The sequence below is a fragment of the Tauraco erythrolophus genome, chromosome 22, assembly GCF_009769465.1.
Source record: "Tauraco erythrolophus isolate bTauEry1 chromosome 22, bTauEry1.pri, whole genome shotgun sequence".
Lineage (NCBI taxonomy): Eukaryota > Metazoa > Chordata > Aves > Musophagiformes > Musophagidae > Tauraco > Tauraco erythrolophus.
In genome coordinates, this window is record NC_141486.1 from 83440 (window position 1) to 152827 (window position 69388).

The 69388-nt window shown below is 48.4% G+C and overlaps 4 protein-coding genes across 4 annotated transcripts in view; 1 reads left to right on the forward strand and 3 right to left on the reverse strand.

The window, feature by feature from the left end:
- Positions 1 to 435: 435 nt before the first annotated feature.
- Positions 436 to 28110, forward strand: DPP7 (dipeptidyl peptidase 7). The gene is made up of 13 exons (XM_086625184.1): positions 436 to 502; positions 873 to 986; positions 4686 to 4825; positions 7859 to 8022; positions 9937 to 10072; positions 13115 to 13196; positions 14885 to 15051; positions 16268 to 16328; positions 24836 to 24954; positions 25035 to 25191; positions 25517 to 25581; positions 26708 to 26778; positions 27322 to 28110. Exons 1-13 carry the CDS (start codon positions 436 to 438, stop codon positions 27461 to 27463), a joined length of 1485 nt encoding a protein of 494 aa, XP_086481310.1. The 3' UTR covers positions 27464 to 28110.
- LOC104384262 (kelch-like protein 13) lies at positions 17059 to 23889 on the reverse strand. Its single transcript, XM_086625313.1, has 4 exons — positions 22795 to 23889; positions 21289 to 21541; positions 18555 to 18715; positions 17059 to 17540 (listed from the first exon to the last, which is right to left on the reverse strand). Exons 1-4 carry the CDS (start codon positions 23851 to 23853, stop codon positions 17142 to 17144), a joined length of 1872 nt encoding a protein of 623 aa, XP_086481439.1. The 5' UTR covers positions 23854 to 23889; the 3' UTR covers positions 17059 to 17141.
- Positions 28111 to 31996: 3886 nt separating the features above from the next.
- Positions 31997 to 51112, reverse strand: MAN1B1 (mannosidase alpha class 1B member 1). The gene is made up of 13 exons (XM_086625185.1): positions 50981 to 51112; positions 48854 to 48962; positions 48050 to 48186; positions 46637 to 46797; positions 44778 to 44887; positions 43314 to 43499; positions 41076 to 41224; positions 40262 to 40450; positions 38484 to 38674; positions 37232 to 37352; positions 34566 to 34763; positions 34250 to 34381; positions 31997 to 33403 (listed from the first exon to the last, which is right to left on the reverse strand). The coding sequence occupies exons 1-13, from the start codon at positions 51110 to 51112 to the stop codon at positions 33200 to 33202; spliced, it is 2019 nt and encodes a 672-aa protein (XP_086481311.1). The 3' UTR covers positions 31997 to 33199.
- Positions 51113 to 55774: 4662 nt separating this feature from the next.
- UAP1L1 (UDP-N-acetylglucosamine pyrophosphorylase 1 like 1) overlaps positions 55775 to 69388 on the reverse strand; it is a 17377-nt gene continuing 3763 nt past the window's right edge. Inside the window, exons 2-9 of the mRNA XM_086625192.1 lie at positions 65114 to 65318; positions 62702 to 62877; positions 61437 to 61609; positions 60415 to 60608; positions 59436 to 59576; positions 57680 to 57865; positions 56835 to 56901; positions 55775 to 55874 (exon numbers count right to left, since the gene is read on the reverse strand). Of these exons, the coding sequence (XP_086481318.1) occupies positions 55788 to 55874; positions 56835 to 56901; positions 57680 to 57865; positions 59436 to 59576; positions 60415 to 60608; positions 61437 to 61609; positions 62702 to 62877; positions 65114 to 65318 (1229 nt within the window). The 3' untranslated portion in view covers positions 55775 to 55787. The remainder of the gene's footprint in view (positions 55875 to 56834; positions 56902 to 57679; positions 57866 to 59435; positions 59577 to 60414; positions 60609 to 61436; positions 61610 to 62701; positions 62878 to 65113; positions 65319 to 69388) is intronic.

Sequence of the window (69388 nt, forward strand, 5' to 3'; positions counted from 1 at the left end):
GCCGTGCGCCGGCCGGGCCGGGCTTTCGGCCTCTCCAGCTCGTCCTTCCCATGGGAACGCACCATGGAGAGAGCGCGCGGCACCGGGCGGCCCCTCGGAGCGCGCACGCACAGCCCCCCCCCGGCATCCGGCGGCCGCGCTGCGGCTCCGGCTCCGATCGCTCGCACCCCCCGCGGGACCCAGGAGGCGGTGCCGGCCTCAGCCCGGCCCCCCCGACAGCGCCCGCCGGCTCCGCGGGGACACAACCAGGCGGAACGCGCCCGCCGGCACCGCGGCGCGCCCCGGTGGGCATGGCGCCTGCTCGGTCACGTGAGGCGGCGAGAGGTCGCCACGTGACGCCGAGCGCCCTGGGATCATGTGACCGGCTGCCCGCAGTTCCCACGGCGGAGCGCGGGCCGGTGTGCGCGGAGCGGAGGCGCGAGCCGCAGGGTTGCCATGGGAACGCTGCTGCCGCCGCTGCTCCTCTTCCCGCTGCTGCCGCTGCCGGCCGGTGCCGCTCCCGGTGGGTGTCCCGAGCCGGGCCGCTGCCTGCCTCCCCGCTCCCGGGGCCAGAGCCCCGGGCCGCCCCGGCCCTGCCGCGGGCCCCGGGCGGGCCCCCCCCGGGCGGCCCCCCCCAGCCGGGCCCCCCCCAGCCGGGCCCCCCCGAGCGGCCCCCCCCAGCCGGGCCCCCCCGAGCGGCTCCCCCCAGCCGGGCCCCCCCGAGCGGCCCCCCCCAGCCGGCCCCCCCGGGCGGGCCCCCTCAGCCGGCCGCCCTGGGCAGCGCTGGAGCGGTGCCCCGCGCTCCCCCGGGCCCCAGTCTCCAGGGCTGGGCTGGGCCTTACCGGGTGGTGCCGGCTGCCGGTTTTCCCTGCGCTGACCGGTCCTTCCTCCAGCTGCTCGGGCAGCGGGGCCTGGCCTGGAGGAGCGGCTCTTCCAGCAGGTGCGGGACCACTTCAGCTTCGAGACCTGTGGCAATGAGACCTTCCCACAGCGGTATCTGGTCTCAGGTAGGTCCCAGGGGGTGCGCTGTGGCCGAACTGCTCCCAGCTCCAGCACGGCCGTGGCAGGGCCTGGCTGTGGCTCAGGACTGGGCTGCTGTCTGCTGAAGCCTTAACCGCTCCTGCATGGAGGCAGAGAGCCTCTCTGGTGCTCGGGGAGCTGTGCTGAGCAGCCAGGAGTCAGCTTGAGCTGAGTGCCAGCCCTTCGTGAGCCAGTTTGCCCTGGCATTGTCCATGTTCTCCTTTCCTTCCCTTCAGTTTGTCGTTCTGGCCATGGGGTGTGGGGTCCAGGTGTGGGGATTGGCCTCTCCGGAGCAAGAGCAGATTGGAAGCAGCAGCTGCATGAGGGTTGCACTGGGGCTGGCTGTGTGCATGTGTGTCTTCAGTTGACCACAGCATCTCTTACAAGTGTAGCTCAGTGTTTTGAATGCAGCAGGAAGAACAAAGAGCGACCCAAACCTTGCACTCTGTACCTGTTGTTCTAACGAGTGAAAACAGCTCCTCTTGGGGCAGCGTTTTGCCTTATTTAAAACGCTGCGACTTTAGATAGCTTAAGCTGTGCTAACAATGAGAAGCTCACTATGAGCCGGCACCATGTGCTGGCAGCCCAGAAAGCCAACCATGTCCTGGGCTGCACCCAAAGCAGCGTGGGCAGCAGGGCGAGGGAGGGGATTCTGCCCCTCTGCTCTGCTCTCGTGAGACCCCCCCCCTGCAGTGCTGCGTTCAGCTCTGGAGTCCCCAACACAAGAAGGACATGGAGCTGCTGAAGTGGGTCCAGAGGAGGCCACAAAGATGATCCAAGGGCTGGAGCACCTCTGCTGTGGAGACAGGCTGAGGGAGTCGGGGCTGTTCAGCCTGGAGAAGAGAAGGCTCCAGGGTGATCTTATAGCAGCTTTCCAGTACCTAAAGGGGCTACAAGAAAGCTGAAGAGGGACTTTGGACAAGGGTGTGTAGTGACAGGACAATGGGCAATGGCTTTAAACTGAAAGAGGCAGATTTAGATTAGATCTAAGGAAGAAATTCTTCCCTCTGAGGGTGGTGAGGCACTGGAACAGGGTGCCCAGAGAAGCTGTGGCTGCCCCATCCCTGGAAGTGTTCAAGGCCAGGTTGGATGAGGCTTTGGGCAACCCGGTGTAGTGGAAGGTGTCCCTGCCCTTGGCAGGGGCGTTGGAGCTAGATGATCTTTGAGGTCCCTTCCAACCCAAACCATTCCATGATTCTATGAGGGCTTCTAGCAAGGAGCTGGCAGTGTCTTCCTTTCTAGCCAAATAATGAGTTATCTTCCATGCAAGAGACAGTAAGAGAGAGGAGCCTTTTCTGAACAGTGTGTGACTGAAAAGGCAGCAATTCCGACAACCAGTATCATGTTTTTCAGTCATGCGTAAGCAGGAGGAGTTAAGGAGAGATCTGCAGGGAGAAAACAAAGGTGGAGCTGTGAATATCACCAGCCTGGCATACTGCCCAGCCTGGTGTGTGCCTGCTGCTGCCTCACAGGCTTCGTGAGCAGCATCTCACCTTCTCATCACCTGTTCCTCTGCAACTCGTTCAGCACCTGCACCCAGTCATCTGTATTTCACCAAGCGTGAATTCGTGGATCAGTTCAGCCCAAAGATATGGGAACACCACTGAATTTTGATAGCACACCCAAGGCTGAAATGTCACTAATTAAGTGGCCCTTTTTGAACAGATCACCTGGGATCACCTGGTTTAAAGCATTGTATAACTTTTATTGGTTTTATTTTTAAAATGTTATGTTTTATCTGTGTGTCCTGGGCAGAGCTGAATAATATTTTTGAGAAACAAAATATTAACATTGCTGTTCTGCTGATTTACAAATAGTTTCTTACTCAAAATTCCTGTGAGTATTTCCCCTCTACTGCTTCTTGTGCAATATGAGACTTTTCAGATTGTCAGCAAGAACTTGAAGGAGACTTTTATTTCACAACCAGGCGTCTGACTGTCCCGAGGTTAGCTGGCAGTTCCCCCAGGATTTCAGTCTAGAAAGAGATACCTTTTTAGGCAACACGTTTGGTTTTGGTTCCTGTGAATGATTGTTTGCTCCAGGAGCCACGAAGCATATAAGAAGAGCCAGAGTAAAGAGGGCACTTGAGTTTCCTACCTGATACCCAAGGCAAATGCGACACAGAGATTCGACAAAGAGCAGTGGTTTCACTAATGAAAGGTTTCAAACCCATTTCCAAGCCAAATCCTGCTTTGGTAAGTCTGTGTTGAAAATGCCAAACATTAAACTCAGGCCTGTCTGTTAACATGGTGCAGCAGTGTCCGTACGACAGCCACTGTTGGGTGGTCCCTTAGGATGGTGTGGCAATGCATTGAAACCAGCACTTAACTGATGGTCTGAGGCCTGCTGTTAAAGCAAGCTATTTATTATCCCTTTTAATTCCTCTCCGATTTGAGACTAAGCTAAAATCAAATGTTTGTTACAGTCAGCAAGCATCATAGCGACTGTTTGTTAGATAAGCAACTAGCAGACAGGGTCTGTCTAACTCCTTATTGACATTGTGGGTCAGCTTGTCCTGCCAGTCTCAATTTGCCTTCAGTTATAAACAGGTCAGAGCATGAACCACATCATCTTCATATATCATCATATATAGGATATATCGTGTGTATGTTACATATATAACACATAATACATAAGCAGCAGAATATCCTGGGCTGCATCAAAAGAACTGTGGTCGAGGGAGGTGATTCTCCCCCTCTGCTCTGGTGAAACCCACCCTGGGGTACTGTGTGCAACTCTGGAGTCCTCTGTGCAAGAAAGGCATGGACCTGCCAGAGTGGGGCCAGAGGAGGCCACGAAGATGATCCGAGGGCTGGAGCACCTCTGCTATGGAGACAGGCTGAGAGAGTTGGGGCTGTTCAGCCTGGAGAAGGGAAGGCTCCGGGGAGACCTTCCAGTACCTAAAGGGGCTACAAGAAAGCTGGAGAGGGGCTTTTTACCACGGCTGGTAGTGCTAGGACAAGGGGCAGTGGCTTTAAACTGAAAAGAGAGTGGATTTGGATTGGACATAAGGAAGACATTTTATTGTGAGAATGGTGAGATACTGGACCAGGTTGCCCAGAGAAGTTGTGGCTGCTCCATCCCTGGAAGTATTCAAAGTCAGGCTGGATGGGGCTTTGAGCAACCTGATCTAGCATAAGATGTCCCTCCCTACAGAAGGGGAGTTGAACTGAATGCTCTCTCCAACTCAAACCATCCTATGATACGTGATTTATAGCTTAGCTCTGTGTTATCCATCACAGCAGGAGCAGCAGAAAGATGCAGGCAATTCCCTAATGTCCATTTTGTGGGAAAAGTGATCTGTGCAAGTGTTTTGGGATGAGTTGGGCTGAAAAGGGCATATAACTAGGAAGTAACTCTTTTGGGGGCAGGTGTTTCCAAATGCCTTGCAGAACTTGAGATTTTAGGGATTTTCAGGTAGAAGTGGAAGTTCCAGGTCATGTGCTGATCTCATGGAAGCTCTTATTTATCCCACTCAAATGTTAGATTTCTGTAGCCTGGCCTTTCTAACACCTTCATGCCTCAGCTCCAGTCTCAGGGATCAGCCCATTCACAGAGTTCTTCCTTGTTAAGCTCCTGCCTGAACTCACCAAAAGTATAGTCATTTCATCCTCATGTTTTTTGTGTGTTTTGTGTTGTTTTTTGTTTTTTTTTTTTAAATTCCTTCTGTCAATTGTCTCACTCAGAAAAGTTCTGGAAGAAAGGATTTGGACCCATCTTTTTCTATACTGGCAATGAAGGTGACATCTGGACTTTTGCTCAGAACTCTGACTTCATATTTGAATTAGCAGCAGAAGAGCAAGCACTTGTGATCTTTGCTGAGCATGTGAGTATTTCAGTCATTATGCAGACTATAGAGTCTTGTCCTGTTCAGTATTACTGAATTCAGCTTTCTGCAGGTCTGGAAAAAGAATAACATCTCTTGCCATGAATAATAGAATCATGGAATGGTTTGGGTTGGAAGGGACCTCAAAGATCATCCAGTTCCAACCCCCCTGCCATGGGCAGGGACACCCTCCACTACACCAGGTTGCCCAAAGCCCCATCCAACCTGGCCTTGAACACTTCCAGGGATGGGGCAGCCACAGCTTCTCTGGGCAACCTGTTCCAGTGCCTCACCACCCTCAGAGAGAAGAATTTCTTCCTTAGATCTAATCAAAATCTCCTCTCTTTCAGTTTAAAGCCATTGCCCTTTGTCCTGTCACTACACACCCTTGTCCAAAGCCCCTCTCCAGCTTTCCTGTAGCCCCTTTAGGTACTGGAAAGCTGCTATAAGATCACCCTGGAGCCTTCTCTTCTCCAGGCTGAACAGCCCCGACTCCCTCAGCCTGTCTCCACAGCAGAGGTGCTCCAGCCCTTGGATCATCTTTGTGGCCTCCTCTGGACCCGCTCCAACAGCTCCGTGTCCTTCTGATGTTGGGGACCCCAGAGCTGAATGCAGCACTACAGGGAGGTCTCACGAGAGCAGAGCAGAGGGGCAGAATCCCCTCCCTCGACCTGCTGCCCACACTGCTTTGGCTGCAGCCCAGGACACGTGCTGCCAGCCCAGAAAGCCAGCCGTGTTGGCCGCTTATGTTGAGCTTCTCATCCACCAGCACTCCCAAGTCCTTTTTCTCAGGGCTGCTTTCAATCCATTCTCCGCCCAGCCTGTACTCGTGCTTGGGATTGCCTGGACCCACGTGCAGGACCTTGCACTTGGCCTCGTTGAACTTCATTATGTTCTCACAGGCCCACCTCTCCAGCCTGTCCAGGTCCCTCTGGATGGCATTCCTCCAGTGTGTCCACCACACTGCACAGCTTGCTGTCATCTGCAAACTTGCTGAGGGTGCACTCGATCCCACTGTCCATGTCACTGACAAAGAAGTGCCATCCCCAATACCAGCCCCTGAGGAACACTACTCGTCACTGGCCTCCACTTGGACGTTGAACCGTTGACCACAACTTTTTGAGTGTGACCATCCAGCCAATTCCTTATCCACTGAGTGGTCCATCCATCAAATCCATGTCTCTCCAATTTGGAGACAAGGATGTCGTGTGGGACAGTATCAAGTGCTTTGGACAAGACCAGATAGACAATGTCAGTTGTTTGTCCCTTATCCACCAACACTGTAACCTCATCATAGAAGGCCACCAAATTAGTCGGGCAGGATTTGCCCTTAGTGAAGCCACGTTGGCTGTCACCAATCACCTCCTTATTTTCCATGTGCCTTAGCATAGTTGCCAGGAGGATCTGCTCCATGATCTTGCTGGGCACAGAGGTGAGACTGACTGGCCTGTAGTTCCCCAGGTCTTCTTTTTTCCCTTTTTAAAGATGGGGGCTATGTCTCTCCTTTTTCCAGTTGATGGGAACTGCACCAGACTGCCATGACTTCTCAAATATGAATGGTAATGGTTTAGCAACTTCACCACTTCCCTGATGTAGATGTATCTCATCAGGTCACGTGGACTTGTGCACCTTCAGGTTCCTTAGATGGTCTTGAACCTGATCTTCTCCTACAGTGGGTGGTTCTTCATTCTCCCAGTCCCTGCCTTTGCCTTCCGTGACTTGGGCTGTGCAGCTGGAGCTCTTGCCAGTGAAGATTGAGGCAAAGAAGTCATTGAGAACCTCAGCCTTCTCCATATCCTGGGTGACCAGGTCTCCCGTTTCCTTCTGGAGAGGGCCCACGTTTTCCCTACTTCTTTTTTTATCGCTGACATATCTATAGAAGCTTTTCTTGTTGCCCTTGATGTCCTTGGCCAGATTTAACTCTTATCAGGGCTTTGGCTTTCCTAACCTGATCCCTGGCTGCTCAGACAATTGTTCTGTATTCCTCCCAGGCTACCTGTCCTTGCCTCCACCATCTGTAGGCTTCCCTTTTTTGTTTGAGTTGGTCCAGGAGCGGCGTGTTCATCCATGCAGGCCTCCTGGTATTTCTGCCTGACTTTGTCTTTGTTGGGATGCACCGCTCCTGAGCTTGGATCATCTCGATCCTTGAATATTAACCAGCTTTCCTGGGGCCCTCTTCCCTCCAGGGCTTCATCCCATGGTACTCTACCAAGCAGATCCCTGAAGAGGCCGAAGTCTGCTCTCCTGAAACCCAGGGCAGTGAGCTTGCTGAGCGCCCTCCTTGCCTCCCTGAGGATCTTGAACCCCATTTCATGGTCACTGCAGCCAAGCCTGCCCTTGAGCTTCCCATTGCCCACCAGCCCCTCCTTGTTGGTGAGAGAACAAGGTCCAGCAAAGCACCTCTCCTCTGAAGCTGAGATGTACCTGCTGTAAACTTTCTCACCATGGTAGCAGCTTTTCTTTACTCAACCATGGCTTCTGATATTTTTTTTTTTTGCCATACCGACCTGCAATCCAGAATACAGACTACTGTTTCAGTGAAATCTATTCCATGGCGTGTTTGCTTTAGACCAGTGCTTTTGTAAGTAGTTTCCACAGGCCTTAAACTCCACTCTGGACTACAGAGTTATTTTGTTTGGATAATATTTAATCTCTCCAGCCTGCGAAGTCCCAAGCCAACCTTTCCCACACCACTCTATTAAATCTACTATTCCACAACTTATGCGTTAAGAGATTACCCTGTTCCCTTTTCTAGTGGGGGATTTCAGGAGAGAAATATGTGCCGAGGGCTCACTTGGACCCTGCTAAAGTAGCTTGTCATGAACTGTCCATCCTCTACAGGACATGTCCTGAAGGTGTCCGTTTACCACACAGAGGCAATAAGGCACTTCCTCAGTTATGAACAAGCTGGAGGATGCCATGTGCTCTGTTATCACTTCCCGTTTGTGCACACTTAGCCCAGTTCTATAGTGAGAACGGAGAAGACCCAGACCTTGACACCAGCATTTCCACAGCATATCTCTTTCATTTCAGAGGTACTATGGGAAGTCTCTTCCATTTGGACTTGAGTCAACACATCTGAAGAAGACTGGTCTGCTTACCGTAGAACAAGCCCTCGCTGACTACGCAGTGCTAATTACTGAGCTTAAGCAGCAGTACGGTGCTGCAGACTGCCCTGTCATTGCTTTTGGAGGCAGGTAAAGGAAACAAGAGTTTGGAAATCAGTTTTGGAGTTTGGATAGTTTTCTTGTTTTCCTGAAACAAGGTGTGTGCCCCTTCCTTTCTCTGCACCCTTTCCGAGCCACAGTCATGCTGTTCTCATAGATCTGTTTGTCTCTCAAGCAAGTTCTAAAGGCAGAGCTGGAAGCTGGTAGAGAGCAGATGCACCTGTGCCTGAGCTCCCAAGAGCTCATCACCAAGTCCCAGGCAGCTCTCCCATCAAGAATTAGTCTCAATTTGTGATTGCTTTGGAGAAGCTCCACTGACTGGATGTTTCTGGGCATCTTCAATATATGAGTCAGTCAGAACTCCAGAAAATAGGAAATTCCTCCTGCAGGATAAGAGCATTTTATGTTGGAAATACAGAAAACTAGTAATTGGTAAAATATTCTTTCCAGAGGCCACCCAGCTTTTTATTAAACACAGCCTCTTTAACATCATCCACCCGTTTTCATTGTAGGCTCCTTTATAATTCTGCTCCGAACCTGCTGCTTGGTTGCTCCTGGCTTCCTACCAGAAGCCCTTCCCCAAAGTGCTTGCTCCATTGCAGTTCAGAACTGTGTTGGTGTGATGTCCTTGTCTCTTGAATGGCTCTCCATGCTCATAGTAGAGGGATACTTCCCTTTAAAAGGCTTCCACCAAGTACAGGGCTTCTAATCTGGCTGCAGTGAGCTGACACAGCATTTCACCTGGCAGCTGTCATTAACCTGCCAGCCCACTGCGGTGGTGACTGGACCGTTGCTCAGGGGTGTTTGTAGTGTGACTGTCAGGCCAGTAGCTAGTGTAAAAATGTCCGGGAGCTGTCCTGGGGTGGGAAGGTGGGAGAGGGATTCGGCAAAACCTGCTAGCTGGGCTGCTTGTTAGACTGCAGCTCTGAGTGTGTACATCAGAGTTCAGTCTGTAGCTGCTCTGAACAGCTGAAACGTGGCAGTGTCGGAGCGGCACAGTGTTTCCCAGGGGAGAAGAAAACCCACCTTTTCTGTTGCCAAACTTTAACCTGAAATTACTTGTGGCAGGTTTCGGCTAATGCCTGTTTCCAAGGTCAGGGTTAGAGAAATGCATGTTGTTTTCCATGTGGGTGATGAGGAATTCCGTTTACTGCAACCACTCAAGGTGGTGGGGAGGGAGACTTGAGTTCCCATAAGATTGGAGTCAGACCAGGTGTTATCTGCGTTTTAGGGATATCATTTGCCAACCCTCAGAAGCGGCCTCAGAGTAATTCCACAAACACCACCATGTGAACAACTTTTGTCACCTTGGGTTTATCTAGCAACCCCTGATATATTTGCAGATTGTGGCCCTGGCACTGAAGCTACCAAGGTGGCTTTGAGTTCTATTGTGGTGTTTGTTAATGTCTTCCCTTCCCTATATCTGTGCTGACCATCTATGCAGCTGTTATTTGGGGTGCTCAGGGAGAATACTCTCTACTTTCCAGCACTGAAGAGGGCTGCATATTCCGTGGTGTTCAGGGACACCCTTTGCTAAGAGCCTAGCTAGTCTTTATAATCCCGTATGTGGAATGTATCTCCTTCCTGTCGTCCAGAGTGACAGCTTCACTTGAGCCCCACTTGGTTCTGCCCCGATGCTGTCAGGACACACTCTGGATGGTGCGGAGTTAAATATTGAGGCAGGATTTACATTTGGCTGCAGAAGCAAACTGGGCTACTGTGTTCCCACTGGAGTTAGTGTGAGTGTTTGGGGAAAGGCCAGTAAGAACACACGGTGTGCCGCTCATTGACCAGAGCTGATCTTTTTACACGAAGATGGTACTAGATATCCATAAGCTTCTTACTGCCTTGGGTTAGGTGAGCCTGTGAACGCTGGCCTGATCTTATAAATATATTATAAACTGTCTGTTAAAGGAAATAACTCTTTTGTCTCTCCTGTGGCAGCTACGGAGGAATGCTGAGCGCTTACATGAGGATGAAATACCCAAACATTGTGGCTGGAGCGTTAGCTGCCAGTGCTCCTCTGGTGTCTGTGGCTGGACTTGGAGACCCCACCCAGTTCTTCAGAGATGTGACAGCAGTAAGTAGCATCTCTCTTCAAGAGCATTATTTTCTTCCTTTAAGAAGGCTGGATTTTTTTCCTTTTCCATGTGTTTAAACAGACATCTGTCTTCGAAGCATCAGTGCTGGCGGGGAATGCAATTAAATGGGGACCCACAAGGAAAAGCAGCCGCTGCAGATGTGGTGGCTGGGCACTGCCGTAGCTGTGGCAGCTCAGGGCCCAAAGGGGCTGCTCTGATGAGCAGCACAACTCTGTTCCAGCACCTTTAGTACCACTGAGGATTCACTTTCCCATTTCTAGTGGCTTGACCATATTACAGCCTGAAAGTTTTCCCTTGTGCTTGGCTGAACCCCCTTTGGATAATTTATTCTTCAAATCTTCTCCCAAAATGCTGTATTTTGCATTGATAGCAATGATTCACAGCAGCTCCTTTGTCCCAAGATGGTTACATTTCAATGAAGAGCTTGGAAATCTTCATTTCAGTAACTACAAATATTCGAGGTGTCCTGGATTCATTTAAAACCAAAATTGAAATGTGGCTTCACACTTTGAGGACATAGGACCCATAGGAAGGTGGTATTGCTTAGAACTGACTTACATTTAGTTTATAAGGAAAGAAATGTACTATTCGGTAGTACTGAAATCTTGTGATGGTGTCTGTTTTGCCTCTTTTTTGACATGAATTTCTAGATCTGGGTGACACAGATGGCTTCGCAGGAACTACCTGTGTATAAAACTTGTGGTCTTTTTGCTCTTATTTACATAAATGAAAACCTTATTTTAATGCAGAGACTTACAGGACAGATAGCATTAGCAGTACGTATAAAGAAGAGACTATCATATGAAAATAAACACAATAGCATTTGAAACTCTAAGTGTATAAGAGAATAAAAGACATCTTGTCTTAAAATTATACATTTTAAACCAAAAAATGTAATACCACTTAATCATCTAACAGGCCCTGCAGTGGGAATTCTTCCCTGGTTGAAAGTAATTTCTTCTCAGAAGCCCTATTCAGCTGGTAGCTGTCTTGCTTCAGCTGTGAATATGCTGTGAGTCATTACACACCCCTGAAATTAGGACTTTGACCTTTTCATGTGAAAAAACTCTTCAATTCATTTTAAAATATATTCTCTCTGCAGCTGTAAGCCAGCCTCTGGGCTGAGATCCTAAGCAAGCACTTTGTGTTGTTTTCAAAGTAATTCCTTCTACTTCCAGTGTGTTTGCATAAAAGCAATCTGTGCATCTGAAGTCTGAATTCAGTTGCTGTTCTTGGTGAGCCAGCGCCCCTGAGAGCTGTTAACACTAATGAAGGCACAAACCTTTCATGAGTCGTTGTGGGAGCTCTCTCTTCTGGTGAGTCAGAGTGCATTGTCTCAAAGCAGCTTTCTCTGTGACTTCTACTGAGCTTTTCCAGCTCACTTGTAAGCCTCCAGCTCCCAGGGGAAGCCAGCAAAGGGCAGAAGGTTGATTTTGCGTAAGGCATGTCCATGAGGCTGGGTTATACATGCCAAGTGCCCCACCTGCAGGCGGGCAGAGAGCCCCTGGGTGGATACTGCCCGTACAGCCACGTGCAGGCTTCCTGTACGGTTACTGCTGCAGTTCAGACCGCCAGCTCCAGATCAGCTCAGCTATCTGAATTTGGTGTCATTCAGAAGAGTAAAGCTGTCAGCCTGGAGCAGGAACAGCTTTCCTTGGAATGGCCCTAATGCCTCCAGCCTCCACCTCTGCTCAGCTGAAGTGTTCCCGGGTCTGTATGGGTCCGCAGGGGAGAACTGGAATGGGTGGTGGTTCCTTAGTGTGCTGGGCAGTGTGCTGCAGCAGTCCAGCATTGCCTGGCGCGGAGCTCGGCCGTGACAGCAGCCGGAGCAGACCCGCTCCTCTGTCCCAAGTCCATCTGTCCCCACGCTCCAATTAGAGCCATTAGTAGATGAAGATCAATAAGCACATCCAGAAGGAGATTTGGAACCCCTAAAGGGATGACCAGGTAAACTGTGGAAAACTCCATAGTGATTTCTCTAAGCCTAATTCTCAAAGGCAGAGTTAGGAATAAAAGAAAAGTCCCAAATCTGTTTTCAGTTGAGGCTGAGTTTTTGTAAAAAAAAAAACAAAACCCCACAAAAGCAAAAGAACACAAAAAAACCCACCAACTAAGCAAACAACAAACAAACAAAAACCCCAAACAACAACAACAACAACAAAACACCCACAAAACCTTAGCTAGTCATTTGTGGTTACTTAACCATTGCTCTGGCAGGGTAAAGGGATCTTAAAAGACTCCTAATAATTCTTATTATATCACCAAGCACTAGCTGCCAGCAGATCTCAAACTGCCTTACAAGCTGACGGAAGAGAAACAGTTTGGGTTGCTGGAGCCTTCAGTGACAGAGGAAACTGGTTCCACCAGCATAACCAGCCACAGCTCTTTGAACATACCTTAAAGGGCTTTTTCAGGAGCAGTAATGTTTTTCCCAAGAAAAAGCATTGGTCATCTTGGTCGTCTGGCAGGTCACCAGCAGGCTTAAGAAGAAAAGCAAGTCTTGGTTCTGTAAACCAGTGCTCTACCATCCGTGCATAACTGACTTCTCCATGGCTCCTTCTCATAGACAAAGTGCAGTTGGAAGGACTCTATTGTGTGTTTAAAGAAAAAAAAAAACCCAAACCGAACCAAAACAATAAAAAACTTTTAGTCCTAGCAGCCTGGCACCCTCTTCCCATGTCCTGGCCAAGGCATGTGTCTGCCCTTGCTGCTTCGTGTTCAGTCTGATGGCTCCACTAAGTGCCAAGCGTTTTGTCTGACAGCTCGTCCCAGCGAGACCCGGTGAAACAGTTGCTGCTTGGTCTGAGCTGTGCAGGCTGTTGGCTTCTGCTGGGGCATGCTGATTGTCTGGAGGACAAGGCAGAAGCGTGGGTGTCACTGCTCCTGGAGATGCGGATGAGGTTCTGACTGATGGGCCAGTAGCCCCTGTCACCTCCTGGTACTTCTGGCAGTTCTTCCCAGTTCAGCCGCCACATCTAGCTCTGTGCAACTGTCATCTGATGTCTTTTCTGTCCCTTCAGGATTTTCAGAAGTCTGGTCCAGGCTGCGTCACAGCTGTCCGCAAAGCCTTCCAGCAGATTAAGGATCTGTGCCTGCATGGAGGTAAGGAGAGAGCCCTGCTCCCCAGGGGCAGCCACCAGGTAGTCCCAGACATGTGGAGAAAAGTTGATTCAGTTTTACCTCTGCTAGGTCTTCAGTTGGTTCAGCTAAACCAATGCAAATGCTCACCTGGCTGCTTCTTTCTGCTTGCACGATTGATTTTTTAATTTTTTTTTTAAATTTAATGGAACAGTTTCAATTAGCTTTAAAATTAGTAACCGACACCAAAATGAAAGCATCTATGTTGGGGCTTGCACAGTGTTAATGAAACAGTCTTTTCTGCACCAAAGTGCAAAAACACCTGCAAGTGGAAAACAGCTGCATTTTGTGTTGGTGAAGCCTCATGTTTCACCAGATACTTGACCCCAACACCCACACCACTGAGAACCGTTCAGGTGGGTATGACAGCCGTGTGGCTCAGCTCACTGGAAATATCTGAGAAATATTTGAAAGCAATCTAGGTCTTGAAGCAGCCATCACAGCCTCTTTCATCTCCAACCTTGGACAGTTAGGTGAAGCCAAGGACAGAGACTGGTGAAGATCTGGGCCATGCCTCCCAAGTGGGCCAGACCAGATACCGTGGGCCAACGCCGCATCTCCTGGGAGCCCTGCGTGGTGCTGGAACAGCGGCGGTGGGTTCTTGGTCGGTCTCAAGGCTTGGCTTGGTCTGCGGTGCTGCATGTCAGGGGCTGTGTGCCTCCGACAGGTGCTGTCGCTGCCTTGCTGCAGGAGCTGGTTCTGGAGCTGCCCAGAGGAGCTGAGGGTCCAAAACCCCATTTAGGTTTGGGTCACAGCAGGAAAAGTGTTACCATTAAATAGTCAAGATCCTCGAGGTCTGCCTGGAGCCATGCTTTTGGCAGCAGGGTGGGTAATCTGGTCATATTTAAGGCTTCAGCTCTCAAGTGAGTATCCAGAGGCATGTCCCAGGGCTTGGGTTTCCAAATAGAGACAGCCAGGCTCCAGTGGGAGTAGGATGGGGGCAAACAGGAGCTGCAGCTCCAGAACGTGGAGGATGAAAATTAAGGGAGCAGCTTTCCCCAGCAGAAATGCAAAGGTCTAAGAGTGCATCTTGAAGGAATCTCGTCAAAGACAGATCTCCTGACTCCAGCTGACCTCTCTGCATCACGTTGAAGTTTGAAGGCCCATCTCAGGAGTCCTTTGTGACTTTGTGAGAACTATTCTCCCTTGGCAATTCTTACTGCAAATCCATCCAGCTCCCAAGGAGCGCTTTCCAGCCCCACCCTCCCCCCCAGTTTTTCCAGATGTTGAATCCCGCTGGGACCTGTACACTGTACCCTGCTCTCCTGGGGACAGAGGCACATGCAGGGCATGGCAGACCCTGGGGAGAGAGCCTGTGGGGTGAGGAGGGCAGCGGGCAGGGCACCGGCAAGGACGGGCTCTTCTCACCGTGCCAGCTGGCACTGCTCCTGTCTCAGTGGGTGCTGGTTCCTCTGGGCTCCCCAGGGAGGTGTCGGTGGCTCTGTGAGGGACAGGGCACAGGCCGGGGGCCATGTTCAGGCTGTGCCTGAACATCCATGTGTGTGTGAATTTAGATGTAACGTGTCCTTCCCACTAGAAACCTCATCTGTGTCTTACGGCATCTCCTTACTCCCGAGTGAAACAAGATGCCGAAGCCTGGTATTATTTTCCCCTGTTGAAGTTTATGCCTTTCATTTTCCTTCCTCCTGCAGCCTATGATGAAATCAGCAGTAAAATGGCCACGTGCAATAAGATCTCTAACAAGGAGGATGTTTACCAACTTTTCGGGTTTGCTAGAAATGCCTTCACCATGATGGCCATGATGGACTACCCTTACAAAACCGATTTCATGGGGCACCTCCCTGCCAATCCCGTGAAGGTGAGTACCAGGACCAGGTGAGAGCTGCTGTTTCCGACGTGCGCCTCGGTGCCCAGAGCGCAGCCCGCAGCACTGGCAGCACCCGCTGGCAGCCACGGTGACGGGGAGGCAGTGCTGGGTGTCGCAGCCCTTCCACTGAGACAGCAAGTCTGCACGCTTTGAACTTCTCTGGGATGGCGACTGCTGTGTTTGCAGTGCACTGCCATAAGGCTTGTTGGGGAGGGTTTGCTGGAGCCACTCCTGCCCTGCTCTGCCTTTACTTTAGACACGAAGGCCTGTGTGAGCTTGTTCACTTCACCTCTTAAACACTAAAAACCTGTAGCTTTAAAAAAAAAGAGTAGCTTTGCTGTAGCCCACCTCAACACACTTTCATAAATGTATTTTTCTTGGTGAGTAGGGATGGAGATCTGAAAATCAGCTTCCTTTCTAAGTATTGTCCAGGAAGATGACGTAGCTCAGAGTATCATGTGGAGGAATATCTGCTGCTGTGGGGTCTGGAAAACCTGTAAATGTTCAAGAGCGCCAAAGATGGCAAAGCGTGGGAAAGGGGCCTGCTTCTCAGGGAGTTACAAAGACGTCTCAGACACCAGCTGCTCTTGAAAGGTCCCAGCTTTGGTCCCACATCACCAGTTGCTATTGCAATTCCTGGTTTCTTCTGGTGTGCTGTCAGCCTTGTGCTGCTGTTCTCCACTGCTCCGGCGCGCCGTGCCGACCGGGCTCTGTTTGCCCCTGGCCTGGGGGCGGTCATGGTTCGAGTCCTGCCTGGAGCAAAACACACTGTGCCAGAGATCAGACAGGCTGCGCTGTGCTGGGACTCAGGGGATGCTGCCTCCCGCTCCGCTGGGCACCTAGTTCCCTGTTTAACAGCCTGTAAAATGGAGATAATTATTCTACCCCACCTTGAGAAAGGCATTAAAATATTCTGATTGTAGGAGGAAGGAGCTGTTGTGTATCACTGTGGCCTCTGCACAGCTGCTTGACTTGGTAAAGGAACTGTCTGTCCTAGCCTGGTCTCCTTGTTTGCATGTATTTTGTTGCTAGAAGGGAGTTAAAAAAAAAAAAACCACAAAAAAAACCCCAAAACCTGTGGCATTAGGCCCTTGAAAAGCTTCTGAATCATAAAATATGTAAGTGATTGTTTTAATGAATCTTCCAGCTTAGCCCTTCCATGGAGCAGAGACCGTTAACTGTTTTGCCTGTGATGTGTCTCATCCAGGTCGGCTGTGAACAAATCCTTGCCCACGCAGACCCAATTCGAGGCCTGGCTGCACTCGTTGGTGAGTCAATAGTATCAATCTGATCTTCTATTTAACGGCCTTTTCTAGAAGCACCTGTAAGTAGAGCGGTTGCGTTGCTGTGCGGGTTGTGTATCATGGGAGCTGGTACGACTCCCACTGGGACCTTTTGCCCCATAGTGGCTTTGTCCGTCAGGATGTCCCATGGTGGCACATTGGTTCATTCTCTGACCTGTCCAAACACCCTCGTCAGGTTTTTCAGCCTGTTGACTGTCCGTGAGATGTGGACTTCTAAGGTACTTGGTTCTTCTCTAAAAGTTTACCCATACTTTGGCCCAAGCAGTTGCATGTTCAATGCACACTTGCTGAAGGAAGTTCTCTGGTCTGCTTGTTGAGGACAAGATTGTCATTGCAGTGCCCTACGGTCTTAATCCAGTGGCAAGAGAGTCTTAAATACACCATGTGTATTTATCTCTGTGAGTACTTAATTTGTCAGCCAGCAGTGTTTGTAAGGATATTATTAGAGATGGAATTCAAAGCTCTTTTGAAGACTTCCTCATAAAATCTCTCAAGTTGTTCATTAAAAATAAATTCTACATTGGTCATTATTCGGAAAAACAGGTTCTGAATGACAAAAAATTGATTTAAGAAATTCTTACCGCTTTTAACGCCTCTTAGTAGGATTGGGAACTAATGCTTTTTTTTTGCAAATTGTGCATGTTGCCATGATAGCACCAAGTCAGAAATGTACCAACTCCAAATCACTGCTAAAGATGTTTGGCTGGCAACTAGAAGAGCTGTTAAAATACTAATATCTTGGCAAACACTGCCAGCTCTGCTTGACATATTCACATCCTACTTCTTCTCTGAGGCGGAGTGAGACTCTTGTTTCTTTGCGATGAAGAAGCTGAGGGTAGATTTCTTCCTCCTGGCCACGGGGGAGCACTTTGTGCCTCTCCCTGTCTCACCAGCTTCATTCACTTGGGACAGTTTAATCATGCAAGAGGCATGATCTACCAGAGCTTTGGGCAGGGGACTGGCTTTCTTCCATACCCACCCCTCTGTGTCGTACAAGAAAACACCATCTTCTTTCTGCATGTGCTGCAGCGACGCACCCCCCGCGAGGTACAGCGTGGACTCGTGGGCTGCGATGCTGAACTGGCAGCAGCTGAACGGGGACAGCGTTAGCGTTGTCCACTGGTTGCTCACAGGACAATAATACTCCGTCTCCTTGACGTGAATCCATTCCTCCGCCTGCAAAGGACACCACCAACACTCACCCGTCATATCACGCCTCGACGGGGCATCGCTGTCACGTCAGGCTTGTTTGGGTCGTGATAAAGGAAACCAGTGTCTCAACACGCGTTTGAATACCGTGGGGCTGGAGGTGCCGGGTTTTCAATCTGTTCAGCAATCAGAGCCTCAGAAGAAACTGAATAAAATACCAGAATAGCACGGCTGTGAAGGAGCTTTGTCCTTCTTGGAAAATCAGAGGAGTGAGCTGAGCAAGGTGCCACAGGGACCTGCTGGAACTGGTATAGCCTGCGTCCTGCCTGCTCGCTGGACATTAACACATTGCAAAGGAAATCATCTAAAGAGGGCTGTATTGCCTTGAGTTGTGGACAATAACTGAGTTTGTGTCCCCTGAAGGAACGCGATGTCAGCCTTGGTGTGCAGTTTCTCTTTACAGTTTCTGTCCCTTCTGCTGAGCAATTAAGTCCTCTCAGACACCCTCATTGCTTCAAAGGAAACCACACCTGCCATGGTGCAATGGGGCCAGGCCCTGAGTCTGTACGCTTTCAAATGGGAATTACTGAATCATCTTTCAAAACTCAGTTCTCTTGGCCTCAGGGAATGGGATTCTGCTAGAAGGAGCCTTTCAGTCCCTGTCAGGTCTCCTCCCAGCTTGCCCTCCCCAAAGGTGGTGCTTTCCCTCCTCTTTCAGAGATGGGAAGTCCAGGGGCAGGTCGGTGACCAGTGTTACACTGGGGTTTCCCTGTGTTAGTGGGCTGAGCCTCCACTATATGTTTATTTTTTTAAAAAATGCTTTAAACAGCCTTTGTGCTGTAGCGAAGCTGTGACACCAGGGTGGGTTCTAACGCACGCGGTTGTAACGGCGGGTACGTTTTCACAAGCTTATTGCTCTAACTGTGCCAGTCCACGGAGAGATCCAAAATAACCAAGTTACCTGTTGGAATAAAACAGGGCCTAGCAATAGAGAGACCTATTTTGGATCAGATTTGGGATTAGAAGAGCAAATTAACTTACTCCTTTTAGTGTCCTTCCTCCAATGCAAAAGATCCTGTCTCTGACTGCAGCCATCCCGTGATCGCAGCGGGTGAAAGCCATGGCACTGTTGCCAATCCAGCGTCGGAGGTGAGGGAGGTAGCTGTAAGTGTCTCGTAAGGTTTTACCCCCAGAGAAGCCTCCTGAAAGGGAAGCAGAAATCTTGGAAATCTATCCATCATCCTCTCTGACATCCAGCAAAGCTTCTGCAAACATCAGCAGAGCTGATTTTTTTTTTTCTTTAAAATACCTGAGAAGCTCAGGTTTAAAATTTCACACCATTCTGGAGAGCTGATGTGGTGTGAAATTTAAAACCTGAGCTGCTTCGGTATTTTAAAGAAGGGGGACTGTTGTGGGTTAGGCTGAACCCCCCCCCACACCCCCAGCCGGTCACTCCCCCTTCCCCAACCCCAGGAATGAGGGAGAGAATTAAAGGAGAAACGGGAAACCCGTGGGTTGAGATAAGAACAATTTAATACAGATGATTTAATACACAGTGTAGATGGTCACCACCCTCTCATATGCGAAGCCCGTCTCGTCCCGAAGCTGCAATCCCGGACGGATGCGAGGCCCCGAAATAGAGAGGGGCAGAGAGAGAGAGAGAGAGAGAGAGAGAGAGAGCACTCCGAGAGTGGGAGTGCTGGGAGAGAGAGAAAAAGAAAGAAAAACAATAGAGCAAAAGCGCAGCAAGCGCAAAAGAGCCAAAGCGCCAAAGCCCTTCTGTCCGGCTGCCCCTCACCTTTATACTGGGCATGACGCTGCATGATATGGAATACTGATTGGCCAGTTTGGCCTCAATCTTAAGTTCCACCACAAATGACAAGGGGAATCGTGTCCCCCTTGTCCCAACTATGCTCCCCCCTTATCCCGCCGTGCTTCTGCACTCCGGCACACTGAAAAGCCCTTGGAGTCTCATGTCCAACCACAAACATCACCTTGCTATCAGCATTCTTCTGAGAGCGAGCCTCTGAGTGAAACCAAAACACGGAGCTCTTCTGGCTGCTAAAAAGAAGAGCTGACTCTGTCCCAGCTAAAACCAGGACAGGGACAAGGAGGGGAACCAAACCTGTTCCAGCTCTTTCTGTAGACAGTTTTCCACAAAAGATTTTTGAAAAAAGCTTTTGGGGTGTTTCAAGTGTAACCAGGAACAGCTTCAATCAGGGAATCTGCTTCCAGTATGCGCAGTCACAGAATGATGGTTTGAAAGAAAAGCATTCAAAGCTCTTTGAACTTTGGGACATCGACAGAAGGTCAGAGCCGGTCTGCCAGTGCTGTTGTCAACTTTTTCTCTTTATTAGGGACTCGCTTGTGTATTTCAGGGGTGCGTTGTAAAAAGCTCCTTGCAGAAGGAAGGTGCTGCTGTGGGAGGGTTAAATGCCTCCCATTGCCTGCCTGTTGAGTTCCAGACTGCGGAGACTCTTTGCAAACAAGGAAGGTGATATTTCAGCTTGGCCATGAGCCCCAGCTCACCTGGGGTTTGATGCTTTCTGTGCGTGGACACTTTGTCTGCCTGGAGCTTGTGTTTAAATCTCGTATCAAAGTATTGCTCTTAATTGTTCGGTTTGCTTGGGCAGGGCTGTGGGCCAGCCAAGTCAAATCTGCAGTTGCCCCAGTAGTTAAGGAAAGGAAAGCTATAGGTAGGTAAGATCTTATACCCAAGGGCTATGGATAGTGTAATTCAGCCTAGATCACTCTCTGAAGCTCTGCGAAGCAATGCTGTCCTTGCTCTCCAGTAGCAATCAAGACCAGCAGAGGTTAAATGAACTGCCCGTGGTGCCGTGGGCCAGCGGAGTCAAAGCAAGGACTAGAGCCTGAGCCTCAGCCCTTCTCCCAGCTGAACCATTACCCGTGGATGCTGCCAGTGGCGGATCCTTGAGGTCAGCGGGGTACCCGTCTGGGTGGGACAGCCTGTGTGCTGCCTGCCCTGCCCGGGGGCCTCGGCTCTACAGCCCAGCCCAGAGAATTGCCCTCATCGCAGCTGTGCAGCTGAAGTTAATCCAGACTTGATCAGCACAGTGATCTCAGCTGGCCGTAACTGATTTACGGAGCAGGGAGCCTGCAGCCATGGCAGAGTGGCCCAGGACTTTTAACTGCACAGGCAACAACACAAACAACGTCATGCTTTCCCTCAGACCAACCAAAGATTATCTTTCAGGTCCAAATTAGTAGCTGCAAAAGCTGAAGGTCCTGCAGCAATTTCCCGCAGTGTTTAAACCCACGTTGCTTTATTGTTAAACATCCTGCACCATCTACCAATGATCCCTGTAACGACTAAGGATCCCTTGTAGGGCAAAAGCTGGGTAAGAGCCTGCATGGTACTTCTTTTTGTACAGATTAACAAAGCAGCACAGTAGGGCTAGTCCCACGTTTTACACTCAGATTAATACCAGGGTTTAATCCCATTGCCAACACAATGGCAGCCTGCTCCTGGTTTACCTTTTCAGACAGCAAAGCTTTGGGATTTAGCCAGGATTGCAAGGTCAAAGGCGAGCAGGGGTGTGGATTGCAAGCAGATGATGTCACCTTTAGTGTCTTGGAAAGAAAACAATTCCTGCCATTCAGGAGGGTAGTGAGGCTGGGCTAAACAGAGCAGGAAAGGGATACTGGAGCGGTGGGTGTTATGGGTGTGGGTGCAGGCTCAGACTGTGACATTGAGATACCACCAAAAATCAACAAAACTACATGAAAATATGCTGCTTTCTACTGGCTCTATCACCTGAAATATAGAGTATTCCCTTCTGGGTTGTGCCTGCGTGATCGGCAATAGGCACGGGGAAAGGAGCTGCAAACTCCCACTTGTTGTCAGCCGGCTGGTACAATTCCACCGTGCGGGTGAGGGTCCCCAGCAGTGTCCCACCACCCACGGCGAAGATGCGACCAGACAGCACATCCGCGTGGAAGCGTGTCCGCCTCTCCAGCATGCTGGCGACCTGGATCCAGGAAGCATTGCGGGGATCAAATCGGAAAACCTAGGATCACAGCAGATGGGTGGTGGTTAGCAGATGGCAGGGGGCTGGCTTGCATCTCCTGTGGCTTCAAGAACCGATAAACATTTTCCCTGGGCTGAGGAAGGTTTTCTGTTCAGAACTGGAGAGGCTCAATTTCCAGTGCCAGTCAGCTGATAAAGCAGTACCTCCCCAGTGGAGCCGGAGGCTCGGTTATGGCCTTTCTGCAGGTCTGGGGGGGTCAGGGAACACGTTGCGCTCTCAGCTTGCACGAAGCAGGAGGTGAAACACGTTGGCTTAATGAGATACCTCTGTTTCAAATGCCAGCTAGCATGTATCAGCTGGAATTTCAGTGAGATTTGAACAAGCCCATTTTGCATCTCTGCTGCTGTTTTGCGAGTGTAGCAAAGAGAGCAGCTGTGCTTTGTTGGCTGTTCGTGCCCAGGAGATGGCTGGAGTGGATCCCTTGCCCTTGTCCCTGGTGCCATCGCCCCAGGGGCACAGTGCCTCTGCTGAGGTTGGGCTTCCACGCACAGCTTGTGCCTCCCCGAGCTTGTTCTGTCAGTCATGGTTAGAGAGCCCAGGTCACTGGGCAAGGGCAGCATCTGCAGAGCAGTGTGCGGTGGGCGCTGGGCTGGGGCTGTAGCTCACCTGGCAGTACAGTGGCTCCGCTGCTGCGGGGCTGCCCCCTGCCCTCCCGGCAGAGGAGAAGAGTCGCTGTTTGCTGAACTAGGTACAGTGCTGAAATAAGCCCCATGGGGAAGAAAAACACGCTGTTTTTTTCTAGCAGGCTTGCTGAAACCGTCTAGGAAACCATAAAATCCTGCACGAATCTTTTTAGTCTGCAGGCAGATGGGGAAGGTCGTGGGAGCTAAAGCAGATTTGCCTTTCAAGGGCAAAATTAAGGAAGGAGCAGTTCTCAGGCAAAGTGGCAGGCTTTAACCGTGCCTCCTAAGCGTGAGGCCCATGGCAGCAGCTGTGGGGACAGGGGTGGCATTCATGGCGTTGCTTGATTGACTGATGTGGACCTGGCTGAACCTGCACTGTGGAAGTTGGGTACAGGTTAGGATGGCAATTTACAGTAGGAGCAAGGTGAGCCCAGGGCAGGACCCGATTGCTTTCCAGAGAGTGTGGAAGCTGCACTGCCAACAGCTTTCAGTACTGCACGGAGTGCTAAGAACTGCGTAGAGGTGGGAGCTCTGTGGTGGGCAAGAGGAAAGACTCACTCCTTCCCCCAGCCATTTTTCCAAGGCTGCTAAAGGTTTCTTGTGTCTTACCTCATTTGATGGCTGCTTTCCCGTGGGATCAAATTTGCACTGTCCCCCAATGACGAAAAGGAAGTCATTGATGACGGTGACGCAGTGGTTGTACACGGGCACACGGAGGTCCCCAATCTTGTGCCAGGTGCTGCAGCTCGGGTCGGCAGCCCACATCTCTCTGCAGAGGCAGTTGGCGGCGGTTCTGCCACCAACGACAAGCAGCACGGTGGAACCGGAGCGGAGGCTCGTGCTCCGCGTCTGCAGGATGGGCTGAGCGTACAGCTGGGAGTGGTAATTCAGAGCCTCCTGCAGGTACCGGTGGCAGCCTGAATCCAGCCTCATAAGAGGCGTTTCCTGGACATACCTCTGCAGATCCTGTAAAGGAATGAGTGGGAATCTTATGCGCCTTAAAATATCCACCGCGTCTTTCAGCCGCGTGCGGTCGTGCTGCAGCCAGCTCACAGCAGCTCTGAACAGCTCCAGCTCGCTGCATCCCTCGCTGTCGGTCCTGTCTAAAATTTCACAAAGGGTTCCTCGGTCCAGGTCTTTCAAGCACTGGGGATCAGCCAGGATCTGTTTGTAATGCTGCCCTATGTAGCACATGGCTTTCTGTCTCAGCTCTGCTGGGCCCAGTTTTTTAGCAATGTTAAGAACATCCATGCAGTTCTCACAGTTCAAGCAACCCTCCAGAAAGCGAAAGCACAGCTTGATCACCTCCCGAACCAGGAGGGTTTCTGCAGCTTGGAAGGTCTCCTCAATATTCTGTAATGAGAGGTCTAGTTTGTTGGAGTAAATGAAGTCGAGAACGTTCCTCAGCCCGGCAGCACTGACGGCTTTCAGCCGGACGTTTCCATCCGGGCTCCCTGCTCTTGCCAAGTTTCCAACAAACAGGCTCTTGCAGAAATTACTTGCTGACGCTAGAATGATCTTGTGGGCTGGAAAGCAAACCCCTTCTGCCTCCAGCGTCACGTCGCACAGCGCGTTCTGCGAGCGAAGGCTGCTGAGCCCTTCCAGGAGTTTCGCCAGGTAGGTGTCGGACACGAGCCGCGCGGTGCCGGCCCGCGAGCTGCGCGGCATTGCTCCGAGAGGCACGTAGCCCTGGAGCAGCCCCGGGACTCTGCCGCACTCACTCAGTGCATCTCCTGGGCAGTCTTCTATGGCTGAACCAGTGGTTTCATGCTTCGAGGGAGCTGAGGCTGTGCTGTCCATGCCACAGAGCCCTCCAAAAGCCTCCCTCCTCGACGGCCTCTGCCCAGTGCTTTGCCGGCGCGGAGAGCCGTCTGCCCTGCGGAGCGGTGCGGGACCGTCTGCACGCGGAGCTGTTGGTGCTGGTTATGACACAAAACCCGCAGTGTTTGTGGGTTTTGCCTGTGGGCTGTGACACTGGCAGCAGCGGATGGCCGCTGGCATAGCCACATTCCTCCTCCTCGCTATCTGGTAACTACTGATCTGCACAAAAAGCAGCTCATTCTTGGGCAGCTCCCCAGCTATGCTCCACTGGGCCGCCTGGTCAGGTGCTCTTTCATCCGGGCAAGCCTGCACACGCCGTCCTTCCCTTGAGCAACGGTCAAACAAAATCCTGTCTGTGACGTGCCAGCCTTGGCGCTCTCTGATTAAATTTGATGGACTCAGACAACAGCTACTTTCGGGAAGGGAGGGGGTGGGAAGGACTCAGCAGTTGTGTCCCGTTCAGTTTGAAGCATTCCACTAACACGCTGTACCCAGCCTGCTCCTGGGTGCATCAGGGAGTGGAGGCTGGGGCTCTCCCACGGACTAGTGAACCAGTCACTTGGCTTTTGGCATGAGCAGAGAGAGAAGAGAGTAGTTGGGAGCCTCTTCCTCCCCGTGGATATAGCAGAAGCAAAGGATATCATGCAGCCAGGCTTGAGACTGTGTGAAAGCTTTGGCAGAAATTTGGGAGCGTACCCTAACACTGGAGCAGGCCCTGCTAGCTCTGCCCCAGCCGTGATCTTGGCCATGAGGCTCGTGTGAGAGGCCATGGGTGAGACAGCAGAGGGGTGCTGACAGGTTGGCGTTGTGCTGTGTTTCCACCTGACAGGGGTGTTCTACAACTCCTCCGGCTCTGCACAGTGTTACAACATATACCAGCTGTACCAGTCCTGTGCTGACCCCACGGGCTGCGGCACCGGCTCAGACGCCGAGGCGTGGGACTACCAGGTAAGGTGTTGGAGACACCAACAGCTTCCAGTTGCTGCCCTGGTTATCGCCCACCCTGCAACAGCTCTTTCATCTCTCAGGTTTGCACTGAGATCAACTTAACCTTCAATAGCAACAACATGACCGATATGTTCCCCGAGATGCCCTTCACGGAGGCCATGCGAGAGCAGTACTGTTGGAGCAGATGGCACGTGAGGCCACGAGCACACTGGCTGCGGACAAACTTTTGGGGAGGAGGCGAGTTGTGCTGGCTGCTCGTTCTTTATTCCTTTGTGCTACCCTGTAGCCGTGTGCCTGTCCCCGCTCTGCCCAGCTGAGCTCGGTGGGGACAGGCGCAGCACACTAACAAGTCCTGGCAGAAAGTCACAGCCTTGTGCTGACTGGAGCCAAACAGCCCTTTCTGTACCTCCTTGAGACAGAAAGGGAGAACCTAACAACTGCAAAGAATTTGTTTTATTCTCCTGTGGTTTTTATTCTTGACCGTGTTTGCTGCAGTAGCCAAACATGTTTGGGTAAGTGGGCAGGAAGGAAGCCTCTCAAATGTCATCTCTCTGAATTTCAGACTTGAAAACTGCAAGCAACATCATTTTTTCAAATGGAGACTTGGACCCGTGGGCTGGAGGTGGGGTAAGCATGTGCACTCCTGCACACCGAGCACAGAGAGTAGCCTTTGCAGGTTGTACACCACCCCTTCTCCCCTTCAGAGCAGCACTGGTAATTCATCTTTAGCCCATTTGAGTTTCCGAAAGTGGCTGGTTTATGCTGAACCATTCAGGAGCCTCAGGACATTGAACGGAGTCCATCAGCCAGGAACACTGCAGCAAAGGTGGCTTCGCCAGTGCAGACACAGCAGGAGCCTCCTTGCACAACACCGGGGGTCCGAACCACAACCTGTCACGTTTCTGTCTCAAGACTTGGTCCCAGTGCTGAGAGCCGAGTGCTCTGCGCCATCTCCAGTCTCGGCGTACTTTGTGAGACCAAGCAGCTGCTGTACGCAGCAACTGAAACCAGGGCATGTGTTGGTTTGGGTTCAACAAAACTCCTGAGTGGTGCCAGAGCTCTAGCTTAAAATTTAAAACCAGAAATGACCCAGAACTGGATTGTGAGTTAGTTGAGCTCCGGATTGTAATGCAGGAGCTCCTTGGTTTGGCAATCCCAGCTGCAAGAGGAACAGGCTTAGGGTGCATGGCCCAAAGGGGCCTGTACTGGACTAGGCTGACAGTCTTCATCCTGGGGGAAGCCTTCGCCTCATTTGAGAAATACTTGAGAAAAGATGGTGGGGAGGTAGGGGAAGGGCTCTTTACATTAGTGATGGGTGATAGAACAAGAGGAAATGGGCATAAGCTTAGTCAGGGGAGATTCAGGTTGGATGTTAGGAAGTATTTCTTCTCTGAAAGGGTTGTCAGCCACTGGAATAGGCTGCCCAGGGAGGTGGCTGAGTCCCCATCCCTGGATGTGTTTAAGAATAGGGTGGATGAGCTACTTGAGGATATGGTTTAATGGGGATTAGGGACGGTTGGACTCGATGATCTCTAAGGTCTTTTCCAACCTAGAAATCTATGAATCTATGAATTTATTTGAGACGGTTTGGCTCATCAGCACTGTTAGCCATGCACATACTATCAGCTGTAGCACGGATCTCTTCCCATGCTCTTCCTCAGTCCTGCCCAGCTCATCTTCTAGTTTTCAGAACTGATGTCCAGTTCTGCCCAGTAACTTGGTGAAAGTTTGTCTCTGTTCCTCCTCCTTCCAGATAAACAGCAGCCTCAGTCCTTCACTGATTGCATTGACCATCAAAGGAGGCGCTCATCACCTGGATCTCCGGTAAGTACTGAACTCTCCTTTCGCTGACGAAATCCTCCTGCCCTGGGTGTTCCATCTCAGCTAGCCATGGTCCAAAGAACCAGGAGGTACTTTGCTTAGTGGACTGGATACCAGATTGTTGCAGCCTGACTGTGGAAGAGCAATCTTCTCCCCCAGTACGCAGCTCTTAAAAGCCTTCAGGGAAGCTGGGCTGTGCAAAACTCAGCACTAAGCTCACAGACTGTCATCAGGACATGTCCTTGCACAAGGATTGGCACAAGTGTGTGACAGCCTGTAGCAATCAGTCATGTGAAGTAGTCCAGCATCTCTTGGCATTAGCCATCGGCCTTCAGGCCCAGAGCAGAGAGCCACCAGTGCAAGGGAGAGCTCAGGGCTCTCAAGCCTGCCTCCCAGCCTTCTGGTGCGTGTGACACTGTAACTGGTTTTCTGGGACATAAATACAAAGTACAAAACAGAGAATCTCTGTCCTTCAGTGCCCTGTCTTGGCTTTCCCCATGCAAGGGGCCAAGAGCTGCTGCCTGCTGACCACTCTGCTCTCTCTAGGGGACACCATCCCGCTGACCCCCCGTCCGTCACAGAGGTGCGCAAGCTCGAAGCAAGCATCATCAGCGGCTGGGTGGAATCTGCAAGGATGGGAAAAGCCCAGGAGAAGCGCTCGGGAGCTTCGGCGGGCGGACAGCCATGAACACATCCATCCCCACCGCCGCTGGCGGGCGTGCGAGGCTGCCGCCCGCTGTGCCACGCCTGGGCTGTCTGAGAAGGCATCATTGTCTCCTCTGCCATGATGGTGGCAATTCCCCCTTTCTGAAGTGCCCCACCTGTCACAATCAAGCATCAGAAGAAAAGCAAAAGGCCAAATCCCTGACTGAAGCCAAAAAACACAGTGTGGGTTTCATGCTCACCTGCTTGGAATGAGAAGGCATTATAAATAGTGGAAATAATAAAAGCTTGGCTGAAGGCCCAAGAATCATCACTGTCCTGAAAAATATGGTTGCAGGAGGTACCTGGAGGTTAAGGCTAAATTATTTTTAGACAAAAAATAAATACTAGATGACTAGTAGGAAAGCAGAGGTATGGTCATTACTCACACGGGTTCACAGGGGACTCCACTAGTGACCAGTTATACGTCTGCCTCATACAGTGCTGTGGGTTTGGGGCTTTTGTTTCTGGTTTTAACTTGCAAAAGAGATCTCCAGTTGTTGAGCTAAAGATTTACACAAAGTAATCCTGGTGCGTACTGCTGTCACTCAAGAGCTGCGTAGTAGTGACCAGTAAAGCACATCTCCACTTCAGACATCTTCAGATCTTTTTAAAATAAATTACAAGTTTATTAAAGCATGTGATATAATTTTGTGGCTTGGTAGTGTAACCAAAGAAGATAAAAAAGGGTACTTCTCACCTTCCCAGGTGGAGTAAACTCATCTTTGCACATCAACAGGTGAATTCTTACCTACTGGAATTACTATGCACCAATAAACACGAGCACAACTGCAAAAATATTAAATCCCGGTGATCCATTGGATGCCTCAATTGATCCATTTGCAATGACTTTATGAATTAGCAGAGAAGCCTCCCGGGTCATCCAAGGCTTACGTGACACCGGCGAAGTCACCGCCTTGCTTCAGCTTCCGTGCGCTGCTCAGACACGAGGCTTTGTGTTCAGTATTTGCGCTGCCATCACAGTGCGAATGGTTCCCAGAGCTACGACGTGTCACTGACGTCATTTCACAACGTTCCAGCACTGACAAAAGGCTTTTTCACACACCACCTGCCTACCTCTTCCCTGTTCTTAAGTACAAAAGGCCAAAGCTTCTGCTCCCCCCCAGCTGCTGAGGGGTGCGGGAAGAGCAGGAACAGATGAAGTCCGTTTATCAGATCCGTCAGGTATATACAAATGGGGAACAATGTATGGAAGACCTGATGAATCAAACTCCAGCCCCTAAAGAAAAATGCTTTAAGACTGTTAGTGGAGCTGCATCCTCAGTAAGACCCGTATCTTCTGCGTTTGTGCTGATACAAACCTCTACACCTCTGCCAAGAGCTGTCACCATCCCTGTTGCTCCTACTGAAGTCGGGCTTCAGGTTTGTTGCTGAAGCCATGGTTTGTACAACACTTCCACTTCCAGCCTTGTGGCGATGCCAAGTCTCGTATTCCTCCTCCACACTCACCGACCCCCACCCGACTTCCCTGAATTTAGGTTTGCTGGTCTCCAGCCATCATTTAGGACTAGCACCATATTAAAAAAAGCAGACAGCGGTGGCCGCGTCTGCAGAGAGGATTACACCTTGCTTACACTGCCTTCCTGGCAGCCTCCTTGGCTCCCAGCCAGCGGGCACCCTACTTAAACCAACCTGGCAGCGCATTAAAGCCGCCAAGTTCAGAAGGAGTCTTTTGGGAAATAACCTGCAGGTTACTGCCTGCGGCCAGTGGCTTGTGCCTTTGAGTGAACAGAGGCCCAGGTGTCTTTTGACCTTCCAGAAGGATGAGAGTTCTTCAATCCTTATGTAACAGACTGTGCTGATCTCTTATTTTCCTCCTGCAGGTAGCATTTGCTGCGAAGGAATCCACATAGTGGGAGGGACACAAATGGTTTGATTTATACGGAAGGATGAACTAAAGGCTTCCAGATGCCATAGCAAAGGGATAAACATGGGCTTCCTTGCAGATGATGATAGATGAGCAGTACTATAAATAATTACAAAAAACAGCTTCAGAAACTGTGACTGAAGTCTGAAGCCAGTGCCACAAACATCCATAACGTTTTGCAGCCTTGGCCAAGCAGGAATGGGTCCTAAGCAGAAAACCCTGGTTGTGTGGTGCTCTCTGAGCTGAAGAGAAGAGCCCAACAGCAGAAGCCACCACCCATCGCAGGAACTGCTGCTTGTGGCTGAACTTCAGGGAGCACAGACGGAAAACAGAGTGCAAGCAGAACGTAAGCGATCCAGAGCCCCATCCATGGGGGAACCCCCATGCTGGTTTAATACCTGAACCAGTGGGGTTGTTGAGAAAAGGCTTATCTGTTTTTATCATCATGGACCAGCACAAGGAGCATGACCAAGATGAGAACGTTGCACAAAACATGAAGAAGTGCCTGGTCAGATGCCTTTAAGTCAGAGCTTGAAAACTGATCCTTGCAAATCAGCAGGTTTTCCTGACAAGCACAAACCATCCATTTCTGAAGAACTCGGGGTTGGTTTTCAGGGGAAGCTGAGGCCCCCGGACTTTTACAGTAAGCTCCAGCAATACTTCAGGGACAAAAAGCCTTAAGCCATTCTTCCCGAATCCAAAGTCAGGAAATTCTTAACTCTTCTGTTGAAGCAATAAGCTTGCCAGACAGCATCATGCAGCTACCCTGACACATCAGTTTTACTGGTCTTGTTAAATACACTGAGCGGGGCACTGGAAATCCATCTTAAAGGACAGGAGAAACGCACAAAACTCTGTAAATTGTTAGTTGCAGACACCTATCCTGTCTGCATCCCTCATCGCTGCACTGTCACGCTGGTATAGAACAGCAAACCAAGCAGATTCTTTGCCTAGGATGTGGAGGAGTAAATACAGCTGTATCCGAGCTTGGCATGTAATGCTGAAAATCTTGTCAACGAAAAGCCATGTGAAACAGAGGGGCCCCTGGCAGCCAATACCACGGGCCTTGCAAAACTGCCAGTTTCCAAGACCTGTAGTGAGACTTCAGTTCTCAAAAAGTTCAGAGATTAGATGCTGTGGCCCCATCCATCTACTGAATTTTCTTGGAGCAAAGAGGGATGTATTTTTTTCTGAGCTGTGATGTGAAGCCTGGAGTGTGAGACCTTCAAGTCCCACAGCTGTGCAGCGCTCCGTGGCTGTGCCCACACCCATCTCTGTTTCTCAATGAAAGCATAAGTGAACTGTACAGCTAGGTGGGGCTGGGGTTTTTTTGTTTTATTTTAATTAGACAAGGCACTCAAGCTCTTGGAGAGAAACCAAGACAGCTCTTTGTGCAAAAGGACAGAATCACTCTGAAGAGATGGCCTTTCTGCAACACTGACTTCAGCATGAGGAGCATACCAGTACATCGGAATTCCGAAACGGATCACAGACCCTGCAAGTTAAGGCTTTGGTTCAAAGCAGCACAGAGAACTCGAAAGAAAACTTCTCAGAGATGTACAAAGCTTCTGTTGTGCTGGAGGAGCACGCAGTGGAACTGAGATGGGCTGTGAAGCTCAGAGACTGATCTGACACAACATATCATGTTAAGGAAGTAAAAATAAATAAACAATGAAAGTGACCTTTGGAAAAGATCAGGAAGAAGCAGATGAGCTTTTATCAGATTACTTAGATTGGTGCCATTTCACATGTGATACTGGAGTCTGAAACAAGCATTTGTTCTCAAAGGTAGAGTACAACTTCAGATTTAAAGGATGAGAACAGAAAGCCACGCTTTGCAGAGAGATTCAGTTTTCCAGAAAGAATTTGGTAGAAAAGAAATCAGTTGGACCAATAAGCTCAGCTGAAAGACATGAAGTGTGTTTGGGAAAGCGATGATTTATTCTCCTCTCCTTGTTTCCTCAGTAGGGCTGCTGTATTTGCTGTAACCAAACTCTGGAAGTTTTTCAATGCATAGCAAAGTCATGAATTAAGGGTTCAACACTAGTTTCAATCAAAGGCACAAGGCCAAAGCAACACAAGTCAACAGGGCCTGGGCAGTCTCACTGAATTAATCTTTTTTTTTTCTTTCTTTTTTTAATCTCCAGTTTTAAGCCTTCAGCTTTTAGCCAGAGCTCAGTTCCTCAGTAACATGAACCTGCTCCACCAACAAAAACACTGAAGGTGTTTCCTCCCACATTTCAACAGCATTTTTCTTCTACACTGTTATGTCAAGGAAAACAAAAGTCTTAGGAGCAAATCAGTTGTGTAGACAAAGGCTACAGCTACTGGATTCCACTGCACACACAAGTGAGAAAGCAATTTCCAGGGCTACCGTGGCATGTGAACTGGAGGAACATTAACATTCCACACGAACTTGTCACGTCTTGCAAATGCCAGGGTCCCTTTGATGACAGAAAAAGGTACATTTAAATAATTTGTAAAATTTCTCCATTTTCATAAGCCATCATTAGTACATGGAATGATAAATATTCTTTAAATGACTTAAATAGTGGTCCCAGGGGTAACTTCTGACTCCAGCAAACAGAATTGATCAGCATAAACCAAATAAAGATGCATCTTACTTTACAAAGAGTATAAAATAGACATACACCCCCCTCAGCCACTGGACAATGAGCCATTACAGTCAGGGTGAATTAGTGCCGTTCAGCAGCCCTGGGTTAGAGGGGGCTGCACCTCTCTGCCGCTCCCACGCACCCGCACACTGCCTGCCGCTCCCACTAATGTGAGGGAAAGGACATTTTGGTGAGAACATCTTTAAAAAATGAATAATATGAACTTCACTGTACAGCTGTAAGCTTGTTTTGAGTCAACCAACACCTTACAACGCAGTATGTGGACAGGAAGGGACGGAAGGAGGCTGACGTAGAGTTACACCTAATGTGCTTACACGCTTTCCCAGTGCCCAAGCTCAGAAAGCAGCTTCCAGTCAGAATACCTGAGTCTAACTGCTGCAAAGAATATATAAAATGCGTGTGTGGTTTCGCTTGCGCTTCACATTATTTCCTGCATTCCTGCAGATAAGTTAAAAAACTGCAATACCTCTACAAAATTATATACCACTTGGAGCCAAACCAGCAGCAAATTCTCTTCCACCAGTCATTTCAGCCACGGCTTGAACAGATGGTTCAAAGTGCTCTATAAAACTAAGACACTGTTCAATCCATGCTTTGCTGCCACTTCCTTCTAACGTGACGCAGCACAGCTCGGTAGTTTGGAATGAGATCGGAGTGTCAGCAGCAACACTGACAGCTTTGCTTCTACCTGGGCCAGCGTTACAGTTCTTTGTTTGTTCCACTCAGCACCCAGAACACTACACGTTCCTGTGGAGGAATGCTGCTGTAACCCAGTGTTTCAGTGAATCCAGAATAAACTGGAAACCTGTAGGCTTATTCCTTCTCTCCAGGGACAATCCTGTGCTGTAAGACAACTTGCTGCATTCCCGATATTTAATGACCATTTAGTAAGACTGACATAAGTGAGTTCTGGTTGGCCGAAACCCCAGGAATGTCATGGTCCACGCTACAATTATTCTCTGAACCTCATCACCAATACCAGGAAAACCAGCTCAGTACAGCACAGCTTGTCCATCCCAGAACCAGGGATTAGATTTAAGACTGACACGACTTCTCCAAATCAGAGATGCTTTCCCAAAAGATTTGTTTGTTTGTTTTCAGTCAAAAAGGTGCAATATAGCATCTCTCCTCAAACCCTGAAAAGTAAAGTGACTTGAAGATAAAAATGCCACCATTGGAAGGTCTGCTGACACCCAGTCTATTCTGGCACCCAGATAGGGAGCGGATGAGCTTCTGTGTTAAATACGTATTTGTCAAGGTTGATTAAGTCTATGTCATCTGAAAACAGCAGAAACATGTATTTGAGTGTTTCCCCAAGGAAGAAGCTCTCCATCTTATCTCGTGGCTCTGGATTACTGGGATTCTGGACGTTGTTAATGGAAGTATAACCACCTGTAGGAACCTGTGCCAAAACAAAAAAAAAAAAGCAGAGATTTTGTATATTTCAACAATCTAAAATAAATTATTTTTACTTCTTAATATCCGGATGTGCTTGGAGAAACAGGTCAGCATGTTTTTCATTTCCATATAAAACTTCAGTTATGAAAAAACACTCACTTCCTTACAAAAGAAACTATGAGGAGAAAATGAAGCAAAACGTCCATTTATGCGTAATTCAGAGAGGTATCACAAAGAACATCCCCTTGAAGTCCCTGGGCAAAGGTACAGGAAGTTACTACTGCAATTCCTGTACTGGAGTTGGTCAAAGTACCATGTCTATTCTCTTAAGAACAGACTTTATGGATGGGTATTTAATGACCACTGGCACCTGGGCCACACTTTCACAGCACATCGGAGTGCTGGCTCCATGAGCACTGTGGTCAGAATTACTACAAAAACCCCTCTGTTAAAACACTAATGCTATTTTGTGGCAATTTTTTTTTCACAACTACAACCAAAGGCTTCTTTCAATCCAGCCAGGTCCTTCTCAGCTTCTGAATTCTAAAAAAGATCGCGGTAGAGACTCTAACAGCTTCCAAGACGACACAGCAACACTTTGGCAGTCTGCACACAGCTTCTGCATTTTACTTTTTAACCAATCTCATAAAAGCTCCTTCCCTGCATGTACTGAGGAGTGTAGCTCACACTGTTAAGGCACTGCATGAACTGATTTTTTCTGTGTGTTCTTATGAACTTCCCCACAGGTATTTGATGGTTCTTGAAGACAGTTGGTTTCCAAAGCTCTTGTTAGAGAGCAAGTGAGCGAATACAGTCCTGACAGAACAAGATCATGATAAGCTGACCTTACCCGTGTGTATTTATTGAAGTTCTGCAAGATTTCCCAGCCCCAGTCTTGGTATTTCTTATCACCAGTGAATCTGTACATATAAAAAAGGCTTTCCACAGTTTCTGGTCGCAGCAAGTTGTGCCTGTCTGCAGGCTGCAAGAGGAAAAAAAAAAAAAGGCAAGAAAATTCAGACAGGGAGTCTCCCAGAAAGCAAGGCAGCAAAAGAACAAGCTGCTCCACAGCAGAGCACGTTACCAACACCCAGCTGGGAGTTTCGACAGCAGAACAGAGATACAGAAGAATCACGAACTACAGTTCACGCCAGCTCGCTGTTCACCTTGATTTCCACATCTTTGTGGCCCTTTTGTGCATGAAGATTGAAGTGGACGATCTCTGGACTCAGGCCTGTCTCTACTTGAGCGTACATCTGGTAACAGGTTTCTATAAGGGCTTCAGCCAATTTCATATGGTCAGCAGTCAACCCATTGTGAGCTCCCAGAGCCAAAGTACCAGGCAAAAAGCAAACCAAGTGATCCTGCAAGACAAGACAACTCTCGCTGGGGAAAAGAATTACACAACAGACAGGTATTTGTGTGTGTGCTTCTCTGTGTCCCTATGTGTGTCTTTTTTTTTTTTCCCCCCCCTCTCCTTCTTCCTCTTCTTCAAAACAGATTTCAGGTACCAAGAACTCAAGGGTAGCTTTTTAACAATCTGATGTAACGTATCCCGAGGCAGGCAGCATTTTTAGAGACATCAAGACATCACTACTGTGGGAAATGTACAAGACTGTTTTTATGTCAGGTTTCTGAAAGAAAGGTCTGAGGTCAGGGCAAGGAGGAAGAGAATGTCTTTTGGTTCACCAGAAGTGTACATTTCATACCAACTCATGAAGGGGGGTGGGAATCACCTCAAGGTTTCTCAATAGAGACAACTAAAGGGACAACATAAGGGACAAAATGATCATCTGAATTTCATTTTAAACTTAAAATGGAACAGAGATGGGAGTCAGCCACATAAAGCAAAGCTTTGGAGAAGGGGGAGAGGTCAGCTGAAGGAGATGGTCATCCTTTGAAATAGTCACCTTAGTGTTAACTCAAGAGAGACAGTTCCTGCAGAGATCATTAGATTCACTGATACAACTGGAAAACATTGATAAGCTTTCAAGCATAATTCTGTCTCTTGCAACTTTGTTATCTGGGGTAATACAGAGCTATGACCCCTCACGTCTATAGAGCACCAAAGACACAAGAGTAGGGTTTTTCTAGAGAGTGTGGGATACAGCTGGCTCCCATTCCCACCACTAGCTCTCCTAGACTCACTCTCTTGTTTACAGCCAGCTGAATGCCACAGATCCCATGCACATGGAACAAAATGTCTTTGGCTCTTCATGTACGTATGGAAGAGAGGCACCTGAGGATGATCGTGTGACGGGCATTCCTGCTTGCGACAAAGCAGTACCAATGAAAGGACTGCAAGGACATTTCTTTCTTAGCTTTGACTTGCTGCAGCAAGTAATTTGCTCAAAGGGCAAGAAGAGTGGTATTTCTACAAGAACTGAGCAATATTTGTAATCAATCAAGATTAATTCAGTTAACTTTCCAAGAAAGCTCAATCGTCAAAGTCAGTTGAAGAACACATTGAAGAAAACAGATCGTACAAAATGCCAAAAACTCATCTCCAACAAAATTCAATTTGCAATACAAGATTGATTGTCCTCCTTCAGAGGCTAATCCACCACTGATATTGGGAATGTAAGAATTACAGATCAGTGCCACATATGGAATTTCAAATGATCCAAAAGAAAGCTCAGGTCTCATCACCCACAACGCAGTAAAAACACTCTGGTGCACAAACAGCACCTGTACCAACATTTAAAAGCTTTGTCCAGTCCTAAAGGAAACGGCTGAGGGTGGTGAAGGTCAACCCAGACATAGGAGACGATCATCACCCACTTCTGCAGTTGGCCAAGGTAAGATACCCGACAAGCCTTTCACCCAATAATACTTGATTAAATACCAAATCTCTGGAACAGAGGACACTGGTGTCACTCAAAGCAGGTTTGGAGAGCCTTTGGGAAATCCAGACGCCAGAGTATGTGCTGAAAACCAGAACTAAACATCTCAAAAACACTACATCAGGAAACCGAGTAAGTCAAAGAATTCACTAAAGCTTACTTCATGTACTGAAAAATTATGTGTAAGGCTACGCACTGATGATACACTACTCCTCTTAAAAAAAAAAAAAGCCCCACATACATACAAAACTTGCACTTGAACGCGACCTTTAACTGAAAGATGCATGTTAAAGAGTACAAATGAGCAAATTCAGAGCAGGGAGTTAAGCTCAATCAGTTTTCCCTGCAGGAAACAGCATTCTGTCGTACTCAATAACCCTACATGTAGGAAAAGAAACAAGTGTCAGTAATGGACAGAACCTTCCAAAATTATCAATTTTTTTTTTTTTTTTTTTAGACCCAGTAACACAATATTAGATCACCTACTTCTTTTGAAGGTAAGTCTGACAAGCTAGGCATGCAAATGTCCCCAGATATTTTTCAATTATGGAAAAGAAGTGATACATAAAATAGGCACTGCCTCAACAGCTTCAGCCACTGGAATTTTGTGACCGAAAAAAAGAAAGAAAATTTTACTCCAGCACCAAAATGTTCAATCTTACAGGAACATAAATGGATTTACTAGAGTAACTCAAAGCAAAGGCCCTGGTTTGCACAGGTGAGTAGTATCTACAAACTAGTTACTCGGTACTGCCATCACACTGGCCATAGATATAGTCTTGGCTTTTTTTTGTATTTCTTTTTCTTTCTGTTGTTTGTTTTGTTGGCCTTTTTTGTTGGTTTGGTGTTTTTTCTTTGGAGAGAGAAGGGAGAAAGACAGTATAGAAGCTTTGCATTTGCCTGTCCATATGTTTTGGTGGGTTTTTCTGGTAGTGGTTTTTCCGTTTTTTTTTCGTTGTTGGTTTTTTAACTGCAGTTGTACTTCTTACCATCTTGGCACTGAAATGGCCATGAGCGAGCTCTCCTATAAAAGTAAGCTTCTTGGGTTGTGATCTCTGAAGAAGATGCTTTTTCACTCCTTCTATGGCTCTCATGTAGTCTTCCAACAGTCTGTGAATTAAAAATCATTCCCAGTTGGCTCACAAACACGCACTAAGAACACATTTTGTTCAGCACAATCCTTTGTGAGAGTCTTATTTCAGTCTAAAGAACAATATTTAACCAAATGCGAAAACTGACAAAAAACCCTCAAAGTCACCATCAACTGGACATTAATTAGTTATTGCTATCATGTAGCAATAGTTGGCTTAGTTTTCAAGTGAACCCTAAATTCAAGTATTAAACAAAGCATACCCCCAACTCTGTTTCTAGGCAGTAATCAGCCTTTACTTCAGGAATCCCTTAATTCCAATCACAGAAAATCTAGGCTGGTAAGGACCTCTTGGAGGTCTCTACTTCAACCCTCTGCTCTGAAGCAGATTCAATTAGATCAGGTTGCCATGAAGACTCATCCGAGCAATTTTTCAGTAACTCCATCCAAAAATGGAGATTCAATGACTTCGAGCAATCTTTCTAATGTTTGACAACCCAACATTGTTTCACACTATTTCACTGGAATTTCCCTTGTTTCAAAGCACTCTGATGTGGAAAAAATCCTGTTGAGTAATTCCATTTTGAGGCTCAAAAATGCCATCCTTCATGGTCTCAGAGACAAGGATTCTCTGTTTACAATGCCTTGGAAAAAGTAGTGATGCAAACTTTCTTTACAGAGATGCACCTGCTCTGATATCAAGAAACGCCTCAGAGAGGCACGTCGTGACTCTGTATGCATTAAAACCCTCGACACAAACAAGTACAACTTAAGTAGCTTACAAGCAGATAAAAAAATGCTTGGATTTTTTGTCTTGTTTTGGAGGCAACCTTCTTTTCCAATATCTCTAATTCCTCTGCTCCTTGCAAACATTCTCTTCCACTTAACCAGCGCAGATAAGAGAAACATAAGAGACCTAAAGCAAAGTTAACAGAAACATCAAACTTCAGCCTCCTCCTCTCTGTAAGAAAAGTTATTCCTTATGCACTAAATTTCCCTCCTCAACCATCTTGTAGGATCCACCTTTCTGTAACAAACCCAGAGAAAACACAGACAGCACTGTGAAATGAAGTATTAGCAGTATTTCACAAACAGAAAGTTTTACAGCTTGCCTAATTCTCACACTGCTATGACAAGTGCAAGGAACTTACTCGTTTTCTTTTTTCCCACCCTGAATCCATTGCTTGAGCAAATACTCATAGTAGCTGTCAGCTCTGGCTCCCAGAGTGTAGACACCCAGGTGAGTGAACTGCCCGCTGTTGGTGTTTATGAACATAGGCACTAGTCCATCGTTTTTCCCTGAGAGGGTGTGAACGTGCTTCATCACCTCATCTACAGCTTTCTGAAAGAAAGAAAACAGCAAACATAAATTACAGGTATAAATTGTGCACAAAACTGTGTCTAGTAACTTCAGCCCGATACCAAATCTTTAACTCTTCTTCCTCAAATCAGCATCAGGGACATCAAGTTCAGCTCGTGCAATATGTCAAATACAGGATTTCAAACTTTCTGACTCTCGAAACATGATGTTCTGGATACATTTAAGTACTCTGAAATAATTATAACTATTTCCTTTCCTCTAAGGAAGCCCACTTGAAAGCCAGTACCATGGCGTGGGACTGCAATCTGACTTAAATTTGCAAAGTAGAAGCCCAGCTAAAATAACAACTAGGTGAACCATGCGATAGCTAAAACTTAGAATCATAGAATAGAATCATAGAATGGTTTGGGTTGGAAGGGACCTCAAAGATCATCTAGTTCCAACCCCCTGCCATGGACAGGGACACCTTCCACTACACCAGGTTGCCCAAAGCCTCATCCAACCTGGCCTGGAACACTGCCAGGGATGGGGCAGCCACAGCTTCTCTGGGCAACCTGTTCCACTGCCTCACCACCCTCAATGTAAAAAATTTCTTCCTTAGATCTAACCTAAATCTCCCCTCTTTCAGTTTAAAGCCATTGCCCCTTGTCCTGTCACTACACACCCTTGTAAAAAGTCCCTCTCCAGCTTTCCTGTAGCCCCTTTAGGTACTGGAAGGCTGCAGTAAGATCACCCCGGAGCCTTCTCTTCTCCAGGCTGAACAGCCCCAACTCTCTCAGCCTGTCTTCATAGCAGAGGTGCTCCAGCCCTTGAATCATCTTCGTGGCCTCCTCTGGACTCGCTCCAGTAGCTCCATGTCCTTCTTACTTTGGGGACTCCAGAGCTGAACACAGTATTCTAGGTGGGGTCTCACAAGAGCTGAGTAGAGGGGCAGAATCAAGCTTCTCTAAGTAAATGAAGTTACTCACTCTTTGAAAGTTCAGCTGTGGATACAGTTTAAAACAATAAAACATTGCCAAACAAAAAGAAGAGTGAAAAACATTCATTTCTCTGGAATTATTTTTATTTCAACTACCTTTTCCTTATACTGTGACCTGCTGTCAAACTCTTGTCTAGTGAGTTGTATTTCAATTCCTTGGATGGCAACACCAAGGTTTTGTTCTCTGCATTTAGATACCAGCATGAAGAAACCACACGCAGAATTTCAACAACATTACGCAAGGCAGTTTCACGGTCCCCTGTTTAGCTCAGTGTTTTTTCAAAATCTGATAACCTGGTGTCAAACAAAAACGTCAAGGATAAAAACGGGGGGAGTGGGGTGGTGGTGTTTGTTTTGGTTTTGCTGTTTGGTTTGTTGGTCTTTGGGTTGTTTTTTTTTTAATCAAAAGCTGGTTTTGAGGAAGAAAAGTAATTGTTCACCTCTACTACTCCTTTTTGATATTTAAGAAAATAATTGGAATTACTTTTATTTTTGTTCCTTCCCTCATCTAGAGTTTCATAACTGATTTAACATCACTTAGAGACTACAGAGACCCGTGTATTGAACAGTCAGCAGTGGTGCTGTAGAGAGGTGGAACAAGAGAAAAACATCAACTGATTCTTCCATACCTGGAATTTGTCATCTCCAGTGAGACGAGAGAGCTCCCTAAACTCCAGCTGAATACTGGTCACCTCTGCCACAGTGCTGTCAGATGTCCAGCGAGGTGGATGCGCAGTGCCCCGGCCAATGTTGACATCAGAATACGGTATCTTGGAGGGGGTCTTGAATGCTGGCATAAGCCTGTTCCCAATGTCTTTCTAAAGAAAACCCAAGACCACAGGACAAAACAACAAACAAAACAAAAAATAAATATATACACACACCCCATCCCTTTAGATTTTTGTTCACCAAGCAGAGAGAAAAAGAGAATGGCAGCTTGGTTTTAGACAGTGCAAGAAACCCAAGAGTCACGGACTTATTCATAGTAACAACTACAGAGTTTCCACTTTGTTCCCAGCACGGCATGCCTCCTGTGAGTTTGCAGTCCCTATGCTGCCTGATGTAATTCTGAAGTCACTGACTGCACCTAGCTAATCTAAAGAGGTGGCTGATGTTGTCAAGGTACAGAGAAAGGGTGACAAAAGACAACTATTACTCTTTTTCCAATCATTTATTGCCTCTTTTATTTCATGAATGTTATTACGGCCCGCTTTTCACCAACAGAAGAACAGGCATGTACCTGATAAAGCAAGCAGGGCTCTGTGGTTATCCGGAGAGCAAACACAAGTGCAAGCTCAGAAGATTAATGGTAAATCTCTTTCCCCTCACTTTAAATATGAAACTATTAAAACCAGCAACATTTAACTTTCTGATTCATCTTCCTTCATCTTTGTCCAATATGGAATACACAATGTCGTTTCATCTGTAAGACTAGTCACTCACAGCTTTTTCCAGGAAGAGGCTGTCTCCAGACAGATGGTAGGTGCTCAGCAATCCCCCCAGGATACGAATGGTGCTCTCAAAGAGGTTCACATCCACATTTTTATCAAACACTAAATCGTTTGCTACCCATTTTCTTGCTTCTTCAAACTCTGCAAAGTATAAAAGGTAGTTCAGTTATGAACTTCTGGCATGTTCCAATAACTAGACTAGAGACATCAGCACTCCGTATATCCATGACAGTTACTTATATCTGTCAACAGAGATCATCGTTCTAAGTGGAAAACGAAGAGCATATGCTGAGAGAAGTTTGACTACCATTGGCTTAATTCTTGTTCAGCACGCACCACAGATGCATACAGAGAGAAACACCCAGCAAAATAAAGAGTTCCTATCAGAATTAGAAAAGAAGAAACTGAGGAAATCTTTATTAAAATAGTCCAGAAATTGAGATCTTTCACCTCCATCCATTTGACTTGTCAGACCACAAGAGTCTCCACAAGACTATTCTAAGCTTTTTTAATTAAATCTTTTTAAACCAAAGCTGTTATCTACAAGACAACAGGTAACATTTTCACTTAACAGCCATTAGCCTGGGGAGCCTGCCTCCTACTGCAGCACTTAACTCATAAAATCCTGACGGTCTATAATTTTTTTTCCCCAGAAACAAAAACAGTGGTTTATCACACTACTAGTTCAAAAAGGAAGGTAAAAGAAGCCACTGCTTAGCAGCAGCATCACTCGATGACTGCTTTTGCACAGGGCCTAACTCCACGGTGCATGCGAGGTCGCTCGTGCCTCTAACCGCCAAGGCTAAGCTACCTCACACCTTCCCGAAACTCCTGCCTGTGAGCAGGCACAGCAGAACCACCAGTCTGCCAGAGACTGAAGGCATTCCACAGGAGATTAAAGCAGAAGAATGCCTCTGTGTTCTCACAAGAGAAAACGTCTTGGATGTTGGGTAGACTGAGAACCACAGAAAACTCTCTGCTGACAGATGCTAGCACTATCTAGCAGCACGAGAGAAAAGGCAGGGTCCTCCTTCACAGAAGCCTTTGCGTTCAACAGCTTGTAAGACAGACTGGAAACCTCAAACAGAACTTTCATTTATACAGCATTTGTTATTCAGAAGAAAGCCCAGGAGCTTTCTAAGGCAATCAGCAAAAGAACTGCTGTGAAATACGAAGAAGCCTTCACCAAGAACCCATTTTCAACACATCTAAATTACTAATAATTTATTTTAAAAGCTCTATGCTGTTAACCATTAATTTTTTATGAAAAACAAAAAGGAAGCAGCACAGTGTCAACTTGATGAAACTTCAAGATAGTCTGCTCAGGCCTAGAGCTGCAAACACATGATATGGAGTTTTTGTTTGATTTAATATTTTACACAAACTTCGAAGGCAGAAGAGACAATCTTGAAAGATTTTCACTGTTTATTGTTGCTTTACTGGCAGCTCTGTTCTTCCTATCTTGACACAAAAAACGGCATGATTGATAAGTTTACAAAGGTGGCTATCTACCAAGGCTGAACAGATACAGTTCCAGAAATTTTTCTATACCACTAGTAAAACCTTGCACCACAAAAAAAAAATAAAAATATCAACTCTTAAATACTGATTAAGCAAGGTTTTTTGCAACAGAATTGCAGAATTTTTGGCTTAGGTTTTAGAATCTATTTGAAAGTTTTCTAATATAGTCACTTCGGGAATAACTGAAAAAATACAGACAGCAGAGCAGTTCAGGAAGGAACTACTGAACCTCCTCCCATTGATTCCTTACAGAAACCTACTTAAATCCAGACATGAAATACTGATACTGGGAATGATAAAGCATAACCTAGCTTTCAGGCTAACTACCCAAGACTGATGGGTAGAAAGTCTGCAGTGGCTGTATAGTGGCACAAAGACAGCACTGGGGTCTTGGTGCAGAAACAAAAATCAGGAGGCTCATTAAGACATTCCTCAGTTTCTAGCATTGTTATATGGAACAGTGGAGGTTTCTTTCTGGCTCAAAATTCTATTCGAAGAAAAATTATGCCCTTTAATATAGTTGTGGGGGTTTATATATTTATTTTTGTAGATATTGTTTACATTTATATGTATTTACCCTCACAGGAAAATCAAACTTATTGGCTGCACGTAATAACTGTTCCCCTCAAAGAACCCTGAACATGTAGTGCCTGAAGAGAAAAGAGAGAATTATTTTAGGGAGAAAAAATGGAGGAGGAAAAGAAATTACCTTCCTTTAAGCCTAAAATCCACATGGTATCCAGGGCATCAATTAAGGTAAGCCCCAGTCCAAACCACTCGCTGTAGGACTTGGACAAAGGCTTCAGCTCATCGTGGCCCCAGGCGAAATCCTTGTATCCTTTCCAGGCGTGGCGGAACGCTTCTATCACAGCCGCCTGGCGCTCGGTTATGGGCACTGCGGAAGGGAAACAGCACCTTGAGCAAGGCTTCTGCACAGGTCTTACGCAGCCACCAAACGCCATCTTGCTGCATTACACCCAGAATAAACCTTCTTCCAAACTAAATGATAAATGGAATGAAAAAAACATCCTTAGATTATTCTTTTCAGTACAGTCTTTCCTCTGAGGAATAACCAGTCAGTGTTTTCCGGTCAGCAACTCAGCCAGGTGGGAACAGAGATCTCTTCCCAGCAAAAAAAACCAGTCGCTCCTGAAAATAAAACATGAAAATAATCCCATGCACAATAGTTAGATGAGTGTCACTAAAGCTCAAAGACCTGAGAGTCAGGAAGTACCAGAAGGAGGATTGCTTCCATCAATCGTAATTCAGCTGCTGAACACATATGCTCAACAACACAATCCTCGGCTAATTTACCACATACCATCTTTTCTTCATCTCTGTCTTACTCATTGCTTTCTGCTAAATTTCAAATCAGTTATACAGCATTATTTCTCTTTAACTTTTTATTTAATACAAAAAAGGAAGAAATTTTTCATTTTCCATCTTGGGCAAAGCCATGTCTTTTTCCATGGTTCTACTGAAATTTTTGCTCGCAATTTGCCATAAAGTTGAGCTTCTGTTATAAACCCAACATAACAAATTTCAAGCCCATTAGCTGAAATTTTGCAGAATTACAAACAAAGATTGCTAGAGTAGGAAGCAGCAAGCAACGTATCTAACCCCTTATGTGTTAAGCTTGCAAAAGCCAAATGCGCCACATTGTAATATGCCACGTTTATCACACCAGAACTTCCTCCTAGGAACCCAGAAAGCAGAACAACAGGTTCTTTACAAGGACAGCAACTGCAAAAACAACTTCCAAGGCTTTCTGGTGAGCCTTAGAAATAGTTCTGCTTAGGGAGCAAGTCACTTTCCCTGTATTTGCAGAACAAAAGGAAAACCACTGCTGAAAAAGGAAGCTGTCTCTTTCAAGCCCTCTCTCTTTAGCCTATCCTTTTCTGGAGGAAAGGTGGGAATGCCTGCCTCCTCCCAGAGGCTGTATTTCAAAGATTTGTAACTAAAATCAATTTTCAAATTCTGAAGGCCAATAAAAGTGAAGGCTGTCGTGGTGCAATAAGGAAACTGAAAGGCTCGGATGTTCCTGGCAAATAATCTCTCTTACACATTTTGTTTCCTTTAATTTAAATAAATAAATAAATGAAATCAATGTGCGTGGGGAGAAATTGCACAAGTTCAGCCACAAAAGTGAACAGAAAGAAACTGCACTATTTACCTGGTTCCTTCTGGTCTTCAGCTTCCACAGATGAAGGTTTTTCTAGTTCCTTTATTTTACTAGACGAAGGTTCAGTGCTTTGGTCAGGTTCTATCACTGCTCCTCTCCAGCTGCAAACACAAGGAACTGTAATTAAGACTTTACTTGAGCACAGAAGATCATGCAAATGAAAGAGACTTATCTCTGCGTTTCCTTTTCCTCACGATACTTTGATGAAACAGGAGTTGGATTTTGTATCAAGGATCAAAATAACTATGCTGTCCACTAGACAATGTTTTTGTTCAAAGAAAGTCATTTGCACCAGAGAAATTTTACTGGATTAAGAAAAGTGTTTTACAGGCTCTCTGAATTTCCTTAAACATCTTGGCAATGGAATTTAATAAAGAACTTCTAAAAATAATTAAAACACCGGAGAATGCTGCATGAGAAGCATTTTGTTATCGACCGGTTCTGAAATGGTCACAGGAGCCACTAACACTAAATAGTTCCACACAAATGATGATCACCAAAAAACCACGAGTAAGCACAAAGGACTAGCCACTTACAGGTTTACTACCACGAGGGGTTCACAAACCTTCCCTACCACCACAGAGGCATAAATCAGTTTTGACAGGTTTTTATTAAGAATCTCCTGAAGGAAAAGTCTTTCAGAACGGACTTCGAGTCAAGCCCAGTTCATATCAGGATCAAACAACCTTGACTGTGTTTACTATACAGATATGGAACTGGATGATCTTTAAGGTCCCTTCCAACCCTAACCATTCTATGATTCTACGTTGCCTCTGAGTTTCTGATATGGCTCCTAAGGGAACCAGGCTCACAGGACCTTAAAGTTTATATTGTTTACAGTTAGCATGCTTTATGACTTACATAAATCCCATCATTCCATTCTTTAAATTTGTAACTAGCCTCTGCTATGCTTTCATTGCTTTCCTAAGTTTTCCTGTTACCGTCTGTTTAACTCCACCAGTTATACTGGAAGCACGGGAATAAAACACTGAGTCATTCTGAGAGATTTCAGATACTACCAACAACTGAAGTGCTGACCCAGGCACAGTCCTGATGCTATGATTAGCTCAGCTGTGCCAGTGCTGAAAAGGACACAAACATAAAAAAAATTCAAGCCTAGCATTCCAGATCTTAAGAACCTCTGCTGAACTCGTAGTAGTCTTCTATATCCAAATTACATCCCTTCAGTTATACGCAAATCAAAAGATTTCAACTAATAATATCTTAGAGAATAACTCAGTGTAAATATACTCATAGCAGCACAGACCTTTGTAAAAGGTATTACTTTTGGTTACTGCCTGACTAATCTTTTGTAAGAAAGGAGTAAGTGTGTCTTGCACAGTTACATGCACACAACTACACACACGTCTACAGCTTGTGCCAGTTCAACTTACTGTGTTTCGTGGCATCACACCCCTAACCAGCACTGACACTGGTATAACCTTCCCAGTCTGGCCCAGGACGAAGACACCTGTGTCAGTATTATTGTATCAATACTGGTACATTCATATTTACTACGAAACAAACGGTGCAAACCTACAGAAAGTCGGAATTCTCTGGAGCATTCCGAGTGCATTAGAAACACAGATAGCACCGTCGGGCTCCATACCCTCTGCAGTTCCCTGATTCAAACAGTGAGAACAGAAAAGCTGCACATTCACCAAAATTAAATATATCGGCCTAGCAACATCGACAGCTGCCAGGCCAAACCCGAGAGCAAAGGTTCGTAGGGAAAGAAATCAGCTTCAGACACAGACAGGAACAAGCCCTCACAATTTTCACTCCAACATCCAACGGATCTTGGCGGGGGCGAGGGGGAGAGCACAGTAACTTGCTGGAAACCTTTCTACCTGATAACAGATTTCTCCGTTTTCTCCTCTTTATCAGCCCGGACCGGCTCTTCTACAGCCCTACTGGTGTCACGCTGGGCCTTCAGCCTCCCGTCCCTCCACGGTGGTTTGATCTGAAAATTGGAAGGACCACGCCGAATATGAGGAGGTTTTGGCGGCTTCTGAGAAAACAATGTAAAAAAAAAAAAAATGTGCTTGGCATGTTGCAGAGATGGTAAAATTTCAAACCATAAATCAACAACATTTCAGTGTTCAACCTAACTTCAGGAAAATCTTGTTTTGAAACTGTATCAGCATGCAAGTTCTGCCCTGAATGGAAGGCATGCTAAAGACCTTAGGGTGTTTGTTTTGAGCTTTTGGTAAAATTATCCAGCTCTTAAGTTTACACTGATAAATTGCTCTTAAACTACCCGTACTGCTACCAGATATTAACACAAGGCACTGCCAAAGGATTGTACGGATATTTGGTTCTATTTTACCAGTAACAGTAAATTTTTACTAGAATTGGCATGCAAAATAAAAACTTACACAGTGCCACTCTTAGATAATACCAAGGATTACTATACAGTAATACAAGTACATTTGTGCACTACAAGGGAAAGATTTAATACAAAATTGTGTCCTCATTAACTGGAAACCCCCAAATTTGAGGCTGGTGAGGTACTGGAACAGGTTGCCCAGGGAAGTTGTGGCTGCCCCATCCCTGGCAGTGCTCAAGGCCAGGTTGGATGAGGCTTTGGGCAACCTGGTGTAGTGGAAGGTGTCCCTGCCCACGGCAGGGGGGTTGGAACTAGGTGATCCTTGAGGTCCCTTCCAACCCAAACCATTCTATGATTCTATGAAATTCATGAGGCGAATACACGAAGAGCAACACAGTAACCAGTATTCCTCTGCTCCGCTAATCCATGCAGCCAGTTCATGTTTCTTTGCCGTCACATCCCCTCCAAATGTAACCCCTCAAACCTACTATAGTCTGTCCTGCTGGCTGCTGCTGTGCAAGTCACCAGGAACACCATTCCAACTCGGTGTGACACCGACCGTATCCCGAGTCTCACACTCAGCCAAACTCTATTTAGGCTCCTCACGACAGCAAGGCTGACGTCCAGAGCACTCCGAGCCCAAACAAATTCATCCTAATGGGAAAGTGACGCCTCAGGAAAGGTCACTGTGACCCAAAGTCCTGGCACTCCTAGCTATAACTCCTAGCTAAGAAAATAGTACACTAAACACTTAAATAAAAAACGTAAAGCCAAGAAATACTACTCCTTCCTGAGAGGAGAGCGCTCCACCCAGAGCAGATTTCTACTGCAAGTTAAAACTCCTTTCTCCTCAACAACTGTTGGAACCAAGCACTATTTGCAGCTTTCACAAACTCTTTGGTAAGTTTTTAAAACTCATTTCTTCTCGTGGTACCTGTGGTGAAAGCTCTGGGTAGTCTCCAAGGTTGGCATCTGCTTTCTGGGGTGCTGGTAGAACGGCCGGATTTGCCAGCTTTAATCTAGGAATTTCTGGTTCTGTTCTCTGATCGTCCAACGATTTGTTTGTTAGACCTAGACACACAAAAGTACTCAGCACAATAAATCAACAGTTTAGGCTCCAGCCAGAAAGTTGTAACAGTTTGCTGCACTCACACACTGGGTGCAGCCCTAAAAAGGGTTTCCATTCACAGAGCACCGACAGACACACACTAACTGTTAGATACAAAGCCTCCTTTGGCATTAATGCTCTCCCTAATGTACAAGGAGGCTGCTAAAAGGCATGTGCTTTTTTTTTTTTTTAACTGCTATTATTTTAGCTTCTCAATACGGGCAGTAAGATAACATCAAAAGTAAATGTGCCTTCGTATTGGAGAAAAGCTTGGGATTTCTAATCTGGCGGACAATCAAAACTGAGAGACGATTATCTTATCCTACTATTTAGGCTACTGATATCTACATACAGACATAATCTAAAAAACCACTCACTGCCTCCAAATCTTAATCAACTCAACCAAAACGTTGCTTTAGTCACGATAAACAATGAAAAGGCACATGAAAAATACTTCTGATTAAGCAGAAACAAGTCATTGAAACATGTCACACATAATCATCTCACAACTGTGCTTTAACGGATAACTCAGTCACTGCCAATAAAAATTAAAACTAGTTACAAGAACTACACCAATCTCTTAAATATAGCAGTACATTGCATTAATTCTGAGCTGCACAGAACACCTACTTTTCCACGGTTCCCCCATGCTTGTGTAGGAAATGACTCCACAGACTGCCAAGAAGGTGAATAGGAAGAGAATTACGCTCCGCTGTAGTCGAGAGAGCTGCTTCCATTTCTTTAGGAGAGAAAACAGGTAAGACAAAGAACGTTTAGCACGACATTAAGAGCGTACTCAGTCAAAAATGAACTCTGATCGGTTCATTCGGAGCAAGAAACACAAAACTGAGCAGGTTTCAGTTTACCCTCTGTTTCCCACCGTGCGCATCCATTGCTTGTTTTCTTTGACAACAGAGAAACCAGAAATACCACAGGCTAGCACATGGCACAGCAGGCACAGAGAAACCTCGGAGCCACTTGCTGCAAGACCCTCAGAGGCTGCTGAGATTCCCAGAGAGCATCGCCTACAGCACGCTGACTTCTGTCACAGCCCTCGCTGCCTGCCCTGTGCGTCTGCCCAGGCGCCAACTGGGAAATCAGCCAAAATTCTGGCTGGGGAGGTACTGCAGAACACACACACACAGTAAGAAACAGAAGGAAGCAGCAGGAAAACTAAAAACATTACTGCAGCAAAGAATAAAGGGTAATTTTGCATGTGCTAAGCCAAGCAGCAGCCACTGGACAAGGAAGGGCGGGCGTCCTGCCTCTGACGAACACGTGGCACTGTCACACAGGACAGGTCCTGCCACCACAAATAAAGTCACCGACCTGCACCAACACAAAAATGAAGTCACTGAACAAGACAAAACCACGTTTTCAAATTTAGTCCTGGTCAAAACTGTGTTTTGACACAGAGAGGGTGCTTCAGTGCCAGTGCCACGCCTGGGAGCAACCTGCCATTTCGTACAGATGGCTCTGCACCCCACAGCACCTCCCACGGCCCTCATCCTCTCAACAACAACCAGAGGCTGCAAACGTCGCAGTGAAGAACCATCACTGTGCTCACACTGCTGAGCCCCACAGCACACATCTCCTGTTTTCCTTCCACTCTGCTGACGGTACAGTCATCCTGCAGGCCCTTCCCAACGCACAGCGCCAGGTGCTGATCCCACTCCTTCACCTTCTGCTCTGCCTGCACAGCCAACCAGATCATCATCTCCCATTGCAGAAGGATGCTTGGAACCAGCAGCCCTGTCCTCCCTCAGGGCAGGACAGGAAGAGGCATTGGCTGTGGTGTCCTGGGATGGGTAGGAATGAAGGACAAGAATACATGAGGGCATTCCCCACCATCTTACTTTTGGTTCTGATGATACAAAATAAGGATAAAAGGAAGGGTGAACCATATTGCGTCCTATTCCCACATTTCCATACTGTGGAAATACTTGCGTCCTATTCCCAGCTACCATACTGTGTCCCTAAACCAGTTCTTCATATGCTTCACCTGCCCACCTGTAAAGCCTCTGTAGGTAGCTACACCTCATCTCCCATCTGCAACACGGGTTACCTTGTCCCTTTAGCTCACACTTTCCCACTCTGCCTCTCCAGCCCGAGACTCCCACCCCTGGTAAAGCTGCCTGCCCACTCCCTACCCTAAGCAGACAAGAAAGTCACTTCCACACAGCTCTTCTGGACACCACTCTTCTCCTATTCTTTCTGCAGAAAGCAGAACCATTCCTTTTGCTCTCCTAGGGCAGAGGACTGAGTGTAAACGCCCTAAAACAGGGAGTAAAGGCACAAAGACCAGCTCCCACCCCGCTGCCACTCCTGCCCGGGGCACGGTGTTGCCCCCGAGATCTGCCAGCAGCGGGCAGGGCTCCCCTCAGACACACACCGTGCGCCCCCACCCCAGCTCTGCTCACAGAAACTGGGATGCGACGTGCAGCCCCCTCACGAGCCCACTGCAGAGACCCCACCCGGTGGGGAGCAGCCGCCCGGCCGCTGCTCTTCGCAGGGCCCCCCGCCCGGGGCACCCCATGGCCAAGTGCCCGCAGCCCGAGTCCCCTCCCCGGCCCGGAGCGGTGAGCCGCACGCCGGGGACCCCAGCGCGCAGCCCGGGGACACCCTCGCTGCCCGCTCCCCGCGGCCCGGACCCCGGGCTGGCAGGGCTCCCTCCCCAGCGCCCAGCTCGGGGGCACCTGCCACTGCCGCGCAGCTCCCCACGCCGGGGCCGCCCCCCGGCCCGCAGCCCGCGCTCACCCGCCAGCAGGAGCGCCGCCTCCGGGCCTTGCTGTTGTTATAGCCGCCGGCCCCCACCGCCTCCTCCGGGCTGAGGGTGACGGAGATGAAGTCCCGTCGCGGCGGCGAGGCAGAGGCGGCGGCTGAGTACATGGCGGCGCCTCAGGGGCCGCAACCCGCCCGCCCGCCGCCCGCCGCGCCGCCCGCCATGATCCCACGCCTCCCAGCACGGAGCCGGACGGAGCAGCCGCTTCCGGGTGCCGCTCTAGCCGGTCAGCACTTCCGGGATTCTATGGCACCCTAGCAACAGCCGCGCCGCGCCCTAGCAACGGCGGCCGCGAGCGCCGCGGCGCCGCCACAGAACGGAACGGCGGCGAGAACGGAGGAGCGGAACGCGGGGGCTCGTCTTTCCCACCGCGGGCAGGGGGCGGCAGCCGCGGCCCGCACCGCCTCACGCAGCGCCGGTGCCGCGGGGGCCGGGCGTGCGGCGAGGGGCCCCAGCGCTCGGCCCGGGCCCGCTCCGAGCCAGGCGAATGGCGCCGGTCCGCAGGCGCGGGCAGGGGGTGCTCGGGGCTGTTTCTGCCCGCCCCGCCTCCCCTTTCCGGGCCCTCCCGCGCAGCCCGCGGGGCTCCAGCCGCCCGGGTGGGAAAGGAGCCGTCCGGAGAGGCTGGCGGCCCTCGCCGCCCCGCTGCCTGGCGAGGTTATCAGACAGAGACCCGTCCCAGAAATACCGTGTGAAAAACCAGGAACGGAAATACGCGTGTGGGAAGGCATCAGGAGAAACAGCCCAACGACAATTAACAGAAGGTCGGAGAGTTCAGGAAGGAGCAGCTTCCATCCAGCTGGGAACGCTGCGCCCCGGCACGGCCACAGCACCAGAAGGTGCTGCACCCCGACACGAGGAGGGTGCGGCGCAGGCACCGCTGTGGGCCTGCGGGAAGGAAAACCCCAACAACTGCTGGCTCCCAGAGGACAGAGAATCATAGAACAGTTTGGGTTGGAAGGGACCTCGAATATCATCTCGTTCCAACCCCCCTGCCATGTGCAGAGACACCCTCCACTACACCAGGTTGCCCAAAGCCTCATCCAACCTGGCCTTGAACACTGCCAGGGATGGGGCAGCCACAGCTTCTCTGGGCACCCTGTGCCAGTGCCTCACCACCCTCAGAGGGAAGAATTTCTTCCTTAAGAAATTCTTAAGGAGAGCTGTCTAATGGCATCAACACGTGCCAGTAAGAACCCCAGAGGTGTGTTTGGCAGCTGCCATCCCTCGTCCTCTAGGTAACACGCTCAGAGTCCTGGGCAGACAACATGGGAACACGGGCCTGAGAGTAGACAACTAAAATCTGTAAGAGGATGTGTGTGAGTGGGTGAAAAGCAGCCTAAGCAGCTGTGTAAATAAACCCTTCCATAAGATCTGGCACTGAATTTAGGTACTTAGCAGGATCCGTTTGTCCCACACAATCCCTTCCCTCACCTGCTTCTCCACACCCAGCCCTTTGTGACTCCCTGTGCCAACAGTTCTCTGCATCTTCAGGGGATAGGAGGAGGGATGTTATCAGTGGGTGTAGAGGAAAAAGGAAGACCTGTTTAGTGATCTACACATTCAGAGCCACAACCTGACTGGTTTTGTAACAACTATTACTTCTGGATCAGGTTCATAGTCTCAGGAAAAAGAAAGCATGGAAGCAGCTGCTTTAAGACTGCTTAAACTGCTGGCACTGAATTCACCTCCAGCTGAGCCTAACTATTCAGTTAACATGCATCATTTGAGCCTTTAAATTTGGAATCCACCCCACACTAGATTTCCAGATAAACCTGAAAATGCAGTGTTTTTCTGAGCATTTCATGATTAAAAAAATTAAGCAAGCAAATAATTCTGGTAGATATGAATACTCTGCATAAACAAGTGGAGGAACAAAACAGAAGCCTGAAGCATGCTTTCATTTTTAGTATTGATTTTCCTATCCCAGGAAACTGATTCATGTACCTTAAAAACACATGAAAAAACCCAGCACGTGTGCCAAGAGAGAAACATGGGGTGAAATAGGTAAAGAAGGAGTATCTGCTTCTGACCTTTGCTGGGTTCAGCACTGAGCCCCCAAAAGAGGACAAAATCGCTAGCTTCCCCTGCCGACTGTTCTACACGCAGAGCCCAGTTCAAGAAGTGCCTGGCGATGGGAAGCTGAGCGAAAGCTGCATCACAGCGAAACTCGCTACTTACACAGCAGCTGTGGAAGCCTGACTCAGATCTGCATCCCTCAAACCTGCTTTAAATGAGAGGAAAACACATGCCACTCACAATAAACTCCCTCCCCTCAGTAAGCTGAGTTGAAAAGCTTGAAAAAAATGAAACAGGATTGCAGGCAAGAAGAGAGTCTTCTGTTTTCTGATGAAAAAAATACATCCCGCAGTGTCGAACTGCTTCAGCGATTCCCCTCTGCTGAGTTCCACATCTCCCTGCACATCTGAAGCGTGGGCACTGCTGCCTCCAGCCATGCCACCACTGCCACCGTCTCAGTGTCCTGCAGCTGTGGTGACAACACTCATGATGTGGGGACGAAGACAACAAGAGTATTTTCCTCATGAACAAGAAACACAGACAGACACACAGAACTCACAGTAACAGCTTTATTATAAAAACGCTTCGGTGTCCAAAGGTTTCTGGAGTACTACGGGAACTCCCTTTGCTTCAGGTACTTTGTTCATTTCATAATGCTTACTAGAATCGCTTTGTTACATACAGGACAGATTTATTTTTTTAAAAAGTTCTCTCAAAATTCTATGTTCCAGTTAAAAAATATGAGGAGTCATAGAAAAAAATCCAACAGACAAGGCATTCAGCATTCTAATTCAGCTTCTCCTTGAAAACAACCTCTAAAAATCACGTCAGCAGCTCAGTGTACACGATTAAAGCACATGGGAACTGAAGTTTCAAAAGAGAAAGACAGACCAAAAGAAATATCCTTTCTTTATAGCAAAGTGCAATTTAAAACAAGCGTGTGCCCGAATCAAGAGCAATACTCACAAAGATACCACAGAATTTGTTCTCAGATATGAAACTTGACTGACGGGAATGGAATGACCCACAAAACACTGTGTGAAAAACATACAGAATTGAGCATCAAGGCCAAACACTTAATTTATACTAGAAATGGGCATTACTGGGCAACCAGAACGGTCACTAGCTGGTTTGCACGTGCAAAAGGCTCATGACTTGTGTGCGTGCAGATACACTTTGTACCTGAAAACTGCCATTGACGTTTAGATGCTTTCTTTGGGAAACAGGAGCTTAATTACAAACTGTAGTGACTCTCAAAGGCATTTTTATACTTCCTCACATTCTGAATACAGCTTCACGTCAGGAATTGCAGAAAGCCACGTAAGTCATTGAAAAGATTTATGCTTAAAATAGCATCAGCGATTCCTCAGTAGAGGCAGATGCACGAATAACGCTCCAGATGAGCTACCTTCCTCACCGCCTCCCTCAACACTTGATTTAGGGGGAAACACATGTACAGACTGCTCCTCAAGCAAAGGCCAGCCAGCAGTGCACCTGCAGCATCCTCACCAAGAGTGAAACGACTTCAGCGTGCTCCACACAGGTTCTGCAGCAGGCAGCTGCCTGCCTGGCACCAGCTTGCTGGGACAGCGTCCCAAGGCTCAACACCAGCATTCCTCTGTGGATCACCGTCACCCTGGGATCCCAGGACTGAGCTCACATGCTACGTATGTTCTGGCAATTAGTGTCCTCAATTAGCTGACGGTTATCTTTACATTATGGTTAGTAATATCTTTAAAAGGAAGGCATCTTAAGAACTATTTCATAAGCGTGCTGGAAAACTACCTGGCCAGAAACCGTAGAAGCAGAGGGTGTGTTTTACTGTGTACACTGGTTATGCAGGGATTAAGTCTTTTTTTGGTTTTGGTTAAGCATTAAAATTCTACCATCAGGATTTGTTCCTCTTATTACTTTCAGGTACTTTGAGGGAGTCCCCTTTGAGGGACAGAGTATACATTACATTAAACAGAAAAATTAAAAGTAAAATGTTTGTTGTAGACAGGAAGAGCAGAGGGTTGTTGTGAAAAAATTTCTCTTTTTTTTGTTTTTTAATTAAAAAACCCACGTCACTACAGCTGTAAAGATCAATCAATCTAAGCTTCATATTTACTTATGTTTTCTTGGAAAGGCACCAGCAAGCCTAGATATGCAAACTAACCTGTTCTGCTTTGGAGTCTGACCCTCAGGCAACACTTATGCACAGCAGCATCCCTACCCATAGCAGATTCCTCTGCAGGATCTGGTTAGAGGATGCAACTGCTGAGTTGGATCTTCTAACCAGCACAAGATCAGGGAAAAGACTGATCAAACTGATTGTTCAGCTGTGCACACAATTTAAAAACAAAACCAAAGCCAAAACCCAACCCCACCAGCACAAACAAGATATCTAACAAGGCACTGAAGAGATTCAATCTCCCTGAATGCAAAGCTGATTTATTAGATCCTGACTGGCTCTTTTACACACTCGTAAACACAGCAAATAAGACACGTATAATCTGTTTGGTACCCGGAAGGTATTAATCTTCATTCACAGCCAAGTCCACAAAACAGACTGAGGTAAAAGGCACAGCCTCCAAAGTTACCAAACAGAACTGGTGAGCACACACGTGTGTGAACACAGCTGCTGCAAGGATTTGGCACCGATCCGGTACTGCAAAGCAATTTTTTTTATAATGCACTTCAGAGCTGACATTTTAGTAATGTCAGTTCATGTAATGGGTCTGACAGACAGATATCTGATTTGAGAGGTAAAGGCCTCCCTCCTCTTCAAGAATTTCCTAGCATTTCCCCTTTATTTTCATCAAGTACAACGGGAGAAATGAAGTCTTTGTTCTTCATGTACGTCTCCAGACCCTGAGAACGTGTGAAAACAAAACCGTTAGGTTGTAAATGCATCAGACTGGTTACCTGCACTACTTTTCAGTCTATGTAATGTCCACAAGGAATGACTGACTACCCAAAGTTAAAAGGTCACAGGAAGGACAGACAAGAGCAACAGTTTCCCCAGTAACAGAGATGGAAAGTGTTTCAGCCCCAAGCTTGTGGTTCATGAAGGAGAGGCACTAACAAGCCGTAAAACAATGGATCTCAGAAATAAGCTTCTGGGGAGGGGCAGGCATGGGAAGGTGTGTCCTTAACTCACACCAGAACAATCCCAGCAGAGAAAAGTCAACTTAAACTGCCTTGTTTTCATTTGTTCTTACAACACATCAGTTGCGATGAGTTCGCCACCTGCACACAGAAACCCAGCGAAGATGTAAAGTTTTACGTGCCTTCCTGCAATCCACCATTTCTCACCCTGTCTACCCAACACAGGGAAGCGCCTCTCCTCACTACTAAATGGAAGCAGCTTTCCGAGGACCAATTACTTTTAGATGAACAAACTCAAGAAATCTGTCCCAAGACATGATTTCTCTAAAGCCAATGCACATATCACGCTTCTCCTTGAGTACTCACTCACTGTGGGCGACGGGCACAAACGAGCACACAACTGACTACAGTGACCCCACAGATTCTGTAATTTGACTGTTCTGCACTTTGCATTCAGAAGATCTCAAAGTACTTGTGAGTCTTAATGAAACTGTGCAGCCTCGTTGCAAATCTCACTTCACAGATGGTCAAAACTGAGAGTGAACAACCCACTGAAGACTAAACCGTAGTGGAACCGCAAACATAACACAGAGCCCAAGTTCTGCTTCCCCTAACTTACCATTTTTCAGCAAGTGTAGGCTACAGAAATCCCCCGTGTCTGAAAGGAAATCAGATGCATACCTGCACACTCTTAGATATACCTCCACAGATAGTTATTCTCACCTCTCCAAAGTAAGACACTAATGGAGAAATCTCACACACAGCCGGAGGATCTTCAGTTCCTGAGAGACTAGAAAAGAGAACACAGGATTAACTTCTTGCTAAGCTCAAAAACCAGCATATCTTCTTTGAAAGATCATCAAGAATGGAATATCCAGAAGGATACTTGTTCTATTCACCTGCACCATACATTATTCAAACACAAAGCGTGAAAATAAAAGGGAATTCGCAGGTCCCAAATACTTCTCATCAAAGTAAGAACACTGCTTTTATAGAGGTGCTTTTCAAGTAAAATGATGAGCTTGTGGGTTTTTTAAACTGTGAGTTGATGAAGTCATAGCCCCACAGAGTAAAAGCAGCTTCCCATTCAGCGTGATGCAGGAAGTATCTGAACTGGTAATTGCTGTAATAGCTGATCCTTAAGCCCACCTGAGAATTGTGCTGGGCTTTAAGCACTGGGGCCATATTCAGAAAAGCTGGTGAGGACCACAAATTACAATTCCTTGGGCTGGCTAAATCCGGAGTGATGGAAAAGGTTGCCCCTGCCTAACGAGCTCTTATAGGAGAAGTCAACTCACAAGCCCCAGGGCAGGAACCTCTGCCAGACATAAAGCCCAGAGCACTGTCCATTACTGGCTCAAGCACTCACAGTCACTAACGGAGCAGGAGCTGTCATGGACATTACTCTGCATGTTCAGAAAGGAACAGCTGAACAAAAATCATGCCGAGTCACCCTGCAATCAAATGAATGCCTGGTTTTGTAGAGCCCAGTACATGCCAGTAGCTAGCTGGCACAGTCGGGCAGCCGCAGGCAGAGAAGCTGCAGAGAAGGTCACGGGGGTTCGTACCTGAGTTTCTCTGGGATCCTGCAGCCATTTTCATCCAGAAATCTGGCCCCAGCCTTGAGAGCCCAGCGGTAGTGCTGGGCCAGGAGGGCTTGCCGAGCGGTGGTAGGAGTGTCTTTGTCAGCTGTGTCTGCATTTTTTAGTGGCGAGAACTCCTCTTCTCTCAGAACTTCAAATGCCACAAAGTTCCTATTGGCAAAGGGGAGGAAACGATGATAATGAAAAACAAAGCTAGCCATGAGCCCTGTTCATGCAGCAACAACTTTCATGGGGAAAGGCTCACGCATACTTTAGGGAGCAGCAGTGTATGCAGCCGGGGGCGGTCAGGCTAAGGAAAGCCCACCTCCCATCTGAAGAGCACAGAAGCACCGGGGCTGCATGATGGAAAAACACAAGCAGCCCAGTCTCTGTGGGAACACAACAGCAGCCTCCTGACCCTCCAGAGCTGTGCACGGATGAGAGGAAAAGCAACAGTTGTGCCGAGATCCTACAGAAACCTCTCCAGGCACTAGGAAGCTCACAAAAAGTGTCAGCTAAGAGCACGGCAGGACAGAGGGAGCAGCGATGCTCGGACACAGCACCGAGCTGTGCAGCTCGCTTCAGACCACTGCACCGCTGCTCCGAGAAACCGCCGCTCCCCTTTGGAATCTGCAGGCAAGGATCAACTGAGGACACCAGTTCCCAGGGATGAATAAGCAATATGGGAGGATTCACAGCTGAATGTTAAGTACAGCTCTTTACCAGAAGTGGGAATGCAAATTAAAAAATCCCACGGCAGCATCTGCGTCTTTCTGCTTTTCACATGTGAGGAGCAGCTGCCAAGCTGGTTCTGCAGTATTACTTAAAAAGCACAAGGAATCACTGCTTGCAAGTGAGTCCTTCCAAAGCTCCAAACTCGGCACTCTTCCCATCGCATTGGCTTTGTCTTTGGTATGATACTTCTTTACTGAACACACGTCAGGAAACAGAGATTGGTTCAAACCTTGAGCTCTCTATCCTAAAGTAAATCCTCTAAAAAGAAAAATACTAAACAAAGATAATTCAGTTTGCCTCAGGTCTCTTTTTGCCATTAACTTAGGCCTAAACCAGAACCTTTACTGCTGAATTTGAGACCTTGGAAAATATGTTTTATAAGAACACTTCTGCTAAATTCCTAAATTATTGAAGTCCCACATTCCCTAAACACCAAGTACCCCTGGCTGTGCCAACACAGCACTCTCAGCTGTTTTAAAGCTCGGCAAGAGCAGGCTGGCAGTTCCCACAGCGACAGCCGCGTGGCCCCAGGGCGCTCAAGCAGCCTGTTTTCCGAGCACAAAAAGTGTGAGCGGAGCCCTGGCGAACACATGCACCAAAAACGTAACCAGAGCTCCAGTTGCCATGGAAGCCACAATACCCATCTTTCGAGGCTGAAAACTCCAACACGGGCTTGTATTAAACCTTGGCTTTGCGCTCCATTTCCTTTCTTTTTACCCTTTCTTTCCCAGGGCTGGCAGAGGCCGGGCCAGCCAACACACCCTCGGCGGAACGAACGGTTCCGGGAGCACGGGCAGAGCAAGCCCGGCTGCTGCCAAGCACCCTCTGAACGCCCCTCGGAGCCTGCAGTGTTACTGTTGTGTTGGAGCTTGGTGTGGATCCACCAGCCTTCCTAACGAGCCACCCACAAACCACACGCTCCCTGGCAAGGCCTGTTACAACCTACAGTCATTCAAACAAACATTGAGAATGGGGAGGAAAAAATAAAATCATGTCTGCCACTAACTTAGAGAACTGGAACACATCAAACACAAACTTCTCCAGCTTTATCCCGTTTGGTTTTAGCGGTTTTACCAGATTTCCCTCCTCGTCAATGTAGGGCACCTTCTTTATGGCTACGTGATGCCTCAGCTGCGGCTCATATTTCCTGCAAAAGGAAGAGAAACAAGTTCATTCCCTTCATGTCCACTTCAAAAAAAGTAGTACGCTTCTGGGAGCAGATGGCTTATTACTGCTCTGGATCACCTCTCAACTGTTGTGGGTGTTGCTCTCTCCAAGCTGATCCAAGTCACATCCATGAAACACTTCACTGAGCAGAGCAGCCCAGCCAGTGGCACTCCCTGTACGCGTGGGACATGACAGGGCAAAGCAAGAGGAGAGGGAGGACCTAGCGTCCAGCTGAAATTGCAGGCAGAGAGACAAAAAGGTAACCCAAATTGTTACCTGGCTGGGATGGCAATGGAGCAAAGCAGATCCCTCACACAAGGGTGGGCCAAACTCTTCAGGAAAGTTGTACGGCTGCTCGCCGAATGCCCAGCGTCACATGCCCACCTCCCAACACCAAGGTGCAGAGTCCTTCCCCAGCTTCACCCTCTCCCCCAGCCTCTGTTGTCCCAAGGGATGGCATGGGTGACTTTCTCTTTGAAAATCCACAGTGTGGAGCTGCATCACTGACCCCAGCACTGACCACACTGCAGCCCACATGGCTGCTCACCCCTGCAGTCCCAGAAAGGGCACGCACTGGGATATCTCAGTTGATTTAGCTACGGCAAAGCACACAACCTCTTCATTGGGTAAGGCCTGACAAGCATGCTGGGGCTATCAGAAAGCAGATACAGCTGTTTTGAACTGTTTGGAGGAGAAAGGAGGTGAAGAGCAGAGCAGGAGGTATCCGTAACTGAAATCACAGAGTGGGAAATGGCAACACCCACTCTTGGAGGCGTTTCTGGGCTGCACAGCTGCCTAGCAGGTCTGCTGGAACTTACTGGGCCACCATCTCCAGGAACTCAACCGTGAAGAAATGGTTGCAGATGTTGCCAGCGCTGTACGTCAGGCCCCCATCAGGGCTTCGCTGCTGCGTGGTCTCCAGGCTGACCTCACTGTACTCCACCACCTGGTAGACCCCATCGACACAGCACACCACCCCAACAGGCTCCGTGGGGTACGCCTTCTCCACCACCTGCAGCCACGGGACACAGGGCTATGAGAAGGAGGAAGAAAATCCCAGCACTATTCCAACTCCCATGTACAAATGATCCTATGAGACCATTGTATGCTGATCCTCCAGCACCTTGGGAGCACGGGCAGGGAAGTGCAGGGTGTACAGAGCAGCCTGGAGGCACATTTTGCCCAACAACTGGGCATAAAACCCAGTACTTGACTGCTCAACTGCCAGTTGCTCAGAAGACAAACCAGTTAAACGAAATCGGCATACTGTGGGGCACTTTTTTTATCATGGACTGGGACCTGGCATTAAATGAAAAATGTCTGCAGCTATTAGCCTTCAGCTCCCTGTTTCCTGAACAGTTTTAACGATTCAATATAAATGTCTCCTCACATACCTGCTGCTTTAGGGTGACAAAACCAGGCTAGTTTGGTTTTCCCCATCTTCCACAGTGGGGCACAAGGAATGCCTCCATTAGGCTTAAAGGTGCATTTATAAAACACAACCCAGTCTGACACGGCTTCTAGACAGCCCAAGCACCTTTGTAGAAAGGGGAGGGTGTAACGGGGAAGCAATTCCAGTTTCCTGCGCAGTTACTGTCCCTGCTCTGGTTGAAGTTTACTTCCCACAGCACTCCAGGAAGGGTGGAGCAGGATACGCACAGGCAGGGATTCGGGATGCCACGCAGGCAGCAAGCAGCTCCTCTAAACCTGCTAGGAGTGAGCTGCTGTTGGACAGAGGTCTGAACACCCTGGTTCCCTCAAGCTCACCCTGGCCAGCAGCTTCCGAGCGTAATCAGACCTTAACTCCCGTGGGAACGGCCCAGCGTTCGCACTGCCTCACCTTTGCACCGCAGTCTGCCCCTCTGGAAACACAGAAGCCTATGAAGACTGGATCTGCCATTTTCACGAGGATATTGTCCACACAGTATACATGGACATACTGGATTCCACGCCGCTTCATGTCATCCAAGATCTTATTATCCACCAAAGCACGGTACAAGCCACCATTGCCATCTATAAGGCAAGAGAAAAGAGAAAGCCCTGGCCAATTAGTGCCTTTGCGGGTTTTTTGCAGCTCACAGAGCAAAAGCTGAAAGTCCTGAACAAACTTTGAGAGCCGAGCAGGAAATGCCTTCCAGGCAAGAGTCAGTGCTACCAGATTTCATTTCCAGCTCAGGCACACAGTTCAGGCGAGCCTGTTCCCCTCCACACCCCACGCCCTCTCCTGCAGAGCAGGATGGTGGGGACCAGCCTCACATGGAAGCACTGCAAGACTTCATGAAGCCTTGTAAGACCCTCAGAGGGAAAATACTAAAGGGCAAAACATTATGCAGAGAGTGGGAAAAGCCTGTTTTATTTCTTGTATTCCGGTGCAGAGGAAAAGTATTTTTAAAACTCAGCTTGGAGAAAAAAACTGAAATAAATCTCACTCTCTGTTTATCTTCCCCCCACAACTTCCCAATGCCTTTTTTAAGGCTTGAACTGCAGCTGCACAAAACACACCTGCACATTTGGTCATCACAGATCATCCTTTCACAGTTCCTCCTTTGACACCCCTGTCAGCTCAGGAAAACCACTCTGCAGCCCCCAAACCACATCACTGCAACACAGCCTCAACCAGGCTGCCTTCCCCGAGCCTCTGACCACACCCAGGTGAAGAGGAGAGCTTTACCAGGTGAGACACTGCAATCATTTTGGAAAGAGTTCATCTTCCTGTTGCTTTTTTACCTGTTTTCAGCTATCAGTCTTCAGTGGGAGCCCAGCTCCTGACAGCTTCACCCCCGGAAGGCAGCACACCAGGGACCTCACGCACAGCCCTGCTGACGCACCTTGTTCCTAACCTGCAACTGCACCGCTCCTAATCCCACCATCACCCTCAGGCTTTGGAAAAAACCACGTGCTGTGGGCAAATCTCCAGCGAGAACTGAACATATTGCTGCACTCTTGATTACCAGCCTGAAACTTTAACCAAACTCTCCCACGCTAACACGAAGCATTAACACTGACCTCCAAGGACCGCTCCGTGTGCCAAGGCTGGCTGATGGCTACGGCAATTATCAACACATATCACACAACCGTACCACAAAAGAGTGAGCAGTGGGGTACCTGGAGCCATAGCAATTTTCCCCTTCTCCTCCAAGATGGCCTTCCCATCAAAGGTGACAGCAGGCAGCATCCTCTGTTCAAACATGACCACGTTGGATCTATCCAGGTGGAAGTAGTCGTGTTCTATGAAGAACTCTTCTGTCGGGCCCAGCGTGAACTCACTTGTCATGATGTACCTGGGTAGGAACGGGTGCTGAGCAACCAGCAGGAAAAGCACAAGCGAAAGACAAAAATACAAATGGAACACAAAAGGGAGGGAATCCCAGAATGTTAAATGAGAGGCACTACAGGACCCTGCGGTATGCAGCTGAGCAGCAGAGCTGTCCTCCAGACCTCATCCCACAGGAAGGCTGCACGGGGTCTCATGCATGATCCTACCCACAGGCTTAGCTCCAGCCAGGACAGAACAGCCTTTCCCTAAATGTGAGCAACCTCTGAATATCAGGATGAGCTGGAAAACAAGGCAAAAGACAATACCACAGCGTCGTTCACCCTAGATTCAAACTGGTGTCTAAAGAAGAATTGACCAGCACAAGCTGCTGAGAACAAGCTGCTGAGAACGAGCTGCGAATCCCTGGCAGCTCAGTCTGCCAGCACCTCTTCTGTGCCAAGGCAAACAGCACCATTTCCAAATGTTGACTGCATGATTTATTTTTCTCTCCAGTTTCTCTGTTTCCTCCCGTCCTTCCAGCTCCACATCACTGTTGTCTCTCCCTCCACTATTTTCCTTCTTGAACAGTGGCTAAGAGCCATATTTGTCATCTGCCTGTCAAGCACTTCAACAACTACTGGCATAGGTACACAGGGTCCTCTGCCAGCATGCCAGGGGAATCGATCCCTTGCACAGGAGGGCCTGGACCTCACACAACCCTCAGTTTCCATCTTTGCAGCACAGCATAGCCCGGCCTCTGGTGTACTGCAGCAGCCACTGTGTCCTCAGCCCGGGGAGAGGAACTGTAAACATTATCAGCAGATGTTGCAGCCTGCAAATAACCCATCCTGGATTCCAGCAGCACCAGGGATGGTGCATTTGCAATTCAGGTCATGCACGCATGGCTTCAGAGGAAACACAATATGGACTCAAATCACCTTCAATCTCCAGTTTGTAAGACCTCAGACACCTGCTCTTTCACTCTTCCCAAACCCTGGCTCAGACAAGACTGATTTCATAAGGTACCTCTTCGCAGACTAATGAAGGACACTCAGCAGAAAACATTCCCAGCAGCCTGCTGCAGCGCCTTCCTCTCTCTCACCCACCACATCCCATAGGGAATTCATATTTTGCACCTTGCACAGAGCTAATCTCTTCTGAAGCCTTTTGTACTCAGCACTGGTGAGGCCACACCTGGAATACTGTGCCCAGTTTTGGGCCCCTCGCTTTGAGAGAGATATTGAGCTCCTGGAGCGGGTCCAGAGAAGGGCGACTAAACTGGTCAGGGGGCTGGAAAATAAAACTTATGGGGAGCGGCTGAGGGAGTTGGGGCTGTTTAGCCTGGAGAAGAGGAGGCTGAGGGGAGACCTGATTACAGCCTACAAATACTTGAGAAGGGATGGTGGGGAGGTGGGGGAAGGGCTCTTTACATTAGTGATGGGTGACAACAAGAGGAAATGGGTACAAGCTTAGTCAGGGGAGATTCAGGTTGGATGTTAGGAAGTATTTCTTCTCTGAAAGGGTTGTCAGCCACTGGAATAGGCTGCCCAGGGAGGTGGCTGAGTCCCCATCTCTGGATGTGTTTAAGAATAGGGTGGATGATCTACTTGAGGATATGGTTTAATGGGGATTAGGGATGGTTGGACTCGATGATCTCTCAGGTCTTTTCCAACCTAGAAATCTATAAAATCTATGAAATATGAAATCTATGAAAGCTAGGAGCAGCTGGGAGAGGGGGCAGCCAGCTGTGAAGAACAGCAGGAGGTGGCCTGGGGACGGAGCATGGCCAGCATCTACCACTGCAAGGGGGAGAGTTTTTTTGCTGTGGCAGAAATTGCAAGCAAGGAAAAGCGAAGGGTCTTGGAAGACGAGCTCTAAGCAACCTCTCCCTCCATGCAGGAACCTTGGAAAGCACAGGACAAATGGATGAAGTCTCTTGAGAAGCATCTGCAACAGGCACTGAGAAGCACTGTTTATAGTGCTGTCAGGTACCGTGCCTGGAGAGACAGCACAGTCCAGCAGCCAGGGGAGCGGTCAGTGATCCAAGGGCAGTGCTCCGTCCCTCATGTCTGCAGACACGGCCCTGCCACTTCCCATCCCTGCGCACCCTCCTCCAGCTACTGGCATTGCAAATCCTGCCACGGAAAAGCTCTGACATGTCCCTGTACGGCCCCGAGCAACGCGCTGCTAGAAGACAGCGCAGGCAAGACTTGCAACACAAAGACCCCTGCGCAGCAGGTCTGTGGCTCCAGGTCACCTACCAGGGGATGGAACACTTGCAGTGGTGTTTCTGGCCAGCGAGCTGCTCCACTTTGCGGATTCTTTCTGCTTGGATCTGATACAAGGTCTTGCCACTGGGCAACCCCACGTTGTACATGCCCTTGGGATAGCTCACTCCCAGGCGAGTTCCTTGTCCTCCAGCCAGGAGCAGCACTGCCACCTTGTTCTGCGAGATCTGATGCAAGCCTGGACAGGAGAGAGAAGCCCAAGGGAATGTAAGAATCACAAAAGCAATCAACACTCTGTGCTCCTGAGCCTTTCTGCAGAGCTGAGGCAACAGCCAGAAGCTGCCCGTTCCATGCCCACTGCTGGCAGTTCAGAGAGAAAAATGCCGCTGCACACAATATGAAAAAATTCCCTTCCCCTCTTTGATGCAGTCGTCTTCTCACCCAAAGCAGCGGACGGTGTCACAACTGGAAACAACCATGAGCTGCAGCTTAGGAGGTTCAAACTGCACATTGGGATAAAAATTCTTCACCAGGAAGGTGGTGCAGCACTGGAAGAGATATCCAGAGAGGTGAGGGATGTCCCTTAAGGTTTCCAAGGTTTACTTTGATAAAGCCATAGCAGACATGACGTAGGGTTGCGTACGGTCCTGTTCCAAACAGGGGTTGGACCAGGGACCTCCAGAGGTCCCTTATCACCAACATTTCTATATCCCAAAGAAGTGAAGTCTCATCATCTTCAGTAAAGCAAAGGGCATTTCTGGAATCTGCCGTCATCAACTCTCTGTACTTGTGCACCAGCTTCTGTTTGGCTGCAGTCGGGACTCGTAACGCAGCCAAGCCTGTGGAAGCCACAACTCACAATCTAATTAACACCAATATCATTTCTCCCGACAAATCAGGGAAGTCTGCAATGTGAGGAAGAACCAGACCACATGATAAACACCCAGCTCATTCACGGTCTTTCTTCCCTGCCTTCTCTCAAGCCAGCATCGCAGCAACGACTGACAACCGTGAGAAAGATTTTTCCTTAGGGAACTCTGGGAAAAATTTCTCCCGGGTGAGCTCCGGGACCACTCAGGTCAAACCCCACAGCTCTGCTGCTCTACAGTAGCTGTCAGAGCCTTTTGCAACCTAACACAAGAAGCCTACTGCACACCAGCGAGCCTGCCACCGCTCCCCGCGGCCCGGGAGAGCCCGTGCTTCACCCCAGTGCCCAAGGAAAAGACAAAACACCCAACTTTTACACACATCTGGGACTAAAAAATTCCTGACTTGGACTGAAAGACACAGGGACAAAAGAGATGGAATTAGAAGAAAAACAGGATTATTTTTATGCTCATCTTTAAATAGTTGGCTGTTAAAATGAGCAATAGAGGGAAAACACCAGTTGTTGCTCTAACAGCCTGGCTTGGCTTTAACTGTTCAAACTCAAGCTTTCAGCAATAAAACCAGACAGGTCCTGCTGACATTGTGGTGATACTATTCACTTCCCCATGCTTACCAGTCTCACTCCCAGCACAGCAGTAACACCAGGGTTCTGCCTCAACACACGCTTCCCAAACAGGCTGGTGATGCCCGCTCAGGCACGGTGAGGGAAGCGGTTCCGCAGCCCTGCCAGCGCTTTGCCGCAGGGCGAGACTCTGGGTTCACAAGCACACAGGAGCGCGGTCGGAAGCCACCTCTGGAGATCTGCGATCCACTCTCCTGCTCCGAGTGGGGTTAGGAGGGCTCTCTAGAGGGAAACCTGTGCTGAAGGTGGAAGTCTTGGGATTTCAACGTTTCAGGAGGTCCTTGAATAGGGGGAAAGCCTGAATGGGTTTAAATTTAAAATTTGAAAGGCACAGACAATAGCACGGCGTGAACTGTATGGCAATGCAAATAAAATAAGCATAATTTTATGCAAGAAACCAAAAGCAATTAATGGCTCCTTGGCATATTTACTGAACTTCCCATTGCAAAAAAACTTCCCATTGCAGAATACTTAAAGCACAGAGCAGGGGTCCGAGGTATCAGACACAGCACTACTCCTTGCTCCGGTCCCTGGCACACGGCTCGCCGCCACGTGCTCAGTAGGCTGCACGACAGCGCACGGCACCAGCTCGGGAGAAGGGAAGGACCGGAGCGAAGGGCTGCAGGAGCTCAGCTCTGCAGTGAGCCTGCGCCGCTGCTGCCAGACAGCCCTGGGGAACACGAACTTGGGCAAAACCTCCTTTCCTACCAGCCCCCTCTCCCCTCCCCACACAGACACAGATTCAGCAAACCGACGGCCAGCTCAGCCCAGGCTAGCCAAGGGTGCTCAGCTCCCAGCTCGCCCTTGAGTCCACATCCCTGCCAGGATCAGCCCCACCATCCCTCTGCCTGCGCCCGTGTCTCGGAGGAACGGCCACAGGATGGAGCAGGGAGGAGTTACAGGCGAGTGTGGGGTGAGCAGTGATGACAAAATTACCAATGGGTTGAGGAGGAGAAGGTGACTGCCATTAGAAACCCAAGCCAAACTCTTCAGCTCAGGTCACTGTTGTGGCAGCCACCCCCTGTCCTGGGGCAGGGCAGGGAGGGGACAGCCCCAGCTGTGGCTGAAGCAATGACTGTTACCACAAGCAAGGACGTGGTTGCACAGGTCCTGCCTGTTGCCTTCCCCTGCTTTATCTCAGAAAAAGGAATAACAACTGTCATGGTCCTGCTGAGCTCAACCAGCACGGGGAGCTGATTCACTGCTCCGCAGGGAAACACCTCCCGCTTGGCCACTCTATCCCTGAACAAGCTTGATCTCGGCCTCTCCATGGTAAGACAAGCCTCTCCTAAAGCAAGACAAATAGCAGTGTCTGAGCAAAATAAAGCCCTTGGCCATGAACGCTGGTGAGCGCGTACTTGCTGTCATCCCCATGGCTGAGGATGACACTGAGCCACTCTCCAGCGGTTCCCAACCACATTTAAAACCCACAGCCGATGGACATGGGCCTGGAGACCTGGTGTCAGAAAGGGCTCTGAATGTCACCATGCCACAGCTGCCTAGTGCTAAACGAGTCCCACCAGACACCAGGATGAGACCGTCACGTGCAGCTGTGCAGGGCCAGCAAGCCCAGTGAGCACACACTACTGGGCAGAGGAGCTAAGATGGTGATAGATAGATAGATAGATAGATACACACACACGTCACCATCCAGCTGGCTCCAGCTACTTGCTCCTCAGGATGCAAGCAAACACCTGCCTTGTTCACAGCTGCACCAGTTGTGCCACACCAGAGCCCCACAGCACCATTTAGGAGGGTCACGGCGGCAGCACTGCGAAAGGAAACACACAACCTTCCTCTGGCAGCAAGAAGACCAGCAGTCTCCCAAGAAAGCAAACCTGAAGCTCTCTAAAGATCTGAACAGCCCTGGATTGAAGTTGAAGGCTGAAGTATGTGGTCAGTAAAACCAAAGTACCCAGCCACATCCCACTCAGGACCGCTCCAGGCAGGGATGCTGCGTGGATAACATCAGCCAGGCAGAGCAAGGCACCGAGTCGTGGTGCAGCTGCAGCACCTCCACCACCTACCTCCATCGACTGCCTCCACCGACACGGCACTCCCCCGTGCCCCAAAGCCCCATACTCATCAGTGCTCGTCCCTACCTAAGCTGCCTTGCCACAGCTGTGGCAGCACCACAGCGGCATCATGCCAGGCTGGTAGGCTCCTTCCACCAAACCTGACCTAAAATGTCCTAGTGGAAAAAAAATTTATGCAGGAAAAAAAAAAAAAATAGAAAAAAAGCTACCCTGTGGGACACTTCCAAACTGTTCCATTACAAACGGGCAATAAAAACATTTAAAACCCCTAAATAATCTACAACTGAAACTGCTTGAGCTGAAGATTTTCACATTGATTTAAAGCAAAGCTGCCTGAAGTCCGAGCTCAGCATTTGCTGGTCTCAGTTGCTGCAGCACGGCGGGTGCTGCTCTGGAGTGCAACTGGGATTCATCCACCAGTTGACCAAGTCAGGCACTCACCCCACTCCATGCCCACCACAGCTCCGCCGGGCTCAGACCAACACATACGCTCTGGTCCTGACGCCACGGTCCACATCCCGCTGATCTCAAACCCGAGGTTTATGCACAGCAATAGAGTGTGACCGAGGGCCACCACCCACACGAAGCTCTGGAGCCAACGCTGTCTCGGAAATGCTTGCAAGGTCCCACTTTGTCACGCAGCATCCAGCACATGTGGCTGCGATCCTCAGCCACACCTCGAGGGTGCCAGGGCTGGTGTTGCCCCACTGAAATGGGGATGTCCCAAAGGAGATGTCAGTTCTCAGAAGTTTTCCATGCAGT

What these genes read in the sequence shown, in the direction of transcription:
- MAN1B1 (XM_086625185.1), bottom strand. Translation starts at nt 51,112, where the DNA reads ATGTACTCAGCCGCCGCCTCTGCCTCGCCGCCGCGACGGGACTTCATC. An exon ending in GCCATTTCAGTGCCAAGATG is followed by an intron (nt 34,764 to 37,231) that starts GTAAGAAGTACA and finishes CTTGTCTTGCAG; the next exon opens with GATCACTTGGTTTGCTTTTT. An exon ending in ACAAAGATGTGGAAATCAAG is followed by an intron (nt 34,382 to 34,565) that starts GTGAACAGCGAG and finishes TTCCTCTTGCAG; the next exon opens with CCTGCAGACAGGCACAACTT.
- DPP7 (XM_086625184.1), top strand. Translation starts at nt 436, where the DNA reads ATGGGAACGCTGCTGCCGCCGCTGCTCCTCTTCCCGCTGCTGCCGCTG. An exon ending in CCGAGGCGTGGGACTACCAG is followed by an intron (nt 24,955 to 25,034) that starts GTAAGGTGTTGG and finishes TTCATCTCTCAG; the next exon opens with GTTTGCACTGAGATCAACTT. An exon ending in ACCCGTGGGCTGGAGGTGGG is followed by an intron (nt 25,582 to 26,707) that starts GTAAGCATGTGC and finishes TCCTCCTTCCAG; the next exon opens with ATAAACAGCAGCCTCAGTCC.
- LOC104384262 (XM_086625313.1), bottom strand. Translation starts at nt 23,853, where the DNA reads ATGCCGCGCAGCTCGCGGGCCGGCACCGCGCGGCTCGTGTCCGACACC. An exon ending in GAAAGCAGCCATCAAATGAG is followed by an intron (nt 21,542 to 22,794) that starts GTAAGACACAAG and finishes CTGTGATCCTAG; the next exon opens with GTTTTCCGATTTGATCCCCG. An exon ending in GAGGAAGGACACTAAAAGGA is followed by an intron (nt 17,541 to 18,554) that starts GTAAGTTAATTT and finishes TGTCCTTTGCAG; the next exon opens with GCGGAGGAATGGATTCACGT.